Here is a 72,089-nt window from a genome sequence, read left to right on the forward strand (position 1 = left end):
TCCAAGTGTGTGCCACTGCATCCAGCAGCATCTGGTGACTCACTGATCATCTTCCCCCTCAGCAGCAGAAGGAATGGGGTGAAGTGGGAAAGGACTGTTGAGCTGGAGACTCAAGAAGCAGCCTCCAGCAGGGCAGCCTGAGTTTCTCCCAAGGACCTCCGTGGCTCTCCCCCAAGCATGTCAAACCTTGGCTTATCCTGGAGAGGGAAGGAGAGCTAAAGAAGGCAGGCAGGCTGCAGCATAGGCTGGCGAAGGTGGAGAGTTTGCAGGGCTGCAAGAGGCTGAAGAGCAACAAGGAGCAGCAGGGAGCAGGGGGTGGGGAGAAGAAAGAAGGAAAGAGGAAGGCCCCTCCCCCTCCCCCTTCACCTGCTGCTGTCCCCTATCCCTATAGGCTTCCCTTATAGCCCCTCAGAGCCCTGGGGCCAGTCTTAAGGGCCACCTCCAATGCCTGGGCTGCAGCTGAGAACATGGAAGGGAACCAGAAATGCAGGGTGACTTAGGGGTGCCAGAATCTGTGGGAGACATGATCCTTAATCCAGAACAGAATCTGCGAGCCAGAAACCCTAGATCTAGCCCCAGTTCTCCTCCAGGACACTGTCCCACTGTCAGGCCCTCTCCTAGGGCTTCCGTCTCAGGGCACCATCATCCAGCCTGACTATGGGCCCTCGTCACTTCTGAGGCTCTGCTGAGGGTCATCTGGATGGGAGGCCACTGCCCTCACTGTTTGCAGTCCTGTCCCACTTCCACGCACTCTCCAGGACAGACCTGCACTCCAGCAAGGGATGCCTTCTTTGGCCATAGTTGATTTGGACATCAGAGGCCTCCATACCCCCCCAGTCTGGGTCTTGACCCTCACTGTCTTTATTTTCTGTCTTAGAACCTATCAATTTTCTCTAGGCCTTTTAATGCAGGGACCAAAATGATCTATCTCATTAATGATAAAAAATAGTTATGATTTTTGTCATTCTCAGGAATGACGGTGATTACCACCAGTAATGGCGGTGGTGATGAAGGTCATGGTGAGGATAACAACATAATCAGTGATGGAGATGATGAGAGTGGTGGCAAGTGTGCTGGTGGTAATGGTGTTAATGGACGTGGTAATGTTGACAGAGGTAGTGGTGATGGTGGAGGTGATGGTGGAGGTGATGTTGGTGGAGATGATGAAGGTAAAAGGGATGATGGTGGTGAAGGTGATGAAGGTAGAAGGGATGATGGTGGTGAAGGTGATGACGGTGATGTTAGAGGTAGAAATGGCAGCAAGGGAAAAGAGGAGGGTGAAAAGGATGATTGAGATAGTGACAACTGTGGTGATGACAGACATGGGGATAAGAGTGCAGATGTGGTGATGGTGTCAATGAAGGTGGTGTGATGGTGGCTGTAGTGCTTGTTGTCGTAGCAGTGCTGATGGTGCTGACTGACGCAGATGTCTGGGACATTGAGCGCAGTGAATGAGACAGTGTCAGGATAGTGGAACTGGAGGTGAGAATGGTTGAGATAGCAATACAAATGGCCTTGAGGAGAGAGATGGTAGTGGCAGTGGCAATGACAAGCAGAGCAATTACAGAGGGCAATGATGGTAATGATCTGGTAACCAAGGATCTAAGAAGTCCACTTCCTACGCCTCTCATCATCCCTCTTCCTCTTCCTCCAGTGATTTTTGTCATACCCTCCATCTTACTTTGACTTTACTTTCCATGTTTCACCATCTCTGTGGAATTAGAAAATGGGGCGAATAAATAAAGATACTGTGCAGCTGCTGTTTTTCAAAAGAGAAGCTGGGTTCCCCTGATATCATTTGTTATTGGGGGTGTCTGAATTTAGGAAGTGGTGTCCCCCATTTTCACTAAAGTGAGACGGAGAAGAATTGGCCTCAGAGACTCAGAGTGTCATGATGGTGGGGCAGGCCAACCTGGAAGGTGATGTCAGGAAGGCAATGGAATGTCTTGCCTTTGAGATGGCTCAGAACAAGAGAAGGCCCCCACTGGTGCCAAGGAAGGATCATGAATGGCTTTCAGAGTCTGAGTATTTACCTTGCCAGGTGGGGACAGGAAGTAGATTTGTGTACTGAAACCTTGGGATGTGGGCTGGGGTGGTGGCTCAGTGGCAGAGTGCTTGCCTTGCACACGTGAGGCCCTGGCTTCAATTCTCAGCACCACATACATTTACAACTAAAAAAATATTTTAAAAACATGGGATCCATCTTCAAGGCCAACAGGAAGGAGATGAGAAGAGGAGGTCAGGGAAGCCAACAGGGAACACAGCCTCGTGGTTTGGAGAAATACTGGAGTTCTTCTACAGATTCCTTGTGGTTGTGAGTGGGAGGCGACCGGGGATGTGGGCCTCTGTGGCGCTGCCTCTGGCCCTGCATCTGCCAAGAGGCTGCCCTCCAGGGACATTGCTTCCATTCCCCTGGCAGGCTGCCCTCAGAAGGAGGGGAAGAGGAAGGAAAGAGGGAAGGGACCCTGCTGACAATTCGCAGGAGGAATCTGATTTCTCCCACAAACTATCAGAGCTCTTGCCTCCCCTGCAGTTCCCATTTCTAGGCCCTCATCTCAGTTCTGAATTTTCCTCTCAGCACTTTCCATTACAGTCTTAACTGCTGGCAGAGCCAGGGACTGGGCCTAGCCCCTGGGTGGCCAGCCATGCTCTGCCTCCCAGGGGCAGTGTCTGGGCTCTGGCCTGCCCTGCAGTGGGTACACCTTCTGATCATGTTGCTTGGCTCCCAAGGCTTCTCATCTGGGAGGCCAGATAAGGAGACTTAGTGCTGTGCTGGACGGGTCAGCATGGTGCAGGCAAGGCCTGGGGCAGTCTGTGCAGAGCCCAGTGGCGTGGCCATGGCCCCCATGGATTTTGGTCCTGGAAGCTACACAGACCCATGAGAGCCCTGTAGGCCCTCAGCTGCTGCTGTCCTGTTCACACCTGACATGGTGTTCTCAGGTGTGGCCTGGGTTGGTCATGGTGCCTTTGCATTTGGACCATGAGTGCTTTTCCCAGGGGTCATGGGGCCATGAGCTGGTGGACGCACTGACCTCACTCTCCTGCCTGTTGGCTACCAGTAGAGATGATGGCATCTGCTCTCCAAATATGAGCCATCTTTACTTCCACTGGCTGAAGTGAACAGTTTCCCTCCTTGGCCACCCACACAAGAGCCTGTCCAGTGACACCTCAGAGGGGTCCTCAAATGGAAAATAGTAGCAGAAAGCATGCCTTCCACCCAGTGGGATGAGGGTGCCATGGATCTATGAGAGGCTTCAGGCTGAGTGGCCTGAATCAGGAGGCCAGAGGCATCTTGGTGTTGGTTACTAAGTCCTTTTGCTACTGTTAAATGGGTCCTGGGAAAGTGTGGCCATGTTTTGGCCTGTGGCCCATGCCATCTGAGACTGACAGTACATCCTGAGCTGTGTGCCTCCTTATTAAGAAAATGTGGTATATATACACAATGAAATATTACTCAGCCATAAAGAAGAATGATTTATGGAATTTTCTGGTATATAACTGGAACTGGAAACTATCATGCTATGTGAAATAAGCCAATCGCCAAAAAACACAGACTGAATGCTTTCTATGATATTTGCATCTGACACACAATAAGACGGTGGGAGGAAAGAATAGAAGTTCATTGGAGTAGACAAAGGGAAATGAAGGGAAGGAAATGAGAGTAAATAGAAGAAAATTTTCTTAAATGCATTTATAAATACACAAGTGGTAAAACTTCTCATCATTTACATGGCAAAAGAGGGATCCTAATTAGAATAAGTTATATTCCATGTGTGTATAATATGTCAAAATACACTCTAATGTCATGTATATCTAAAAAATCAAATAAAAAATTCCATATATATATATATATATATATATATATATATATATATATATAGTATATGTTGAAATGTCCTTTATCATTGGGAAAAATTCCTGTTTTACTGTAATTTTTAAGTCAATTCAGTATTATTTTTTGAGTATTTTTTTTGCATTGATATTCACCAAATATTGGCTTGTATTCTTGTGATATTTTCTTAGTAGGTTTTGGGATTTGGATGATAAATACTGTCTGTTTCATAAAGTGATTTTGAAAGTGTTTCTTCTTGTATATTTTTAAAAAGTTTAGGATTGCTAGTAATTCTTTGAATTCTTGGCAGCCTTCACCCATGACGTCATCCTAGTTCTTTATTTCTTTTCTTTTTGTTTCCATTTTTCTTGTAGGGTGAAGGAAGCTTTGGATTACTAATTAAATAATCATTGTTGGTCCGTTCCTTTTCACATTGGTTTGATTTTTTCAGGTTGCATGTTTCTAGGAATATATTCAATTCTAGATTGTCCAATATGTTGTCATGTACTCACAATAATCCTTTATGGTCCATTTTATTTCTGAAGCATCTGTTGTATCTCTCATTTCTTATTTTATTTATTTCAGTCTTCATTGTTTTATTAGTAGTGAGACTAAGGGTTTATTGATTTTGTATTTTCAGAAATGCAACTCTTTATTTTGACAAATTTGCCTGGTGTTTTCTATTCTTTATTTAATTCTGCTCATATTATTTATTTTATTCTGCTAACTTTAGTCTTGCTGTTTTGTTTTTCTAGTTTCTTTACATAAAAAGGAAGCTTATTTCAGATTTTTTTAAATGTGGACATTCAGTGCTGTAAAAGTCCTTCTAAGGAAGTTTTTGCTGCATTTCATAGTTTTTAGCATTCTATTTTTTCATCTGTTTCTCACAAGAGTTTTGTTAAACCCCTTTGAATTTCCTTTTTGAGCCACAGGTTGTTCAAGAATGTGTCCTGTAATTCTTAGTATTAAAGAAATTTTTAAAAATATATATTCCTGCTGTTGATGATTTCTAGTGTTTTCCTATTAATTAATTAATTAAAAAATACTCAAAATAATTTTGATCTTCTAAAATTTGTTAAGTTTTCCTTGGGGATATAACATATGCTCTACCTTAAAGAATTATTTCTGTGTGCTTAAAAAAATGGACTTTGACCCCATGGAAGAACACCAGTGTATTTTGACCCCATGGAAGAACAGCAGTGTCTTTTGACCCCATGGAAGAACAGCAGTGTCTTTGGCTTCATGGCAAGAGAATTCATCAGTAGGCACCTCAGCTGCTCTGTTGGCTGGGCTCATTATTGGTGACGACTGGGGGACCTTGGCAGCCAGTACTGCAACTCTCCATAGTAGTATTGCGAGTTGCTTAAGTCCTCAGTGTCCAGACTGTCTGCATCCCACTAAAAAATGCCTCAGTATAACTGTAGTGGTAAATTTTGTGTAGTTTTCCAACATATCTGTGAGACAAGTGTGTTAAATGAAATTGTTGAAGTAAGAATAGGTAGGGGGTTGTAACAGGAAGGAAATTGTCTAACAAACAAGGAGTGTGATTGAACATATGCTGCAAGCCAGGGAAGAAAGGAACTCAAAGAAAGGTGAAAATAGTATTCACAGATATAAAAAATTGAAGTAAAATGGTGGGGAAAGAGACAATGGGATTTTGTGACTGGAGTTTGGGTAACTTTTTATATATTAATTGTTCATATAGGTTTCCTCTGAAATGTAGGTTTTTATCCTTCACCCATTTTTTTCTCCAATTATTTATGTTACTTTTACACATTTGTGGAAATTCTTTCATTTTTGATATAAATCTTTTGATGTTTGTTTGTTTAAGTGTCTCTCCCAGTATACAACATACATCTTTACTGCCTTTGAGCATGCTTTATTTTAATATGGTCAAATTCATCAAACTTTTCTTTTTCATCTTAGTAATGTAGTCTTTTCTTACATGGATTCTGAAAATAATTCACCTACATTTCCTGAGAGTTTTAAAGTATTGTTTTTGCCAAATAAAATTAGAGTTCATCTGGATTTAAATTTACATATTTCTCTATCTCTATTTATGTGTCTATATTAATCTTGAAAGTGAAGGGCTGAATGGTAAAGCTGATAAAACAGGTAATTTGGACATAAATAAAATTAATCTGAGTTAAAAGAGGCTTTCATTATTGAATGAATTGAAAATAGGGACAGTAAATTCAATTAACACCAATTGGCCTTTATGAGACATAAAAAAAGAAAACAGTTGGTTCTTTGTATAATTTTGATAGCAGAAACCTATTTCGCAGACATTTGAATAAAACAAGAAGTAGATTTGCAGTCACTGCAAAGAAAGAAGTGCACAGGTCTCAAAGATGGACTGTGTTGGATCCTAACTGAAGTTCCAATGCCAATAATGACAAGAAAATAAATGATGTAGGGAGCATTTTAACACTGACAGTTCCAGGAGGACAAGTTAAAAATTCAAGTGAAGCCAAACAATGGTTTTGGATTTGTTTTAAGTGAATACTTTCAGACAAGAGTGTTTTTGAAATTTGGGGTGCTCTGTTGGTTTTCCTGTTGACCATAGATGGTCAGAAATATTAATAAATCATGTGACTTTATACCAAATTTGCTTCACTTCTTTACCAGTTAGTTAATATGGATGTACAAAGGAAATCAAGATGGGGAAAAAGCAGAGCTCCCCTGGTATTCAGGGTATAAAACTGACATGAATGAGAGAAAAATAACTCTCCGGGTTAGCAAGTGATTTAGATCATTCTCCTGGCATTCCCATTAGGGTCATGCCTGCCTAGAGGCAAAGGTAATTGTAGAGTCAACATTTCTCTCTTTCTCTGTCTCTCTTTTTCAATCTCTTTCAATTCCAAATTATATAAGCACAACTGTCAGACTCTGAGTGAGGGTTAGCATAAAAGAAACAGCAAGTAAAAAACGTGCTTTAAAGATATAATCTAAAATTGTCAATATCCTTAGTTATTAATATTCATATTTTCTTATAATGTTGAATATATTTCAAATATTTTTTGCTAATTTAAGAGTACCTTCTACCATAATAAATCAAAAATTGTGAATGAAAGGAAACATAGGATAATGGCTAAAAGAGTGGACTCTGGAGCCTCACTGATAAGCTTGGTAACTTGAATAGGTTAATTAGACACCTTGTGCCTCAGGTTTCCTATCTATAAAATGGGAGGAATGAATAAGTCCTCTTTGTAGAATTGCCGTAAAGAGAAAAATGTGTGAATAGATATAAAGCACTGGGGGAAGGTATGGCCTTAATTTTTTTTAAAAATTAATATATACTAACAATTATTAGATGTTTTTGCCACAGTCCCATTGCACCATGGAAACATGGTAGGTTGCAGACAGGACAAAACAATGCCCAGAGACAGCATGGGAGACATATAATTTATAGGGGAAAGCTTGTAAGAGATCAAAGATTGCAGCAAAAAGAGTTCAGTAGTGACAAACTGATAGATAGCACATCCATCTCTCAAGGATCTTGCCAACCAAAGCTTCCTTTCCCTCATAGTGCTTTGTCTAGTGGCAGTCAGCTGGATGAGTGACACATATCCTTTCTACAATGTCCTCAATTATGTATCCCTCCCACTCAGAGAGAGGATTTACATGTTGGGGTCCCACCATTTGACCTCATTTAGTCTGCTTTACTCTTTAAAAATTGCACTGCTTGTTGCACAAGGAGTGATATCATGAGCATTAACAAGTGTAGTTTGTTTTTCTGACCTGCATCCCAAGGAGGAATTGTCTCAGTGCCCATGAAATAAAGTAGCTTTCTATAGAAAACATTAATTTTTACTGGTTCCCAGTGTGCATGTATAAAGTTTACTATTTTACACAGAAAAAAAAATTTTTGCATACATGGATTTTGGGATTTAATGGAGGAAGCACTAATATGCTACCAAGTAAAGTAACCAAAAGCCATATGTGTATAATAGTTTTTATATTTAAATATATTAAAATGAAATGAAATGAATAATTCAGTTCTGCTGCCTCACTAGCTAAATTTCAAATGCTTAATAGGTATATGTGGTTATTGCCTACTATATTAGACAATTTAAACATAGAACATTTTAATAACATTCCATTGGATAATGCTAATAGAGAAATAAACCATGACCAAATAGAAACACTTAGATACTAACGTGGGCTGTAATGGCAATAAGGAAGAACAATGTATTAGAATATTACAGGAATATTTAAAAGGTAGGGACAGACACAGTGATGAACAATGAGATTACAGACTGCTTTTGTGAGAGGAAAATGTACAAGATGAAATATGAATTGAAAATTTTTAAAAGATAAAAGAGTGAGTGAAGAAGAAAACCAAGTCTGAGTTTTTAAAAGTCAGCAAAATTATTTTGTTAAGATATTAAAATTAAAATTACATGACATCATTGAATACTATGTAATGGATAAAGAACAGTCAGATGAACATAAACTAGGAAAAAATTATTGGTAAAAATATTATTCAGATGGATTGAAAATTAAAGCAATAGAGAATGACATAAAGCAATATTTTACAATGATTAATATATAATGTGAAAGCCATCAAGTTTTTCCTAAAATGTTCCATACATAAAACTTTAATATGTATTGCAATACTCTGGAATACAAATATTGAACACACTGGCAATCATCAGGATGCATCTCAGATGTGACAATATTTGGACCCAGAATTTTTAAAGAGTAAAGGAGGCTAAATGAGGTCAAATGGTGGGACTCCGATGACTTTGAATCCTATTATAAAAAGAGTGGAGGACACAGGCAAGCACAACAAGGAAGTCTGTGTGATGACACAGAGACAAGGCCATCCAACAAGCCTGAAAGAGACCACAAAAGGAATCAGTGCTGCTAACACCTTGATCTCTGACTTCTAGCTTCCTGGATGGTGAGAAAGTTAACATGTCATTCAAGCCACATAATCTGTGTTGGTTATGGAAGCACAAGCAAACTTACAGAGCTCTTGAACATATTTGGATTTTAAAGAAAATTGGGTTTCATCTTCTAATTATTAATTCAAATCAAAAAGTTATATATTGTAATGTAAATCAGTGGAAGTGTAACTGATGTGATTCTGCAATCTGTATACGGGGTAAAAATGGGAGTTCATAACCCACTTGAATCAAAGTGTGAAATATGATATATCAAGAACTATGTAATGTTTTGAACAACCAACAATAAAAAAATAAATAAATAAAAATACTTAGAAATACAGAAGAAACAACATAGATAAAATATAAGATTTTTAAATTTTAAATAAAATTCAGATAGTTCAGAGAATAAAGATAAATATGAGTGGGAAATTGCTATGTACCTGGAAATTAAGCAGTTGATCAAACTATGGTATATGACCCACATTTGTGTTAAAGGCATTTAAATTTATAAATGAATTAATTTGTAAACTATAAATGCATCTGTTGAGATGTTTGTGTGATTTTTGTCCTACATTCAATTTATGAAGCATATTACTTTTTTTGATTGGCCTGTGTTGGACCATTCTTTCATACTCAGAATGTAACCAACATGACTGTGATGAACAATGCTTAATGTGAGGTTGAATGTGACTTGACAATATTATGTTATGGAATTTTGCCTCTTTGTTCCTGAGGAATAGTAGTCTGGAGCTTTCTTTCTTTGAAGGTTACATATCTGGATATGGCATTAAAGTTATACTGGTTATATAGAATGTATATGCAAGTGTTACCTTTCTGTTTCCTGGAATATTCTGAGTAGAATTTGTACTAGTTCTTCCTTAAAAGTCTATTTGAATTCAGCTGTGAAACCATCTGGCCCTGGACCTTTTTTTTTTTTTTTCCTTCAGAGTAACCAATACAATTTTGTTTACAAAAAAAAACGTTATATATTGTAAGTATATCTTAATGAAAATAGAAGTTACCTGAAAATATATGTCCATCCTAAAAGTCAACAATGAAAAAAATATCTTGGCATATCTTTCTTTTTTAATAAATAGGATAAACCATTTTAAAATAAATCAAATATAAATTTTGAATTGCTCCTTCCCATTTTTGTTTGAATATCCACATGTCCAGAATAAAGTTTGATTTGATTATTGTACATCTACAACTACTTATACTAGGTTTCTTGGTTTGACTGTTATAAGTGCCCCCCCTATTTTCACCCACTCCACTTAGAATTTAAGGTATCTTTAATCAATTTTAGAGTACAATAGCATATGTATTTTCTAAATTTTGTAAGCACAAAATTTGTGGGAGACTTGATGCTAGATATTAAAAATTGTATTTAAGTAATCCTATGAACTACATGTATATAATTTAATTTTTATAAATAAACCTTTGAAGTATTAGATCGCTTAATTAAACATAGCTTTATAAATGTTGTAAATAAAACAAAGTACATATTGTTCTAAAACTCCTCTGTTTTATTATATAAAATGCTTTCCCTTTTAAGAATTAATTATTTTACATGGCCTAGTAGCTCCTGGTTGTAATCCCAATTACTGGAGAACTGAGGCACGAAAATCGAATTCTGAGGCCAGCTTCAACAACATATCAAGGTCCTAATAAATTTAATGAGATCATCTCAAAATAAAGAGTAAATTGGGTGGGAGGATGTTGCTCAGAGATAAAACACTTCTGGGTTCACTCACGGTACCAAAAATAAATAAATAAATAAGAATGAACTACTTTATTAATTTTTTAAATGGCAAGTGAAATCATTTACATATATTTAGCATACAACAGGATATTTTGATATATTATTAAATGGCTAAATTCAATGATTTAAGTTGTCCCCCTTTGAATGCAAAATAATGACCAAATGGAATTACTAAAATTTCTTAATTGGTTTATCTTCAGTGTCAGATGCCTACTTTATGCTCAGGGAAGGAATCTATAAAAATCAACTCTAAAAAGATTTGAAATGAAAGAGTAGTATCAACTTACAAAGCAAATTTCATATAAAGCATCCTAATATTCACCTCCATTAAAAAATCCAAAAACCATGTTGCCTTTTCATTGCAAATTTGTCATTCATTACTGACTCTGAAATAAAGTAATTTTACCTAGCATCTACACTTTAAACAGAGCACAAAATGGATTAACAAATTGAAATAAAAAAATTTAAAAACATTCAAAAGTGAAAAAAGAAAGTCACTGAAATCTCTACCATTCATCCAGATTTTCATGAAGACATGCCTTCTGACTTAAAAGAAGCTCATTTATAGCTCAGGTGCACATCATTCTTAAATAAGTCTAACTTACAGTTCATATGATAAAAAGCATTATCATTATAAAATAAACTGGGACTGGAAAAAAAAGAAAAACATTCAAGATGATTTCACATTTTGGTTTTCATGTGAATAGAGCAAATTACTAAATCTGCAGTTGCCAAAATGTGCACATATTTATTAATGGAGCAGCTGGCAATGTTGTACACAAGCTGCACTCCAGAAATTAATTGTGAATATTAAGAAAAATCTTGACCGGGATCACAGCTGCACTGATTTATTTTTTCTCCTAGAAATTTATCAGGCCTGTTATTCTTCCATCTAACTGAAAAGCAGGAAGTCTTAGAGTTCATGATGAAAAACCTGCCAATGTATTATGAACCTATAAAATTAGGACATCTGCCTAAAACCCCATGCTTTTGGTCTTTTCATGATTATAGAATGCCAAATTATGAACACCATATGAAGCATAAAATTGTTCTGGCTCACCTTCTTTTTGTAGGTAATTAAAAAGAAAGACTCATCTAAGTTAACCAGTTAATCAAAATTTAATGACTAAATCTTGTATGTATTCAAGTGGTGGAGGTAGATAACAAACATTCAGCCAAATTTCTGAATTATGGACAGATTAAAAAAAACGGTATGAAGTATATTGTGTTTTGGTGCAAATAAAATTCACTTCAGGAAATAATTTTGGGAGATTTTTACCTTAGTTATTTTCTGTTTTTGTTGATATTTGTTATGGTTTGGAATTGAGGTGTCCCTCAAAAGCTCCTCTGTGAGAGACTGCAAGAAAGTTTAGAAGATAAATGATTGCTTTGTAAGAGTTTTAACGCAATTAGTGACTTAATCACCTGATGAGGATTAACTGAGTGATAATTGAAGGCAGGTAGAGTGTGGCTGGAAGAGGTGAGCACTGGGGGTGTTGCTTTGGGGTATACATATTGAGATTCTGGGTATGGAGTCTCTCTTTGCTTCTGCTCATCATGTGAGCTGCTTCCCTTTGCCACGCTCTTCTGCCAAGATATTCAACCTCACCTAGAACCCTAAGGAATGGAATTGAAGTGAGCTGCTCAATAAATTTCTTCTCCTCAAATATTGTTCTGAGGAGTCTTCTAGTCACAGCAGCAAAAAAGCTGACTAGAATAACATGTATTCTAATTTCATTTATAACTAAAGGGAGCACGAGGTTTTTTTCTTCCAAATAACAATAGATATTTTAAGAGGCATATCATTTTCAATTCTTTATTTTAAAATAATATATCCTCTTTCATATTGTGAAATTTAGCAATAAATGCCTTAATTTTTTATGTGTAAAATTAGAATTACTCTAGCAGGCTGATAGAGTCTTTGTGAGATTCGAAATAATAGGTGTAAAGTATCTCTCATAATAAATAGAAACATTAAGGTATGGTTTTTAAGAAGTATTAGAAAATCTTATTAAAGGGTATAGTCACTGATTGTGTAAAGAACCCAAATTCTGCCTTTTAGTACTATATTTTTCTTCCTTGTATAATTCAAGATAGCTAATGATTTTATGTTGCATGTAAGAAAAGAACCTTGCATAGAACTGCCAACATTTGTACAGATACTTATACCTTAAATATAGAAAGAAAAATGTCATTCATGAAATTAGAGAGGAATAAATTAGATGAATAAAAAGGGCATAGCATTCTTGAATATATTTGTAAATTTTATATGCATTTTTATATATTAATATACAAAACAGTGCTATATATATATGTATTTAAAGCAAACTTGCATGGTAAAAATTTAAATGTTATTCTTAAATGCTATAATTCACTTCCTACTCAAAAATAAATATGTGACTCCTTGATCACCTATTTGACTTAAAATATTTGACTGTAAAAATAAAGTATGTTAGGACTTCACAGTTATTCATGAAAACTTAATGCACTGTTACTTTACCAGAACCTAAATGATTAATGACTAAGGAAGAAGAAAAGAAGGCTGATGGAAAAAAAAAAAAAGACACATTCTACTCATACCCAAAGATGTGCTGGCAATCCATGAAACAGCAGGCATGGTGCCAATTTCCTTCTGCATAGTGCCACATAAAACTTTATTATTCAGCAGGACAACTCCAATTTGGGACTGAAATGAGCTAAGCACTCTGCATAAGAATACATGTATAAAGAGTGAGTACAAAATGATGCTGAGTTTATTTTACCAATAATGTTAAAACAGATATTTCTTACCATTTATCATCTTCATGTGTCCTTGTAATGTTTAATTATAGAGGAATATCAATGAATTATCTCCAGCAGGAGGATTAAAAGTCAAATATTTACATCTTCCTAGTGCTTTTTTTTCATGCTTTAATGCTAACTACATATCAGACTTTAGCCCTTTCTTTAATATTTGGTAACTAATAATCATGTTCCCACGATGTGATTGACAGACTTCAGATATACAAATCATTGGGAAAATGATGGATCTAAAATATATTTGGCTTGCTCAATTTATAATAATCAGCAGAAGATTTCAGGTGTTTCAGGAATATTGGAACACCACAGCTTTCAATGTGAAGATTTGACACACTTGTATTTAGGCCACTTCTAGTTAATCTAAGCTTCATTTTAAAAGCAGAGTTCCTTCAGATGATACTGTAATAGTTTTCAAATTTAGGGGTAAAATTTGTAATGTGATTATGTTTTAGAAAATGAATTTCAGCTTACTGGTGATATGCAGGTTTTACAAGGAAATCCATAACTTTTAGAGGGTACAAATAAATATTTTGAAACCGAAATAAGAGGCAGAGACAATGTAACCTCAAAATTATTATAAGCATTAAAATATTAGCCACTCATAACTTACTTAATTATTGATGTATTTGTGTTGTCTATTGGTAAGTCCCTCTAAAAGTTTTAATCCCACTGTATTTATTTTCAAAGTGTCTGCTTCATTTATTTATGTACATAGAGCTGGCATTTTTAGTGCCATTTTCTGTAGACAGAAACTACAAAAGAAGAAAAAAGAGATAAGTAAGGAAGACAGAATGAAATATAATGGCAATCTAACGAGAGTGGCAAATCAGGAAGGATTGAATAATTGAAAATCTCTGATATTTGGCTTATTTCATTCTACATAGTCTTTGTCTTCCTAATAAAACCCATCAAAATATCCTGTACAATGATGAATGGTTTGTTGATTTTTATATATTCATACATCATCTTATTTTACAAAAGATGTTAGGTTGTTCAGTCTTCCAATGTAAACCAACAGAGAACATGAAGAAAGTGCATAACACTGTCTTTCATGTGAGCACAAAAACGCCCTGCTTATGTCTTTTAATCCATTCCATTCCAATAATACTCATCAGCCTCCCCATGTCGAACTAGAATCATTAATTATCAATGTTCTTTTTTGTGGTTTTAAATGGAAAAATGGTTAGCTTCTTAAATATTTGTAAAACCATAAGCAAAGTGGCTTAAATATACAGTATTAACGCTATTCTTTGGCTCCTTTGGGTAAATGCATTCTGGACTCAGAATAGCTATTGCATTGTAAGTCACAAATCGTGATTTTTTGGCTGCTGATAAAATGTCTATTTGTGCTATTCAGTCTAATTTTCCATATGAATAATGCATAGTAAGCAGTAGAAAATGAAAAGAGCATTAATAATAGCAGGGAAGTGTCTGCATTCTATCAGTTATCAAAAATCTTAATTATATAAAAGTAATACTCCATTATTACTGAAAAAAAACATATCTACTTTATCTTGTTTAAAATTATAATAAATTAGTTTTTATTAATTAGTTATTATTTAGAAAATTATATATCTATTCCAATAGATAACGTGGACTCTGCCCTTACACTGGCAAAACTCTCATCAGAACATTAAAGCAGCTCAATTCATTCAGCCAAATATTTAGTCTGAGTTTTCAGTCACAGTGTCTGAATTTGTATGCATGGGTGTACTTTGTCTGTTTCAACTAAACTGATACCATAGTATTTGTTTATAATCTTCGATGATTCTTGGGGCTGGGGTTGTGACTCAAGTGGTAATGCGCTCCGCTGGCATGCTTGGGGCTCTGGGTTTTATCCCCAGCACATTTCAGTTAGGTGAAATCTTAGAATAGTTTCGAGTTACATATGTCTGATTACTAGACATGTTGAATACATTTTTCAAATATTTGTTGATTGAATGTATATCTTCTGAGAAATATCTGTTTAGCTCCTTAGCCCATATATTAATTTGGTTGTTGTTTTTGTGTTTAAGTTTTTTTGAGTTCTTTATATATCGTAGATCTATCCACATCTATCTGATGTGTCTTTCGCAAAAATTTCCTCCCCAAATTTAGGCTCTTTTTCCCCCTAAGTATTTGTTTCTTTGGCTGAGAAGAAGCTGTTTAGTTTGAGTCCATCCCATTTATTAATTATTCATTTAATTTATTTGCTTTAGGAGTCTTGTTAGGAAAATCAAGGCCTAATCTGATGAGACAAAGATTTGGACCTACTTTATCCTCTCTTAGGTGCCAGCTCTCTTGACTAATTGCTAGGTCCTTGATCCACTTTGAGTTAAGTTTTGAGCATATGGATTTCCAGTAATTAGAACACCTCTTTGTTGAAGAGGCTATCTATTCTCCAATATGTGTTTTTTGATGCCTTTGTATAATATGTGATAACTGTATTTTATGTGGGTCTCTGTGTCTCCTATTCTCTTGGATTGGTCTACCTGTTTGGCTGCCAATACCATGCTGTTTTTGTTGTTATCACTTTTAAGTATAGTTTAAGGTCTGGTATTGTGATGCCTCCTGTTTCACTCTCCTTGCTAAGGATTGCTTTGGCTATTCTTGGTGTCTTATTTTTCCAAATTAATTGAATGATTGCTTTTTCTATTTCTATAAGGGATGACAATGGAATTTTAATTGAAATCACGTTGAGTCTGTATAGTGCTTTTGGTAGTATGGTAATTTTGACAATATTAATTTTGCCTGTCCAGGAGCATGGGAGATCTTTCCATCTTCTAAGTTTTGTTTTGATATCTTTCTTTAGTCTTCTTTAGTTTTCATTGTAGAAGTATTTCATCATTGTAGAAGTTTATTCCCAAGTGTTTTATTTTTTTGAGGCTATTGTGAATGGAGTAGTTTTCTTAATTTTCTAAAATTTCCTAATTCCAGAGTATTCATCACTGATGTATAAAAATACATTTGAATTATGGCTATTGATTTTATATTCTGCTACTCTGCTAAATTTATTAATTAATTCTAGAAGTTTTCTAGGGGAGTTTTTGGATCTTCTAAGTATAGAATCATGTTTGTCTAATTGATCTGGCTAGAGTTTCAAGGACATGTTGAATAGAAGTGGCAAAAAAGGGCATCTCTGTCTTGTTCCACTTTTTAGAGGGAATGCTTCAATTTTTTTCTCCATTTAGAATAACGTTGGCATAGATAGCTTTTACAATGTTGAGGTATGTTCCTATTATCTATAGTTTTTCTAGTGTTTTGAACATGAAAGGATACTCTATTTTGTCAAATGCTTTCTATGCATCAATTGATATAATCTGATCTTTAAGTCTATTGGTTTGTTGAATTATATTTTTGATTTCCATATGTTGAAAAATGCATACCTGGAATGAACTCTATTTGATCATAGTGCACCATTTTTCAAAATACGTTTTTGTATGCAATTTGCCAGAATTTTATTGAGAATTTTTGCATCAATGTTCATCAGGGATATTGGTCTAAAATTTTCTTCCCTTGGTATCTCTCTGCCTGTTTTTGGTATAAGGATGATACTAGGCTTGTCAAATGAATTTGGAAGCATCCCTTCCTTTTCTATTTCATGGAATAATTTGAGGAGTATTGGTATTAATTCTTCCTTGTAAGTACATAGTGTCCCAGAGATTTTGATAAATTGTATCAGAGTTCTCATTTACCTCTAAGAATTTGTTTATCTCCTCCCTGATGTCTCCTGTTATTTATGTGTTGTTCAATAGCATATTGTTTAGTCTACAGGTTTTGTTGTAGCTTCTTTTTTTATTTTTATCATTAATTTCTAATTTCATTCCATTATGGTCAGATAGAATGCAGGAAGTATTTCTTTTTTTTGTATTTGCTAAGACTTTCTTTGTGGCATACACATGGTCTATTTTGGAGAAGGATCCATGTTCTCCTGAGAAGAAAAGTGTATTTTCTCATTCATAGATGGAATATTCTATATTTGTCTTGTAAGTCCAAATTATTGATTGTATTATTGAGTTCTATAGTTTATTTGCTTAATTTTTGTTTGGAAGATCTATCCAGTGGTGACAACGGTATATTAAAGTCACCCAATATTATTGTGTTTTGGTTTCTTTGGTTCTTGTATTTGAGAAGTGTTTATTTGACTTATATAGATGCCCCATTGTTTGGGGCATAGATATTTATGATGGTTAGGTCTTATTCATGTATGAATCCCTTAAGCAGTATGAAATGTCTTTCTTTATCCCTTTTCACTAGCTTTGGTTTGAAGTTCACTTAATCTGATATGAGGATGGAAACCCTTGCTTGTTTAAGAGGTTTATTTGAGTGGTACATTTTCTCCAAACCTTTCACCTTCAGTCTGTGGATGTATTTTCCTATGAGATAAGTCTCTCGAAGGCAACATATTGTTGGGTCATTTTTTTTGTTTGTTTGTTTTTTGTTTTTGTTTTAGTTTTTGTAATCCAATCTGTCAATCTATGTCTTTTAATTAATGAGTTTATGCTATTCACATTCAGGGTTATTATTGAAATATGACTTGTAATCCCAGACATTTTGTTTGTTATTGTTCTTTAACTTAACTCAGTTTCTCCTTTGATTAGCTTTTCCTTTAGTATTGTCTCTCCCTTTGCTGATTTTCATTGTTATTTTTCATTTACTCCTCCTTGGATATTTTTCTGAGGATGCTCTGTATTTTTATAAATTCTTTAAACTTTTGTTTATCATGAAAGGTTTTTATTTCATCATCAAATCTGAAGCTTAATTTTGCTGGATATAAGATTCTTGGTTGGTATCCATTTTCTTTTAGAGATTGATATATGTTGTTCCACAATCTCCTGGCTTTGAGGGTCTGGATTGAAAAATCTGCTGAGATACAAATTGGTCTCCCCCCTGTATATGATCTGATTCCTCTCTCTTGTGACCTTTGAGATTCTCTCCTTATTCTGTACACTAGGAATTTTCATTTGTGTAGATTTGTTGTAGGTTTGTACTTTTGGTGTCCTGTAAGCCTCTTGTATTTGATTTTTCAATTCATTCTTCATATTTGGGAAATTTTCTGATATTATCTCATTCAAGAGATTGTGCATTTCTTTGGTTTGAAACTGTGCTTTTCTCTATCCCAATAAATTTTAGATTTGGTCTTTTGATGCTATCCCATAGTTCTTGTATGTTCTGTTCATAGTTTCTTGCCATTTTCACTGTGTGGCCAGCTTTCATTTCCAGATTGTACACTTTGTCTTCATTATCTATCATTCTGTCTTCCAAGTGATCTACTCCGTTGGTGATACTTTCTATTGAGTTTTCTATTTGGATTGTTGTCTGCTTAATTTCAAGAATTTCTGATTTTTTTCAGAATCTCTATTTCTTTCTTGAATTAATCTTTTGCTACCTTATTTGCTCCCTTATCTTCATTTTTATTAATTTAATTTTAATATAAATTATAATAGTGGAATGCATTACACTCATTAACTCCTCCTGGTATGATCAATGGTTGCTTGTATTTGTCCTCTTATCTCTTTATTGGAGTGATCAAGTTTTGCTTGTAGTTTCTCATTTAGGTTATTCTTTAATTCACAGATCATTTTAATTATGAACATTCTTAACTTTTTCTCTGACATTTCATAAACTTTGCTGTCCATGGGTTCTGTTACTGCACTATTCTGGTTGGATTGGGGCATTTTCCTCTACTATTTTTTTTATGTTGTCTATTTGATTTACTTTCTTGCAGTGTAGATCTGAGGTATTAAAGTTTCTACCCTATAATCTTGTAGTATCCATGCAGATTTTCTGTACTTCACCTTGGTGTTGGGCTTCCAGACCCTGACTGTGTCCCAAAATGGATGCTTCTGCAAGTAAAGGTGGTGGCAGCAATAGCAGAGGTAATTTGAGATAGAAGTGGATGTGTCCCAAGATGGATGTGACATCTTTCAGATTTGGGGCTGAAAGTGGGGGCTTTATACTGGTTTTGGGATGCCTACTCTGAGATACAGCTGCTTCTAGGTCCAGTTTGTCATCAAAAAGTAGAGGTTAATGCATGGGGAGGGCTATGGCAATGGCTGCAATGTCTCAAGATGGAAGTAGATTAGGTCTGGTTACCCAGGTTGGGGGGAAGGGCAGCAGTCCTAGGCCTACCCTGGGCCTGGGCTCCCATACAGATTGGCAGAGAAGGTCCTGAGCCAGGGTCAGAGCTCAGGCAGGGGTCTTCTGGGCAGCAGAGGTGTTCCTGGGCTAGGGCTGAGTTCCAGTTGGGGTCTGTTGGTAGGTGGGATGGACCCGGGCTTATCCTAGGCCTGAATTCTGGTGCAGGTCTCACAGGGTACTTTTCGTAAAGGTTATGATTGGGTTTCCTTAGGAACACACTAGTAGCTAAGTGCTTGACTTCCTACCAATGTCACCTTTGTTCAGGGCATCACATCTATGTCACAAGACATTACCTTTTGTCTGTCCACTAACTCTGTAAACACCACACTATGCTTTATGCTTGACTAATTATGTTACAGAATAACAGATTAACAATATATTTTACAGTTATCCCTATTTACAAAAAAAATACAGTAAGATATATCATTTAAAAAGCATTTATATTTTACATTTATGGAGAGTCTTACTAATGCAGCATTTACCTAATAAGAATGAGCAGAACATAATTATGCAGAAAATTTTCCTTAAATTATGATCTGAAGTCATCTTCCTGTTATAATTGCATGAATAAAAATGTAATTGCATATGAAGAAATTCCACGTATATTTTTGTTTAGTTGTTCACTGGGTATTTTCACTGAGAACTGAAACCATCTGCACAAACACAGTTATTATGTCTATTTTAACCTAACATTGCTATCCACTGAACTAAATAATGTAATTATTATTCCTGATAATATTTGCAAGAAAGGATTAAATTTGTAAATGAATAATCTATTCATAAATGAATATATCTATTTATAAATAAATATATCTATTTATACACATATATACATATATGTGTTTATATACATATATATATGTTTGTATAGATATATACATATATGTGTGTATATATATATATATATATATATGTGTGTGTGTGTATATATATGCATATATATATATATATTTCATTTCCTTGATAAATGACACCAAAGGACTATTTTCTTATCAAGAGTATTTGAACATCTTGTTTAGAACAAAAAGGAAGAAAAATACCAAAAATGTTGTGCATTTTCATTCATATGAGAGTACTCCCAAAAGAAATTCATATTCAAAATTACTTCCTTAATAAATCCTTGTCCAAGCAAAATAAAATTTTTAAAATATCTTAAAACTGTCTGTTTGATCCTCTACACCATAACTAGAAGTGATGTGTCTTATATTACTAACCTTTTCCACATTTTGGTTCCCACTTTTTTTCTGTCCAACCCTCCCTCTGAACTGCTTTCCTTTCTTTTGGGACAGTAAAAACTCCCCAATTTCAATTGCTTCTCATAGTTAAATCACTCTTGGAACAAGGAAAAAACATTTTAAGAACTGGTCTTCCTCAGAACTGACAGCTATCATCAAAGACTTTTCATAGCCTGCACAAGATAGAAATAAATTTGCAGAGGAATGTAAATTAGTTCTTAGAATGTATAATCCAGAGCTCTGAGATATATATTGGTTAATTCATATTTCTTTAGGGAAAATCTTAACTGAAAAATAGGACAAAAAATACAAAATGAGATGATTCAGAAAGTGATTAAAAATCCTCCAAACTAAATAGAAAAAGAGAAGTACTTAGTGAAAACAAAACAAAATGAAACAAAAAACTGTTTAAGTTGGACATGATATTCTGGTTGTTATCTTCAAAGTCTTCCTTACGAAATACTTTTCCTGTGATTCAGCCTCAAAAGTGATGAAAAGTTGAATATGTTGGTCACTGTACCATGTTGACTAATATAAAGAAAATATAATGCTACTGATTGATGCAGATATACTAAGGAAATTAAAGATACTAATTTCCTTTTAAGGACAACCTTGAGATGTAGACTTTCACAATGGTGAAGCAAAAGCCTCAGTAAGATCTTTGTTTCTCCACAACAAAACACAGCAAGGGAATAAAAATTAATTATATTAGAAATCTGGAAATTAGTCAAAGCCACAGATAGAGCTGAAAATTATCTAATAGAATTGTTAAACCTCACAAAATAAATTCTACAGCATTCTGTTTGCAGATGTTCCCCCAATTCCACAAGCCTAGTCATGTAATGATCAAAAAATAATAACACAGTAGGAAACAGACTAAATGTACCCTACCTAGTGTACAGTCAGCATTTTTTAAACTTGCAGTCTCCAGTCAAATCTCTATTCTGAGAGTGTGGTATGAATTTTATTTGACTCAGAACTCAGCACATTAGATGGTAGGCATGTGGGTTGGAGGTAATCCCATTCCATGGTCATTACCTAAATAATAGCAAGCTCAGCCACCTAAGGATGTGATTTCAGCTAAGGAAAATAAGATCATGCACAGGCATTTTAAAAGGAGATCCTGAAGACAACTGGGAACTTTGGAAAGTTGTGATTTTGGGGGGAATCCCATTTAAAGTTGTATACCTGCCCAAGGATGATCTGTGGAAGGGCAAAGCACCTCTCACTTCTGGCTAACTCTATGTCTTTCCTCTTTTCCAGTAAAATAATTTTATACACATAAAATCCACAGTATGCATTCTTAACTATATTTCATAACATTTCATATGTTGTTTTATTTTATTTCATGTTAAAGTATCTTGTACTTTTGTGATTTCTTACTTGAACTACTGTTTATTTAGGATAATGCTTTCAGTTTTCACATATTTGTGAATTGCATTAATATACTTTTGTGGTTGATATTTGATTTTATTGTAGTCAGAACATATAATACGTGTGAGTTTACTATATTTCAATTTATTGAGGCCAGAAGTTTTCACTGGTTAAATCTATGAAATATTTTAAGGAGAATTTATACCAAAATTTTACAATTTATTTCAAAATATAGAAGACAAAGGATCATTTACCAATTTATTCTGTGTATTATTTTTTATGGAAAAAACAGATAAAAATACCACAAGAAAAATACAGACCAATATCTTTTATGAATATACACAAAAATACTTACCAAAATGGCAGCAAAATTGAATCCAGCAATAATTAAAAGGAAACATACACAACTAACCAGTGACAATTCTTCCCAGTGTGCCAGTTTCATTTAATATCCAACATTATTCCACCATATATGTTAAATATGTTAAATAAAAGACAAAATAAACACATGATCATCTCAATGGGCACAGAAAAATCACTTCACAAAATCAAATATAAAACTCTTTCATAATTAAAAGGAAAAATATCTTCCTTTCATTCTGTTTGCCTGACAAATATTTAACCTTCCAGTACTGAGTGTGAAATTCGCTTTGGCTTACAGAGATTCTCTTAATCAGGTTGATCTAATTCTCTTCAATTCCTACATTGTTAATTCCATCCTGAACAGTAAAATCTTATATAAAAAAACGTAAATAATGTACCTAAATTTTTAAAACTAATAAGCTAGTTTAGCAACATGATAGGCTTCATTCAAGTCAGCATCCACAATTCCTTGTATTTTTATTGACAATTCATGCACAATGCAAAACTGAAACTGAAAATTTTTGTATAATAGCTACAATAAAAATTCTAAGAATATATTTAACAAAATAATGTAAATGATTTGTTTGCTGGAAAATATGACAATGTTGAAAGAAACTAAAATAGATATAAATACATGAAAGACATTCCATGTTCATGGACTGAATGACTTAAAATTGTTAAGATGACAAATTCTACCAAAATGGATGTACAGATTCAACACAAACTTTGACTATATTTTTTTAAAAAATATTTTTTTCAAAAATTGACAAGATAAACCTAACATTCATATAGAAATAAAAGGAACAAGGTATCCTTACAATACAAAATTCATATGACACATTCTTCCTAGCTTCAAAATACATTGCTCAGTTTCAATAATCAAGGAAGTGAGTTTCTTTAAAAGGATAGACAGGTAAGATGATAAACTAGAACTAAGATTCCATATTTAACTAGAACTGAGAACTAAATATGTGGTCATTTGTTTTCAGCGAAGGTATCAAGATATTTCAATGGGTGAATAACAGTCTTTTAACATTTGATGCTGGATCAGACTGTGTAGACATCTACAGGTGAAATAATGAATCTATACCCTGTCTCACACCATACACTAATATTATCTCAGTAAGGATAAACATCTTAAATGTAATAGCTAAAATTATAAAATTTCTACAAGAAAACATGGATGTAAATTTTTGTAAACTGTGATTTAGCAGTTTACAAAAGCAAACAAAGAAAAACCGTAAAGATTAGATTTTTAGATTTTCATCAAAATTAAAAACAAAAATTATATTTTAAAAGATATCATTGAGAACATGAAAAGAAATCTTAACAATGATATAAAATATTTTCTTTTTAGGTAAAATGAAAGAAAATACTTTCTAATTAGGTAAATAACAAGTGAGAGTAAAATGATAAGTAATTCAGTTAGAATATGGGAAAATAATTTAAAAGGACATTTTCAAAGAGAGTAAACAAATAGCCAATATAAACATATGAACAGATATATTACCTCATTTATTTTTAGGGAAATGCAAATTGAAGCCATGGATAAATGTCAGTTTACACTCACTATGTGACAAGAAAAAGAAACCATAGTAAATAAAAAGTGTTGGTTAGAATGAAGGAAAATTGGAACACTCATACACTAAGCATGTGAATGTCAGCTGTGCAGCCAATTTAGAAAATGTTTTTTTATTCCTCAAAGTTCTGAATATAAAGGTATTGTGACCCAACATTTCTAGTTAAGCTATATACAATAGAAGTAAAAACATTTGCCTAGGTAAAACTTGCACATGAATACAAGGATATGTGTGAGCTTGTGGGTGTGTGTATGTATGTGTGTACAAAGGAGCACAGAAATAGCAATAGTCATAATAGCCAAAAGGTGGAAACAACACAACTTCCATAAACTGAATGGATTAAAAAATGATACATCTACTCAATAGAATATTACATGGAAATAAAAAAGGACATACACATACTAAAACATGGATAAATTTTGAACATAGTGTATTACATGCTGAACCTCAGAAATCGGCAAAGAGTGGGCAATGCGGGATTAAGAAAGACAAAAAAAAAAAAAAACATTCATAGAGACAAATCTGGGACTGGGTGGGACACCAACCTCTGATGGAGGAACAATGACTCATAGATAGCTCAGCATTTCTATTATATAAGTTTTATCATCAAAAGTGTTTCTGTGAAAAAGTTTCTTCAAAGAAGACAGGCATGAATTTCAAAACACTGGCATGCTATCATAATTATCTAGACAGCTCATTATTCTCTATCCATGACAATTGGGGTATGAATTCAGGGTCAAGACTGATAGTTCTGTGCCTTTCCCAGAACCTTCTCAAGCAGGGTATCACCATAGCAACCAGGCAATTCTGTCTTGTACCTTTGCACAGAAAGTTTCTTGAGCAAGTGCAGCTGCACCCAGGAGGCAGTTTGAGGCAGTTATCCAAATCACTGCTTTCCACAAAATAGTATTTTACATTAAAAAATCAATCACAAAAGCCATATATTACTTGATTTCCCTTATGTGAAATTTCTAAAATAAGCAAATCTATACATACTAAAGTTACATCCACTGTTGTTTGGGGTTGAAGTAAGGAATGGTAGAGAATTTGTAATTTAAAAGACATTTAAAATGTACAAAAGTTTTTGTGGTATATTGGAAAGTGTTCTACAGTGCTATTTTTCTGAATATAGCTTCTGTGAATGTGTAAAAACCAGTGTAGTGGGAGCTTTATATAGGTCAATTTTATGGTACATGAAATAGTTAAGTAAAGTTATGAAATAAAAGCAAATATGAAAATTTATTGTATGGGATAACTGTGGAAAAATTTGATTATCTGGTTGCTATATCATTGCCTTAGTACGACACACTGTTAGGCAATCTCCTTCAGAGCCAGTAAGGTTACTCATCATGCTGTCGGTATCTCTGATAATCCCCAGACTTCCCCTGTATTCCTGATCATACTTTTTACTTCACAACTTTGAAAAGAGATCATTCTACCTACTGCTTGCAAACACCCACTAATTTAGTAATGAGGTGTTTACTGGTCAAATGGAATTGGCACTTTAAATATTCTCCTATTGTTTCTTCTTCAACTTCCCTGAGAACTTTCCTCCTCAATAACAAGTTATAGATTATATAGACATTGACTAACTGCTATCTTTGTGGCCCTAACCCAACCCAAATGGAAAATTACTGGCCTGTGTGGGGAAAAGTCCACTTACATAGGTAAGATTACTCCTACTGTACTAATTTATGTTCACAGGAACACATGTAAATCCCTAGCAAGCTCACAAAATGTGCTCTTAAATCAGGTGAAATAGTGATAAAAACCAATAGTCTAAAGCTAAATATTAGGAAAAGAACTCTTGACTCATTTCTTGTTCTTATAGGTGCTCTACATGTCAAAAATACAATAAACAGGGAACACATGTGAGCCTGTTTAGAATGTGACAATCAGCTTGTTACACTGCTTCTGACTACATATTTTAAAGTTGTATATCTCTATTCTTTCTTTTCTTTGTTTTTTTTTTCTTTATTTGCTTCTTTCTTTTTCTTTTTTTTTTGGTATCTCTTCAGAATTAGGTCAATATAGACTATTTTTGCTTTCCTCTTTAATGGGAAAACAAAAACAAATATAGATAATACCTAAATTATTATGCTCTAAGTATCTGTGTTTCTCTCCCTATTCAATACATATATGAATGTGACCATTTTGGTTTCTTCTTTAAATAATGATAGCTGTAATACTTAGTCTATATGAGTACTTGCTCTTTTAATTTAGAAAGATCATATTTGTTTCCAAAGTGAATTTACACATTTTTTTCTGAAAAAATTTCATTCTTCCTAGGACATGAATTACCCCAAAGGAGGTACATCTCTGCCTATAAGTGCCTTATGCAATCTATAAGCATATCAAGAGTTTACCAAACCAATATAATGGAGACAGTTAAAGAAATCACTGTGTTTGCTTGACTATAGGAAGCAGTGGTTCTATCTTTTTCTGAAATCATTAAAACTATGTGACTTAACCAAGTCCTTGTTTCCTTGATAGTAGATTCTATTCCATGAAACATCTAAAGGATAGATCGTGTGTGTGTGTGTGTGTGTATGTGTGTGTGTATGTTCATTTATGTCTGTGTGTATGTGTGAAAGCTAACTCTTTAAATTATCTTACATGTGGTTATGTAATTATTATAAACATTCCTACCTATTTATACATAAGACCTCCTCTGGGTAATCCTTTAGTGTCTTAGACCCATAGCTATCTATATCTTTCCTGACCCAGAGGCAAGAGCATATCTACTTCTTTTAGAGATAATAAAGCTTCTGCCAGTTTTATTTTTGAATCTTCTTTAAATTTGATGGTTCCTTCCACTTTATGCTTGTTGATTAATAAAATCACAATATTTCTCAACCAGTTGCCCTACTTTGTAGAAAATTCTATTATTTGCTCACCTATTCATTTCTGTTCATCATTTTAATATTTAAAGACCTGCTACTTCTGTTATATGAAGAAAAGGAAACTCAAAATTATCTAACCTCCTCTCATGGGATATGATTCAGATAGATTATTAGAAAAGCCCTCTACAATATCAAGACTTACAATTAATTATTCATATCTTAAGACTGAGACTGGGAACCCTCAGTTGGTGAACCTCTGACAGATCTCACTTCATCCAGTGATTATGACTTCTTGCCAGAGGCAAAATCTGCCCAGAAGGCAGGAATCCTCCCATCCACAGAGTTTATCAGTTTCCTAAAGATAAGAGGGTTAATGGAGACACTAGTAATAAGTACACTTTGGGCATGTATCATAATTTTGGAATGCTTTAGGATCAAGGAGGGCTCTTGACCTCATTCTAGAACACTCTACACATTGTGTTACTTTGTGTACTCTCATGTTACTGCAGTAGGTGGTGGGGAATGAAATGGGGATGAGAGAAAATGTACAGGCTACTCATTTTGACAGAGAGCTCTCACTAACATCTTTGCCCTGATGGTACTCAAAGAGAAAAATCTTTAAACAGCTGTAAACAACCTGTATTAATATACCAGCAATAGGCTCCAGAGTCAGAAAAAAAAAATACTGTGAGAAGTATGACCGAAAACTTCATGAGACTATTTCTCAAAGATATCTGCTTAGGAGCACTTACAGAACAAAATGGAATCACCAACTATACATAAATGTGCCCCCAGCCCCAGCCCACATAAAGAAGACAAAGAAACACTGCATTCACTAAACATTGGTGAGAAATCTTTGCTAACATTTCTGAGGTTGTTTGTCATTTACATCTAAATAGTTATCAGTATAATTTTGGTTAAAACTATAAAGATGGGACATTATAAAAAAAGCCCAAATATCAGGGCTCCCTTGATTATATTCAAAGAGATTTCATTTAATTTTCAGCTTAATGGTTTTGCATATGTGTCACTATTTTCTTATTTTCAAGATGAACTAAAATCTTTGCCTGAGTTCTAAAAATGACATTTACTTGTTTTTTTGATACCCTCCCTTGGAATTTCAACCTGTCCCTTGGTAGCCCACTATAGACTGAGTTACCCATTTTGTTAGAATGTTGAAAAAAATATTTTAATTCTGAGAGAAGTGAATGAATGTAACTCTAAAACTAAAGTAGCAAAACCCAAAGATTCTCAACTGGTGCCTTAAATTACCACTGGATTAATGACAATGAGATGAACTCCTTCTTGGTCTCATTAACTATTTCCATATATGACTGTAATAGACAGGACCAAGCTCTCTTCTCTACTTTTGAACATCATCATGTCACTGTGTCTTGCACAAACTAGGGATCAGACAACCTCACAGAGGTGTAATCTGGCTGAGAAATTAGAAGTCTGAAATAATTTATAAAGAAAAACAACACAGGAAAATAGTTTCATAGAGGAGGTCTGCTGGGAGAATTGGACCTGATGGGTCAGATCTTCAACAAAAAGTAAGGCTCAGTGTGCATTATTTATACGGGAGCACATCAAAGGGATTTATTGTGAGGAAGAGTTCTTCAGGGTAAAGGAGAAGCAGACACTGTGGGGAAGTTGGCCTGATGAAAGCCTTATCACCATACTGGTGTCCTGGTAATTCTTCCTGCTGCAGGCAGCTGGTGCCCCAGTGCTACTTAAGGGATTATGTTTCTTTCCAAACCCAGGAAGTTGCATTGGAACCTATTTGTTGGCTGTCTGAACCAACACTTTTCCTTGGCATCACAGAATTCTCTTTGAGCAGGCTGTTGCTAAGGAAGTGGTATAAGAGCAGTGAGATGACACTGAGGGTTATCCAAGAGGCACACCTCTGCTTAGAGATGGCTTAGACAAGCCCACAATTCATTAGTAGCTCCCAACATCACCACATTGCAAGACCTGGACAAAAGTTTCAGGGGACTCAAATAATGTCCTGGGAGCTCTCATCTAAAGATGTGAGAAGCCTTTCCTCAACACCTGTAAAAACAATGTTGAATGACTCAGAACCTGGAGACCTTATATTCTGAATGAAATATCAGAGTTATAAAGAGCTTTCACTGAAGAAGCACATAAAAAAGACAGATTAGCATGTTTTAACCTACATTCCTTTGTTCTTCATTTTCATAGCTACCTTCGTTCCGTGTGGTTAGAAGGCTACCTTTAATTCTGTTAACCATAAAAGCAATTCTTTTTCTTAATATTGCTTTTAATGTTTGTTGATACATTCTTTTGCATGAATCCACAACACGAGTACTAATTAATACAAAAATTTTTGTTGTGATTCATACATATTTATCGAGAGCCAACAACTTCCTTTAAAACTACTTTTTTTTTGTAATGAATCAGTTGATTTCCCAGTTAATTAGATTTAACCTTTACATGATCTTATAGATGGCAAATACCATAACAGACCAGCCATCCAGTAGCCTAAACGTTTTATCACAGGATAGGATGAAAACTAGATCATTTCATCCAATTAAGTATGTATTGAGGACCTTACACGGGAACTAGCTTTGGTAAAAGAACATTGAAGAAATAGAAATCAGAAAAGAGAGAACAGATGGTACATGCTTGGAACCTGTCTCATTTTCAAAGATCTTACAAGTTAAGGCTTATTTATTTATTTATTTTATTTTATTTTTTTGCTTTAGATCTACCTAAAGATCTTACCTTTGCTAAATTGAATTGCCAAACACTGGAATATTCGGAATAAGTAGTACATAACATCACAATATAATTTAACAATTCTCTTTGAGGTGCTTTGGTAAGCATAGATCATTTTATGGTGGCAGATGCCTAATACTAGGTTTGTGGTGCAATAGTCAACTGGTCACTATTGTTAACTGGTACAAATTTGATAAACCAACTTCATCTTGTAAGGCATTTCTGACACCACCGAGGTCCTGTTTGTGTTACCAATTTATACCCGTTTTTTTTTTTTTTAAGGATAAATTACTTATTTCAAGAAGTAAAAAAAAAAATAATGGGTCTCTATTTAAAAATCAGCATCCTAACCATTCAAGGGTAATTTGGGATTGTTTTCTTTTCTACTCAAGCTTTTGACTAATGCTTTATAAAAGACCCATAAAACAGGATGAATTTCATTGTGTAACAGTTTGGAGAAAATCAGTGTGACCCAGACCATAGACACCTTCATCTAGGACACTCAAGAAGATGAACAAGCAGTAGTTTATGGGAGAACCACTTTGGATATCATTTTTGCCTTTCAAGGGAACAGTATATTGTGCTTTCAGTCCAGCAATGTTCATTGGGATTTTACTTCTACAAAAGTGATCTGATAATCAAAATGAAAGAAATTTTTAAAAATAGAACAAAATATGTTCTCAAATCTATTTCCATGGGATTTTCAGATTGTGGATGGAAGCTTTTCTCCTAGTTTACATCAGGCATTCCTGGAATCTGGGATGGGCTACAAATCTACATGATATTCTTCTTCTTGATATATTTCTATATTGATATTTTCAGAACTTGATGATAGTAATTTTTGGTTTTGTCTGGCAGTGGGGCATCATGCTCAGTAATCACATACACATACTGAAAGCCTGATACATGTGGAGATTTGACCAACCACACCAGGAAGCTTGAGGTAAGATCCTAACACCTCACGTGGTAATGGTAATGATCTGGATTATTTATGATTCTACATATTAATGGTAAATCATTTAGATCAGCTTCCAGAATGAGCACAAGGAAAGACTCTAATACCTGAATCCATCTGAGGCCAAAGATCTTCCTGTGCACATTAATTTAACTTTGATTTTCTACTATATCAACATGGTTTCATCATTACTGGAAAGTATTGCCTGGGATTTTTAAATGTTGAGAACAATTTCACTTTCCATTCCAGAATTCTGCCTTCTCCCTCAAAATTAACATCAAACCTTTGAACTCTGAAAAGGATGTCATTGAACAAATGTCCTAATTCTAAAACACTACATTGTGATCCACATATAACCAAGTCTGTAAATTGAAAAATTCAACATAGACTCCAAATATGAGCATCCAAATTTTATTCTCCTTCTTTCTCAGATTAATGTGTTCCAAAAACTTGACAAATCCTGCAAAATTACTATGTATTATTTTTTTAAAATCTGAAATGCATACTTCTTTAGATTAATAAGAATAAACTCAGTGTTTTCCTATCATCTGGTTATTCTGGATGTTTTTACATGATGGTAATGACATATCACAATCAAAACATTGTTCATTGTTGCTTATTTATGATATGCAGATGTTAGTTTCATTTTACAGATTAGAAAACTGAGGCTTATAAAGATTAATTTGGTATTTCAAGTATAGTCAAAAGTAATTAGAATTTAAAGTTTTTTATGTTAAAATTTCCATGGACCTATAATTTGTATTTACAAAGTAAAAAACATATTCAAAAATATATTTAAAATGTATCTTCATAATAATCAGGAAGCAAGAAAAATTGAAATGCCTTCCAAGGAACATTTTTTCAAAAGGATATTTTCAATGAAAGGAATGGATAGAATTAATATTAAAAATGTATAACGTCAGGTGTCATCTGTAAAAGAGGATATTCTAATGAAAGCATACCATAAATCATTTCATAAGCAGTTGTTAATGCAATATTATTATACTTTCTATGTTTGGGGATATAAAATATTGAAAAATTGATAGATAATCATTGCTTGACTGAATATGAAATTTTCTGTGCCTAAAATGGAAAACATTTCAATGTTATATCAACTAGAATATTCAAATTATGTTTATAATACATTATGTTAAATTTAACCATACTCAATAGTCTTTATTGAATATTGAAAAATAAATATTTGAAGTACAAATATTTACACACTTGGCTTTTAAAGATATCAGAACTTCCAAGAAATGGTTTCAGAATAGGTATTGTTTTTTCCAGTCTATCATAGGCTAATAAAATATATATTGATATGATTACATTGGTCAAAAGTAATAGTTAAGGGCTAGAGATATATCTCAGTTTGTAGAGTGCTTGCCTTGCATGCACAGGGCTTTGGGTTCAATCCCCTGCACCACAAAATAAATAAATAAATAAATAAATAAATAAATAAATAAATAAATAAATAAAAGTAATATTGACAGAATAGCTCAAAAATGTAACACTGGAATGAAAAAACTTTGGGAAGGTACAGTCATAGATTATGGAATAAGAGTTAAATACCACATTAATTGATCACCTAAAAGATGTTTGCTCTCAATTAATTTACCATAAAATTTAAGATCTAAGTCATGAGATGTGAAAGTAATAAATTGATAAAGGAGAATATATTCACATATGAAATTATCAGACATAAAATAGTAGTGAAAGTTTTATATAAACTAGAAATATTAAGAAAGGCATATGCTTAGTAGCAGGATAAGCTTGTACAGGGATCTCCTGGTGGAGGAGAACCCTTGAAAGTACTTCTCTAGAATTTTTTAACCGAGAGTATTGAGTTCTTCCCAAATACTGAGAAGGAACAACTATCTCACTCTTTTAGGTTCTTTAGATAAAAGGGAGTCCAGATAAAGTTCAACAGCACATTTCTGAAATCAAAACCTACAAATCTCCCCTATCTCACTTCCACTTCCTATTCAATGGATCCCAAACATATTTAAATTAAAGCAGATGATCTTTTTTTTTACCTAGTGCCACATAGGTGATGGACTTTTAGGTAGTGGTGACTCTGAAAAAAAGTGAGTTATCCATATTTATGCATTTAAATATAGGTTTGTCAAACATTTTCATCAACATCCAAGTTTTTATATTTTCAGTGACATTCCTTCAAGTTTACATTTGCAGAAATGTGCATGAAAATAAATGTTAAAACTTGAAAAGTTAAAAAAATTAATGTTACTTTCATATGCTAAAATGTATGGCAAGAACCAAGCAAACAGATGGAACAAAGAGTAGGCAGATAGAAATTGAAAAATTTTATTTGATTAGCTCAAGTAATGCCATAAAATTATGTTACAGTATATTTTCTCAATATCTCCAAATAAAATATATTACTAAAACAAGTCAAAGGCATGTTGAACAATGTTTTTTTGTTAATTCTATACCATTTGGATTGATACTTACTTCTCTCCAAAGATTAAACCTAGAAATGCTTACACATCTACCCCCTTTAAAAAATTATACTTAGCAGAATGAATTGGACATTATTATTCTAAGTACTTATATGATTAGACAACTGGTATAATTTTACATCATATACAACCAGAAGAAGGAGAAGTTTTACTACATTATGTATGATGTTTCAAAATGCATTCTACTGCCACGTACACCTAATTACAACAAATTATATATATATATATATATATATGTATATATATATATATAATGCTAATGTGTTGAAATAAATCAACTGTACAGAGTCTAAAACATTAAATTCTCATATGGCATATATGTAATAGTAAAACCACAATATCTTAAGCATTTTTGCAATAGTTCCAAAGTGATTTTAATCATTAAAAAATCCTAACAAGTGATAATATGTTTGAAATTCCAGAATATGAAAAGAGTATATATTTCTAGTGTTGTATTGGTGATTTTTCTTATATTAAGTATTAGAAACTAAATAGTCAACATATCAAATCTTAAGAGTAATTTTAATTATATGATTTCTGTCTTAGAAATACAGTGAATATTTTTAGGATATAAATTTCTTTGGATTTCCTAATGCTGAGATTTTGATGATAATAACATCACCATCTTAAAATATATTTATCTACTCTATTTATCTACTAAATGGGGACTCACTCAAATCCCCACTTCTAAATTAGTACAATAAATTCTTCAGCTTGACATTCAAGGCTGATTAACATTTCATGTCACTTTTATTCTCCAAATACACGCAACATTTCAATATTCTGCTCCATAAATCTCCAAGTGAAGAAACCTAGGAATATTTTTAAAATTACTAAGATCATTATAGTTTTATAATTAAGAAGATTATGATTATCATAGGCAGTATATATGTGATTTATGGTATGTACACTTCAGTTTCTTACATGTCCTTGCCACACCATAAATGACTAATTCAGAAACTATTAAAATCCAACACCTCCCTAATCCCACTCTTCAAACATGGAAATATATGGATTAATTCTATGAAATGTCAGCATGACTTTTAGTCATTTATTTTATAGCAAATAAATGCAACCATAACCTTATTTATTTATTCATATATCCATGCCCTAATAGGCTATGAACTTTTTGAGATTTGTACTTCTTTTTCTTTTGGGTATTTTATGAGTTATTATTATTACTATTACTTATTTTCTGGTCAGCACAGTATAATACTGGATTTTTCGGATTTCCAATAAAGTTAATTCCCCTTTCTCTTGCTTGGTTAGGTAGTATGAAATTGTTATTTAAAATGACAATATTATTCATCGTATATTTTCTACAAGTTTATTATAGATACAAACATTTAGTCTTACAACAAAGTTTCATTTAGCTTAAGCTACCATATTACTAATTCTCAGCATGTCACAAACATTTTATAAGAGAGTTAGTAATGTTTGCATCAAATGGGCAAGAATGAATGTTCTCAGAGTTAGAGAGGGACGGAAGGATGATTAATTAAGGATGAGAATAATCTGAACTTGTTATCTGGCTTAGAACAGAGCCACATTCAATCTCTAGAAGAATAAAAAAAATCAAAGGAATAGTACAAGATAATTCCTAAGAACAAAGATAAAATTCTATAGGTTAAAAAATACTAGCTTACAGAACAAAAATACATATACACATACACAATTCATTAAAAAGTATTATAAATATATTGTGTTTCAGATATTTCAGAGCACAGTGGACTATAAAATCTTCCTTGAAGAAAACATTAAAAACCCAAGTAAACCAAAATCAAGAAAAATAAAATAGATGACTACAAAAAAAAAAAAAAGAAAACAGACTAAAATCTTTCCACAAGGAAAAATGATGCTATAGAGAATTAAAAAATAATAATTTTAAAAACCAGAAAAAATTCTAATTGATAATCATAATTATAATTATAAAATTCAAAAAAATTACTAAGTAATAATGAAGGCAGTATAAAGATAATTACATAAAGAGAAGTCTTCAGAAAATATCACTTTCACAATCTGTTTATTGGCATATTAGGCACAATGTGCTTCAGCAAAATGAGAGTATTGCTATACAATTGAGGTAATAAAATTTCAAATTAGGAAAGCAGTGAAATGCTCCATGGGCACCTCTACACTACTCTTCTAATAGGAGCTCAGTAAAGACAATGTCAGAATGTTTCACAACCTCCAGGGGGAAGGCTTCCAAGTGAGAAAGACATACTTAGAAAAAACTTAATCACAGTATTTTAAATAACTTTGCATTAACCATATTTGCATAATGTTAGTTCCATTTTAGTTTTCAAAGTTAAGATATACTAAGTTTAATAATATTAGTAGTAAAAATAAACAAATAAAAATGTTAGATAGAATATAAGACTTAATTTGTGGTAGGATTTGTCATAAGCTCATGTACCTTAAAGAAAGAACACTAGTTGTTAAAGTATGATCCAGGTCATCATATTATTTAAAATGACAATATGGGCTGCGCGAGGAAGGACCTCGCGCTCGGGCTGGCGGGTGCGCGCTCCCGGAGCGCAGCGCGCGTCATGGAACAGCGGTTAACTGAGAGAAGCTCGCAAACGGGCCTGGCTGGCTGCCCAACCCAGCACTTCCAGCCAGGAGGCACGAACCTCAGGAGAGAAGGAGGAAGTAGGTGCGACTCCAAAGGCAGTCCCAAGCTGGCTAAGACAGTTCCTGGTCCTGGTATGGAAACCGAGGCCGGCCAGCGCCCGAGCCCCGCCCAGCCACGCTCAGGAAGCAGCTCAACCTGGGAGCAGCACAGCCCAACCCCCACAGGGCACAGCCATTCCTCCACAATGGCACCGGAACCAGCCTTTCCTGACCAATGTCACCTTCTTGAAGATTCTTCTCTGGTTGGTCCTCCTGGGACTGTTTGTGGAGCTGGAATTTGGCCTGGCTTATTTTGTCCTGTCCTTGTTCTACTGGATGTATGTAGGGACCCGAGCCTCTGAGGACAGGAAGAAGGGAGAGAAGAGTGCCTACTCTGTGTTCAACCCAGGCTGCGAAGCCATCCAGGGAACCCTGACAGCAGAGCAGTTGGAACGCGAGTTGCAGTTTAGACCCCTGGCGGGCTGATAGGACCCAGCTACACTGTCCTGCAGCCCGCCCAGGACCAACCCTCCCATCCTTGGAGTGCAGACTTGGGTTCAGATACACAGGACTAAGGACAGCTTGCGGGTTGGCTCTGGCTGCGTGTTTCCCCTGATCTGCTGCTGCAGTTTTATCTTTGAACTTCTCTTTGGTGAAATTCTCTAAAAGACATGCCCATTAGGGCTGGTGCAGTTTATAAAGGTTGCTCAAAAAAGGAGAACTGTTTGTCTTGTCATTTGAGAGATGACTTGGAGCACTAGGAAGGCATTGGGAGATTGTCTTTTTGAAGTATTGAGCTATTTGAAATAATGATTAGGTACAGCAGGACTGTATGTTAAATGTTCTCTTTAAGTCAATATTTATAGCTTTTTTTTTCCCGAATTTTGGGGTTGTTTTTGTTTTTGTTTCTGTTTTACCTTCTGCTTTAATTCTTGCTTTTTTTGATCATTAATGATATTGAAATGTAAAATGTCTTTAACATTTTCTTTTCAGAAACAGGTCCCATTCATTGTCCCTCACCATCTTCAATTCTTCTACTGTCCTGTCCTCATTAGTAAAAGAAGAAGAGACAAAGTTCTAAATGACAGGAATGGAGAAGGATTTCACAAAGTCAGTATCAAAGAATTGATAAGTGGTTATTAATTCAGCAAGAAAAACTCTTGAGTGTGAACAAAGGGCAGGGCTTATGTTGGATTCCAGATTTAGTAGTGGCTGTTGGGTTGTATCATATTTTCTGAGGACTTTAAGTCCTTCGCTTGTAGGCACCGATGAGAAATTGCATGGGTAGTTTCAAAGGCCTGAGTTTAGTGTTCCTTCCTCTTCTAGTTCAAGTTTGGGTTCGTTGAAATTGGGCAGCACAAGCCATTAAATACTTTCATACTGATGAGTCAAAGGACTCTAGTTTTAAGCAATAGTTGTGTCCAAACTTAAGACATTACTGAGTCATTTAAATTTTGGTAAGTTTTCATTTCAGAGTTCGCTGTTAATTTTTATGTTATGAAACTCATCACTTTAACATTCATGAAACATTGTTAATAGAGGCCTGTTAATTATTTTTGTTCTTTCTTGCCTGATTTACTTATTAAAGCAAATTATTAGTTTAGATTTATCTTTCATTTATTCAATGCCAACTTCTCACTATTCACTTGGGATTCGATGATGAAAAAGCAGGCACATTGCCAATTGTCTACCTATTCCAGCCGGGAGGGGTCAGGGGACAAAATAAAGTAATTGGTAACACTGAAAAAAAAAATAAATAAAATGACAATATTATGCATCATATATTTTCTACAAGTTTTTTGTACATACAAACTGTGCATGTAGGACTTGATCAAAGAATAACAATTATAACAAATATAAATACTGACTGAGAACCCACTAGGAATAAATTTCTCCCAAGATTTAAAAAAATCACTAATTCTAACAACCACTCTATGAGGTATATTTTATTCCATTTTAAATTAATTGATTCATTAAGTATTTTTTAAATTTTTCATACTAGAGTTTGAATTCAGGGGCACTTAAACACTGAGCCATATCCCCAGCATTTTTTATGTGTTTTATTTAGAGTCTGGGTCTCACTGAGTTGCTTAGAGCCACATCCCCAGGCCTTTTTTTAAATTTAGAGACAGGGTCTCACTGACTTGCGTAGCACCTCACTTTTGGTAAGGCTGGCTTTGAACTCTGGATCCTCCTGCCTCAGCCTTCTGAGGTGCTGGAATTATAGGCATGCACCTGACCATAGTAAATAAATTCTTAATCACAGGTTTAAACAGTGTTGTCATAAGAATTGAATAATATCAGTTCCATGTTTGCACTAAGGAATTCACAACACTCTTATGTCTCCTTCTTCCTTGTATAACTTTTCTATGGAAAATTTTCACCTAGTTTTTTTCTTTCCCCTCTATATTCTCCTGCCCTCATATCCACAACATTTGTGAAACCAAGTAGGTCGTTAATTTTGGTAAAAATATTTTATAACAGATTTGGCAAATGCCAATTTCATTTTCCAAATGCAAACCCCAGCATTTTATTTTGCCTCTGAGTCTTAAATCACTCTCATTTTTATTTTACATTCTTTCCCACTGTAGGTGCATCATGGAGATAGGCATTATAGGCATTATACTAAAGTATCCACATTATAGTAAATCAACTTCCCACATTTGAACTTCCTAGAATGTTGTAGCAAGAAAAAAATCATGCACCAAAGAGTTTGGACAAAAAAAATTCCATATATTTTAAATTATGTGAATTTTCTCATTAGGCTTCTTTCTCAAAGTATAATATTTTTCCATATTTATCAAATTTTCCATTTCTTTTGCTTTCCTGAATGTGGATCACAATAAGAATGCATAATTCTTAATGAGAAGACAGAGCAAATATTGCAAATTTCTCTTTCTGATGGCTTCTCTGGATCATTTTCTTTCTTTCTTTGGATTAATGGTCATATGTGAACTGTAGAGCTAGTGACCAGGAATATACCATTCCAGATTCATCTAAATATTTTCCTCTCTTGATATCTTTTATGCCACTTTAAATTCACACTATCTAGCTGCCATCCTCTCCCAAATTCTGACTTTGTTTGTAAAGCAATGCTAATGACAACAAACAAAATTAAACTAAAGTATATGTATTATCTCTGATATAGTTGGGAAAGCAGATTTTCTATAATTTTTTTCAAATCCTTATTCTTTCTCATAAAATTCAAGGTAATTTTCATTCACTGAAAGAACCATCATTAGTAGACCCAATAATATTTGTCATTTTTTTCATTATAACTCTGATTATTTGAATTCCTATAATTCTTTACATTACATTCCAAAGCCAGAGTGTAAACATCACTTAGCAGTATTTCATATGAATAATTTCAATATAATTGAATCAACTAGGAAAACTAACATTTTGTGCATTAGTTTGATGGTATTACAAGCCAGTGACATATGTTTTGATGTTTTTGGTAGTATGGTAATTTATTATTCAATTGCTTGTATACAGCATTTTGTTTTTTAGTTTTTAGAAAGTAGTAGAACACATTTTAAAAGGTTAAATATTTATGATACAAACATTAGAGAAAATACACAAATTTAAGAAATTCTGTCAGAAGATGTAAATTATTAGCCTTTATGATTTGGGAACACTTTCAGCTTTAATCTTACTTTCCTTTTAAATATTAAGCTATTCCATTATATATCATAAAGGCAAAGGGAAAAAAACTAAAAATACATATGGTGTTTCAAAATAATATTGAAGTAAAAATGAGAGATGTGTTTTCCTTGTGAGAAAAGAATAATGACCCAAGGGCCACCCCATACAATCATGGGAAAAGTCATTGTCTGGATCATTTTCATTTCATTAGAGTTTTAGATATGCAGTGCAGGAAACCTGGAGAGTGCTGGTAATCTATTCACAAACAAGGTTATAGCAACCTCCTAGAACTCAAAGGGACTGCCTGCAGGCAGCCCTCTCTTTAGAAAAGGGAAACTGCAAAATACAAAAACAAGTATTCTCCATTAGAAAGGCTTTTTACAGAGGGTACAAAGGAAAGCAAAATGTCTATTAGGCTTTAGATGTAGAAATATTGTCTTAAAGTATTATTCATCTTTGAGAATGCTGGTAAGAAAAAAAAGGGAAAAGAAGTACTTAGAAGAGCTGAGTTGAACACAGAAATTCTGCACATATAAAAGCCTTTGCCAAGAGATATAAAATAATATTAAATGTGCCAATTGTCCATTTGGGATTTAGTGATATAAAATTAACAATACATAAATATTTATACTGCTTATATAAACATTATTTCCATAGTTTTATGATTTTTATTTTGAGATCAATAATTACTATCCAGAAGATACAAACAAAAACTGGACTGAGACTTTGGTGGTATGTAGGGCTAATAGCATGCAGTACTGAGGTTGTGCCGACAAGGTCATGAACAGAATCAGCACTTTTGTTTTTTAATTCTTATAACATTCCCACACAAATATTTTGCCATAATGCTCATTTTATGAAAAACCTGAGGTATCAGGCATTTCAATAACTGATGTGAAATTATAGTGAAAAATACAGTGCTTTGTATAAGTGTAGTTATACTTTGAGCTTCAGCAGATAACTTGTACTGTGTTTGAATATTAAATTTCCTGCAAAGTTCTATGTGCTAAAGGATTTGCCTCAGTGTAATGTTATTGGAGTGGTGTGGCCCTTTAGTAGATGGTCCTCATGGAACTTTGAGAACCTAGAGTCTTCCTCTTCCTCTGTCTCTTGGATGTGAGCTTCTGAAATACACAGTTCTCCTCTCCCATGCATCCCTACCATGATGTGCTGCCACATCAAAGGCTCAGAACAATGGAGCCAATGGCTCATGGAATGGAACTATCAAAACTATGACCAATATAATAATTATTCTCTTTTAAAGTTAATTGTCTCAAATATTTCATTTAATGGTGGAAAGTTGACAATGGCCTTTCTTATGTTCAGTCTACCACAGAACTGTCTTCCTGCTGACCGTTGGCCTGCTGGGCTTGTGTACAGATAGTCTCATCCCTTTTTGCTTTTATTTCTTTATGTGTAAAATTATAGGGTTTAAATTCACATATCCTTTTTGTGTGTTATTTTATTTCATCTTTGCTCCCTTTCTTTCATTTTTCTCTGTCTCTAAAACACTTTTGGGCATTTCTAACATAAGAACTTTGTCAATATGATCTATGACAATGAGCATTAGTATGAGACTTTTGCACTGTATTGATATATCTAATCTACACCATGGTCAATAACTTGTGATATGTATATCATCTGAGACTATAGCTTTCACCTTTGTAGAGTTGATGCTTTATTTAAAGAAATCCCTAATACATAGACAGATTGTTTCACATTGTTTCATTAGTCTTCTCTGCCTCTTCATTTTCACAGTCAAATGTTTATAAAGGCTGGATATTTCATCAGTGCAAATTAATGGATATGATATTTTATTTATTCAAATGGTTAAAGGCAAATTAAACTTCACCATTGTAATTCCAAGCCTTTTTAAGACAGGAAGTTGATATCTTAACTGTTTTCAAATTATTCAAGAAGATTCTGAGCTGTAGGACAGAGTGAATATTGCTTGTAAAAAAAAAAACACAAAGAATGTACAAGAGTAGTTTTTGATGTAGAGGGAGGGTACCTGTGTGTTCTAGGGGTTGCTCCACTTGTATCACATGAAGAAACTTATGAACTAAGTATTTTGGAGAAATGAATTTTAATAAATTTTATGTTAAGACAAAGAATGAAGATTATTATAAGCTCTTCTCTAAAGAGTGAAAATAATTTCCTAAAAATGACTAAGATTATAAAATAATTTGGAAGACAAGGCCACTAGCAACTGTAAAGCATTCTTTCATTCTATTGAATAATAGGAGATAAAATTCCAATCTGTTGAGATGACTATGGAGAGGAAATAGGGAAGGAACAGAGAAATCTAGGTATCATAGTTATTATATAATTTTAAATTGGAAAATGGGAGAGAAATTCATGAGGGAAGATGAACCAGGCAGACACAATCACCCAGGAGGCCAGAAGTTTTATTCAGCTTTTTCACCATTGTAACTAAAAGACCTGACCAGCATAATTGTAGAGGAGGAAACACTTAATTTGAGGGCTCATGGTTTCAGAGGTCTCAATCCACAGACAGCAGGCTTTATTCCTCAGGGCTCCAGGCATATCTGAATAACATGGCAGAAGAGTGTGGCAGAGGGAAGTAACTCACATGATAATCAGCAAGCAAAGAAGGAGAGATCTCCACTTTCCAAATACAAATATATACCCAAAAGCCATGCATCCAGTACCCCACCTCCTCCAGCCACACTCCACGTGCCTTCAGTTACCACTCAATTAATCCCACCAGAAGATTAAGTCACTATGGGGTTAAGGCCCTTATGATAGTCATTTCTTCTCTGAACCTCCTTGCATTGTCTTACATCTAAACCATAACAACAGAGCATTTAGTGTAACCAATTCAAATCTGATTATAAGGGAGAAAGAGGTCAATTTAAAGACACAAGCAAGGTAGTCAATGTGAAGTGTAATAATGATTAACGTAGCTATTTCATATGATGGTGAAAAGTCCACAGAGTAGATTCATAATGAAGACAGAGCCATCTGTTCACAAGTCAAGTGCCTCAGAACAAATTTGTTAGGAAAGTCTTAATGCTGTGAACTTGAGGGAACTATCACAGGAGCCCCCAGAAATCCAACCACCTTACCATTAACTGTACTGCTACAAAGAACTCTTCAAAGAACAGGATATGCAAACACATATCAGTAGCTTTTCTTTAAGAGATGTTTCTGTGTGTATCTGTAATATGAAAAAAGTTAAAAGCAAATCACTAACCTTATATTTGAAATAAAAAGAAATAAAACTTCTGCATCTGGAAGTAAAAATACTCATTGGCACCTTTCTTTATTATAAGTACAAATAAGTCAATTGTAAGAAAAGTGGTGATAGAAGTGAGTTTGGTTCCCTGGGATATACTTTCCAGGATGCCTTACATCAGTTACACAACTGATGTTTTGAATGTTTTCAGCTCTCATTTATAATCTTACATTATAGAAAATACCAGAAAAGGGAAACATTCAAATGCTCAGATAATGTGGATTAAGCTAAGTATATGCTAGAGATATATAAAGACAGAATGAAAATACATAAAAAGCAAATATGTTTAGTATCCCTAACTATTAAGAAGATGCAAAGTAGGACATATATGAGATAAATCATCTGAATAATTCACACATATGCACTCACAAAAATATTATAAAAAGATAACTTATAATACTCAAATGAATCCAAATATTAACTATCTAGAACTACTATATTGATGAGAGGCTCATCTTTAATTCCTAATATGCAAATTATTCGTGGTTTCTTATCCTTTCCACCTCATATTTTATTTAAGAGAATCAAAATAAAAACAGCAATGCACAACAAATACCACATAACCAAACAAACTGAATCTATTCTAATATGATTTTAAGAGAAAATATTATATTATCACATTTTGTCATTCTTCTTGTGATGAAAAGGCTGGAAGCATTACACTTTATTTTATTCAGGCAGATAAGTGCAAAATAATATTTAAGGCACAAATAATGACAAAATACCCAACTTGTTATCTTAACATGCCTAGGACTTCTAGGCATACTTAGCTCTTAAATAAATTTTAATTCTTCACAAGTGTCCTGGAGAAATGTATTCCTGAAAAGACAAATTTTATAATTAAAATAAATAGTACTACACAGAAAAGGAGGAAAAAAAGCAAGAGGTTCTGGACAGATGTTATTTAGATAATTAAAGTTTGTTAGCAATTTTAAAGGTCATCTTTGACATTAATAAATCTAAAAAATTATTTTCTATTATCAGTGAGATTTTTAGGAAGTTGGTAGTGTGGTTTTGTTACACTGCAATTTTTATGTGCATGCATAGTTTTTCTCAGCACCTCATCATTGTACAGAAATTAAATTGCATTAAAGTGAGTTTTATTGTTTTGTCAAATAAAGTAAAATAAAACAAAAATATACACTGCATCAACATAGGTGGGCTCTGAAATGCATTTGGTGGATGTGAGAAAAATCAATTTAATGCATTGTATTAACATTTGAAAAAATCTTAAAAATTTTAAAACTTTTTTACTCAATATTAAATTTCATTATTTTGTTATTGAAATTAATGTTATTTATTTATTTCTATTAGTGCCTAGAAGGAAATAATATTGGTCTATCATTCTCTATCAGCTGTTTGTTTTGATAATACAGTTAAATAAAACATCCTGAAGTAATTTGGGAGCACAGAGCTTCTAATGATAATCCCGAACTAATTTCGCACTGCTTCTGCTATCATTTTTTTTCCAGTTGCTTCTTAGTATAACTATTCTAACAATATATATTTTCTTACTGTTTTCTAAGAGCATTTCCCAGAATTGAAAAAAAACAATACTAATAGGAAACACTCCCCTACCATATAATGACCCAGATATGTGGTAGAAATTTCTGATATTAAACAGATAATTAAGAATATTTACCTCCTGATGTAAAGAAAAAGAGCAAATTTGAAAGTTTAGATTTTCATTTTTCAAACCTGTAATGAAATACCACCAACAATTTTACGTTAAATTCTTTTTTTTAAGAGAGAGTGAGAGAGGAGAGAGAGAGAGAGAGAGAGAGAGAGAGAGAGAGAGAGAGAGAGAGAATTTTTTTTTTAATTTTTTACTATTTATTTTTTAGTTCTCGGCGGACACAACATCTTTGTTTGTATGTGGTGCTGAGGATTGAACCCGGGCCGCACGCATGCCAGGCGAGCACGCTACCGCTTGAGCCACATTCCCAGCCCACGTTAAATTCTTAATAAATTTCTAGTCTTCTACTCAAACCTAATAGACATATACTAATACTAAGTTCAAATTCTTGATAACTTTTTTTCTTTAATATGTGCATTTTTATTGAAGTGGTCTCAAGTCATTTTAAGTATTTTTTTTTAGAATGATTCCATGTGCAAGGAATGACAACTGAACAATTCATCTTTGTTGTCCAATGAAGTTGACAGTGTAACAATGCACTAAATAAAGAATTGTTTAATAATGAATAACACATCATCTCTGTGGTGAAGCACCCCCTTCCCCATTACTCCATTCTGTGACACAATTATGGACTCCTTCTGCTGTGTTTCCACAGCACCTCTTAAAACTTCCACCTCACCATGTTATACTTTATAAGTGTCACATGTGCCTCCCCTCCACTGCACTCTTTTTTTAAAAAAAAAAATAGATCTTTTTTTTATTGTTGGTTGTTCAAAACATTACATAGTTCTTGATATATCATATTTCACACTTTGATTCAAGTGGGTTATGACCTCCCATTTTTACCCCATATACAGATTGCAGAATCAGATAAATTACACTTCCATTGATTTACATATTGCCATACTAGTGTCTGTTGTATTCTGCTGCCTTTCCTATCCTCTACTATCCCCCCTCTCCTCCCCTCCCCTCCCCTCCCCTCTTCTCTCTCTACCCCCTCTACTGTAATTCATTTCTCCCCCTTGTATTATTTTTCCCTTTCCCCTCACTTCCTCTTGTATGTAATTTTGTATAACCCTGAGAGTCTCCTTCCATTTCCATGCAATTTCCCTTCTCTCTCCCTTTCCCTCCCACCTCTCATCCCTGTTTAATGTTAAACTTCTTCTCATGCTCTTCGTCCCTACTCTGTTCTTAGTTACTCTCCTTATATCAAAGAAGACATTTGGCATTTGTTTTTTAGGGATTGGCTAGCTTCACTTAGCATAATCTGCTTTAATGCCATCCATTTCCCTCCAAATTCTATGATTTTGTCATTTTTTAATGCAGAGTAATACTCCATTGTGTATAAATACCACATTTTTTTAATCCATTCGTCTATTGAAGCGCATCTAGGTTGGTTCCACAGTCTTGCTATTGTGAATTGTGCTACTATGAACATCAATGTAGCAGTGTCCCTGTAGCTTGCTCTTTTTAGGTCTTTAGGGAATAGACCGAGAAGGGGAATAGCTGGGTCAAATGGTGGTTCCATTCCCAGATTTCCAAGAAATCTCCATACTGCTTTCCAAATTGGGTGCACCAATTTGCAGTCCCACCAACAATGAACAAGTGTACCCTTTACCCCAAACCCTCGCCAGCTGATAAGTTAAAAGACAGTGGAATGAATTTGACATAATTTTCCTATGTACATATATGAAAACACTTAAGTGAATCCCATCATTATGTGTCCCGACTGGCAGGACACATCAATGTGGGCAGCGAACCTAGATGGGGAGGAATGAAGGGATGAGACACGAAGGGTGACAGCAAGACAAAAGTTCCGATCAAGCTGCAAACCTTTATTGTTCACACAGGGGTGTTTATGGGCTGGGGATGGGGGAGCTCTCTTATCGGCAGTTGCTGGAAGTCTTCACAAGGTGAGATAGCGCAGGATGTTTCAGGAAGACAGATGGCCGCAGGATGTCTCAGGGAGATGGATGGCTGCATGGTGTCTCCCAGGCTAGATGTCTCCCAGGGGGCTGTTTCTTATAACTGTCAGGCTATTCTTTGAAGGAGAACTCCCTTCTAGTCCCTGGCACTGTCAGGCTATTCTCTGAAGGAGAAGTCCCTTTTGGTCCCTGGCAATTATGTCCATCTACAAGAAAAGGGTCCTAATTAAAATATAATCTATCCATGTGTAATTTTATCCAATTGGATTCTACTTTCATGTACAAATAAAAAAATCAATTTTTAAAGCAGACATGAAGAATCTTTTATTTTTAAAAGAATCATTAAATTGGAAGTCCTTAGGTCAAATATTTTTGCTTTTTTAAAATAACTTTTTAAAATTTTGCTATGCATTTTCTCTGATTATTGGCATTTTTCATAGACTAATTGTAAAACTATTTTTTAACATATTGAGTATTATATTTGCAAAATCTATGCTTTTAATTTTGATTTGTGCCTTATTGCTGAGTTTTCTAAATTTCATTTTTATAAGCTCTGTATCTTTTGCTTTATGATTTATCTATAAAATGCTATTTTTAGAATATTTTACAACATTCCTCGTACTAACAATGCATGTTTTGTATTTTTCTCTCAATAATTTCTTCCACTTTTCCTAAACAATACTATTTGAATATTTACTTTGATTATCTTCATGAAGTAATAAACTTACATATTATTTTCATCTATAAGAGAGTAGATTATCCAACAATTTATTTATTTATTGGACACATATATATTATACATATTTATGGGGTAGCTGTGATTTTTTAAATGCATTCTATATTGCTAAAACCAAGGTAACAATATATTATTTCTATGTGGGGAAAACATTAAAAATTCTTTCTTCTACATTTTTGGAAACACATAGTGCATCATTATCAAATATAGTCCCCCTTGCTTTTGTTACAATAACAGAGATTACTTCTCCTAACTACAACTTAGTACCCACTGATCAAATTCTGCACATCTTTCCCTACCCCTTACTCTCCCCCTAAATACTGTTAACCACTATGTTCCTAAAAATTTCTGAGATCCCATTTTCTATATTCTATGTATACATAATACCGCATGGTATTTGTGTTCTGTAGTCGACTTCCTTACTTAATATAATAACCTCAACCCATGTTAAAAAATAATAGGACTTTAAACTTTTTGAATGCTGAATAATATTCTATCATATATGTATATAAACACATTCACACTTATAAAAAATAGTGTATTATAGACATATAGTATACAATGTATAGATACAACATGTACACTATATATATATTGTATCTATAATGTATATATATAATGTATACTCTATATTATATATATTTATATACTATATTTATACATAATAGGTGTGTGTATGAATACATACACATATATGTATCCCTATGGAAATTTTATATTTATAAACACAGACACACACACATCCCCCCAAAATTATTTGTTTATTTATCAACTGTTGGACACCTTAGTTGTTTCCATATATGACTATTTTTCACAATGCTACAATAAACATGGGAGTGGAGATATCTTATTGACATATTGATTTCATTTTTTTTTTAATTTTCTTTATTGGTTGTTCACAACATTACAAAGCTCATGACATATCATATTTCATACATTAGATTGAAGTGGGTTATGAACTCCCAATTTTACCCCAAATGCAGATTGCAGAATCACGTCGGTTACACATCCACAATTTTACATAATGCCCAATTAGTAATTGTTGTATTCTGCTACTTTTCCTATCCCCTACTATCCCCCCTCCCCTCCCCTCCCATCTTCTCTCTCTACCCCATCTATTGTAATTCATTTCTCTCCTTGTTATTTTCCCCATTCCCCTCACAACCTCTTATATGTAATATTGTATAGCAATGAGGGTCTCCCTTCATTTCCATGCAATTTCCCTTTTCTCTCCCTTTCCCTCCCATCTCATGTCTCTGTTTAATGTTAATCTTTTCTTCCTGCTCTTCCTCCCTGCTCTGTTCATAGTTGCTCTCATTATATCAAAGAAGACATTTGGTATTTGTTTTTTAGGGATTGACTAGCTTCACTAAGCATAATCTGCTCTAGTGCCATCCATTTCCCTGCAAATTCTATGATTTTGTCATTTTTTATTGCTGCATAGTACTCCATTGTGTATAGATGCCACATTTTTTTTATCCATTCATCTATTGAAGGGCATCTGGGTTGGTTCCACAGTCTAGCTATTGTGAATTGTGCTGCTATGAACATCGATGTGGCAGCATCCCTGTAGCATGCTCTTTTAAGGTCTTCAGGGAATAGTCCAAGAAGGGCAATAGCAGGGTCAAATGGTGGTTCCATTCCCAGCTTTCCCAGGAATCTCCAAACTGCTTTCCAATTTGGCCGCACCAATTTGCAGTCCCACCAGCAATGTACAAGTGTACCCTTTTCTCCACATCCTCGCCAGCACTTGTTGTTGTTTGACTTCATAGTGGCTGCCAATCTTACTGGAGTGAGATGGTATCTTAGGGTGGTTTTGATTTGCATTTCTCTGACTGCTAGAGATGGTGAGCATTTTTTCATGTACTTGTTGATTGATTGTATATCCTCCTCTGAGAAGTGTCTGTTCAGGTCCTTGGCCCATTTGTTGATTGGGTTATTTGTTATCTTATTGTCTAATTTTTTGAGTTCTTTGTATACTCTGGATATTAGGGCTCTATCTGAAGTGTGAGGAGTAAAAATTTGTTCCCAGGATGTAGGCTCCCTATTTACCTCTCTTATTGTTTCTCTTGCTGAGAAAAAACTTTTTAGTTTAAGTAAGTCCCATTTGTTGATTCTTGTTATTAACTCTTGTGCTATGGGTGTCCTATTAAGGAATTTGGAGCCCGACCCCACAATATGTAATTCATAGCCAACTTTTTCTTCTATCAGGCAAAGAGTCTCTGATTTGATATCAAGCTCCTTGATCCATTTTGAGTTAACTTTTGTGCATGGCGAGAGAAAGGGATTCAGTTTCATTTTGTTGCATATGGATTTCCAGTTTTCCCAACACCATTTGTTGAAGATGCTATCCTTCCTCCATTGCATGCTTTTAGCCCCTTTATCAAATATAAGATAGTTGTAACTTTGTGGATTAGTCTCTGTGTCCTCTATTCTATACCATTGGTCCACCTGCCTGTTTTGGTACCAGTACCATGCTGTTTTGGTCACTATTGCTCTGTAATATAGTTTGAAATCTGGTAGACATATTGATTTCAAATACTTTGTATATATTACCAGTAATGGGATTGCTAGATAATAGCTGTATTTTAAACTTTTTTTGGAAAAGTTGACAATATTTTCCAAAATAGTTATATTAATTTACATGACTACAAACCATATTTTAGATTCTTTTCTTTTTTTTTCCTTCATAGGCAACATTTGTTACATTTTGTTTGTTTGCTTGTTTGAATTTTCTTGTTATAAGTGTGTTATAATTATACACAATGTTCGGATTCATTTTAATATAATTATATAAGGATGAAATATAATTTCTTCCAATTCAGTTCCTAGTACTTCCCTTTTCCCTTCATTTCTCCTTCATCTTTTTCCCTTAATTCTACAGGTCTTTCTTATTATTTATAGTTTTTTTTTTTAAACTACTTCATTTTGGATACACACAAAGGCAAAGTTCACTGTAGTTTAATCATATATAATCATGGGACACTTTGGTCAGATTCATTTCACCATTTTTTTTTGTTTTCTTCTCCCTTCTCTCCTCCTCTCAATTTCCTCACTCTTCTCCACTAATCTCTGGTATATTATCAGGAAATTTCTCCTACACTTCTCTTTTTTTCTTCATTATGGTCTACCATCTACATATGTTCTTCATTTATCAGCAAATGCTATAATGTCATTCTTCTATTTTAATTTAAATATTTTTTAATTTGTTATAATTAATTTTACATGACAGCAGAAAGCATTTTGAAACATTGTACACAAATGAAGCACAACTTCTCATTCCCCTGGCTCTACATGATGCAGAATCACATCAGTAGTGTAATCATACATATATATATATATGGGATAATACTGTCCATCTCATTCCACTGTCCATCCCTACCCACAAAAGCCTACTACCATTCCCTCACTCCCCTCTGCATAATCCAAAGTTCCTTCATTTTTCCCTATACCCTCTCCATAATGAGTCAGAATCCAATTATCAGAGAAAACATTCAACCTTTGGTTTGGGGGTTTGGCTTATTTCACTTGGAATGATATTCTTCAGCTCGTACAAAAGTCATAATTTTCTTCTTTAAGACTGAGTAATATTTCATTTTAATATATAGCACATTTTCCATTCATCTATTGAAGGGCATGTATGTTGGTTCCATAGTTTAGCTATTGTGAGTTGAGCTGCTATGAACATTGATGTGACTGCACCACTGTAGTATGCTGATTGTAAGTCCTTTTAGTATAAACCAAGCAGTATGATAGCTGAGTCAAATGTTGGCTATATTCAAAGTTTTCTGAGAAAACTCCATACAGATTTCCATGAGGTTTGCATCAATTTATGGTCTACCTTCTGCATAGGAGTGAAAACATTTGTTGAAGAGGCTATCTTTTCTCCAGTGCATGTTTTTGGCACCTTTGCCTAGAATGAGATAACCGTATCTATGTGGGTAAGTTTCTGTGTCTAAGATTTCATCTCATTGTTCCAGAGCAAATAATATGTTGTATTTGTAACTATTGCTCTATAGTACAGTTTAAGTTCTGATATAGTGATGTAACCTGCTTCACTCTTCCTGCTAAAGGCTATTGTAAATGGGGTAGTTTTCCTCATTTCCATAGGGTATATAAAGAACTCAAAAAGCTAAGCACCAACAAAACTCAAATAACCCAATCAATAAAGGGGCCAAGGACTTGAACAGACACTTCTGATAAGAGGATATACAATTAATCTACAAATATATGAAAAAAAATATTCATCATCTTTAGCAATTATAGAAATTCAAATAAAAAATACTCTAAGATATCATCACACTCCAGTAAGAATGGCAGCTATTATGCATACAAACAACAGTAAGTATTGGCGAGGATGTAGGACAAACATACACTCACACTAGTGGTGAGGCTGCAAATTGGAGAAGCCAATATGAAAAGCAGTATGGAGATTCCTTGGAAAACTGGGAATGGAACCATCATTTGACCCAGCTATCCGTCTCCTCAGTCTATGCCAAAAGGACTTAGAAACAGCATACTACAGGGACAAAGCCACATCAATGTTTATAGCAGCACAATTCATAATAGCTAAACTGTGGAACAAACCTAGATTCCCTGTATTAGATGAATGAATTTTTAAAAAGTGGCATAAATACACAATGGAATTTTACTCAGCAATAAAAGAGAATAAAATCATGCAATTTGCAGATAAATAGACAGAGTTAGAGAGGTTAATGTTAAGTGAAGTTGGCCAATCCAAAACAAACAAACAAAACAAAACAAAACAAAACAAAAACAAATGCCAAATGTTTTCTCTGCTATAAGGAGGCTGACTCATAGTGGGGTACAGAGGGGGAGCATGGGAGAAATAGATGAACTCTAGATAGGGCAGAAGGGTGGGAGGAAAAAGGAGGCAGCAGGTGGTTAGCAAGGATGGTGAAATCTAATGGAAATCATTATCCAAAGTACATGTATGAAGACACAAATTGGTATCAGTATACTTTATATACAACCAGAGATATGAAAACTTGTGCTGTTTATGTGTAATAAGAATTATAAGGCATTCCAAGATCATTTATTTAAAAAAAAACAATAAAAAAGATAGAAACTCTGCAATTGCTAGAAGAAAATAGAGGCACAATACTCTGACATAGTTGCACAGGCACCAACTTCCTTAACAAGATTCCTAAAGTGCAAGAAAGAAAAAATATTTTTTCTTTGTTTTTTTGTTGTTGTTGTCTTGTTTTTTATAACTGTTGTTTTTACTGAAATGCAGTTTTTGTGGTATTGATTAGCTTTTTCTGATGATTAAAAATGATAAGGATTGTTTACAGAAGCCTATTGGTCATTCTTATATCTTCTTTTGAGAAATATCAATTTAGGTATATTGCCAATGTTTAAATTTTTGCTATTGATTTGTTTGAGAATCTTCATACATTCTGGATATTAATCCATTATCAGTTGTAGAATTTGCAAATATTTTCTAATTCTATTTTCTTCCATTTATTCTTTCCTTTGCTATGCAGGGGTTTTTAGTTTTTCTATTTTTACTTCTGATTTCTATATTTGCATGACTTTATCAAAATACGAAAGAAAAGAAAATATTGCCAATTTTAATGTTATAAATCATTTATTCTATGCTTACCTTTTGATATTTCTTAGTTTCAGTTTCTTCAAATTGAAAGAGTTTCATGAATAAGAATAATACATCAGTGGCCATAAAACTTGGAAAGCATAAATATAAAGACCAATTTGAAATTCTCTAATATTGTAAACTTGGTGAATTTGTATGACTAACCATGTTTATATGACTGGTATAAATAATTAAAACCAAAATAATTGAAATGTTATTATGGTAATATATTAAGAAACAGGTGTTTTAAAAAGTTACAAAATGGGTCATCAAGAATTTAATATGCAGATCCACCTTGCTGACCTGCACTGAAGCCAGGGCCCAGGATAGGCACAGGACCATCCTGCCACTGGCAGACCCCTGTAGGATCTTAGTACCAATTCTGCCCAACTACAGACCTCTGCTGGAGCTCAGGCCTGGCTCGGATCTGCTCATTGACCTGTGTGGGTAGCCAGGGCCCAGGCTAGCCTGAGTCTATCCTGCCACCTACAGATCCCTCAGAGCTCAGGCCCCTCCAGTGATCTTTGTGGGAACCCAGGCCCAGCAAAAGCTTGGATATGCACCCACCACCTCCTAGGAGCCCAGGTTTAAACCAATTCCATCTTGACACACTGAAGTCATCCCCATAGCCTTCCACATGCAGTAGCCTCTACCTTGGGACAACAGACAGGTTGAGAAGGAGCTGCATCTCAGGGCAGTAATCCCAAATCCAGTGTAAGGCCCACCTTTTCAGCCCCATCTCTGAAAGACATTGCATTCATCTTGGGGCACCTCCACTGCTATCTCAAGGTACCTCCTAAAATTGCTGTAGAAATTACTACAGATCTAAACCAAGAAACTTTATAATAAAAATGTGTAACATACAGAATAAGAAGAGAATCTTGAAGGCTGCAAGTGAGAGGAATCAGATCACATATAGGGGGAGACCAATTTGTATATCAGCAGATTTTTTTACCCAGATCCTCAAAGCCAGAAAATCCTGAAAGAATATATACCAACATCTGAAGGAAAATGGATGCCAACCAAGAATCTTATATGTAGCAAAATCAAGCTTAAGATTTGATGACGAAATAAAAATATTTCATGATAAACAAAAGTTAAAAGCATTTACAACTAGAAAGCTACACTAGAGAACATCCTTGGCAAATATTCAATGAAGAGGAATTAAAAACAAAAATGAAAATTAGTGAAGGGTGGTATTAATCTGAAGGAAAAACTAAACAAAGGAGAAACCAAGTTAAGTAATTACCATAAATAAACACAAATGTCAGAGAATACAAATCATGTCTCCATAATAACCGTGAATATCAATGGCTTAAACTCACCAATCAAAAGACATAGACTGGAAGATTGGATTAAAAAAAAAAGACCAGCAACATGCTGCCCCCAAGAGACTCATCTCATAAAAACGACACCTATATATTGAATATGAAAGTTTGGGAAAAATCATACACTCACATGGATGATGGAAGAAAGCAGGGGTTTCCATCCTCATATGAAATGAAGTTGACTTCAAGATAAATTTTATCAAAAGGGATAAAGAAGATTATTTCATACTGCTTAAGAGAACCATTCATCAACAAAACATTACAATAATAAATTTATGTGCTCCAAACAATGGAGCATCTACATTCATTAAACACGCTCTTGTTAAGGTCAAGAATCAAATAGACCACAACTCGATAATTCTGCTTGACTTTAACACACCTCTTTTAACTACTGGATAGATCTTCCAAACAAAAGCTGAACAAAGAAACTATAGAACTCAATAACACCATAAATAACTTAGACTTAACTGATATATATATATATATATATATATATATATATATATATTTAAATGTATATTATATATATTTAAATGTATATTATATATATTTGATGAAATATTGTATACATTTAAATATATATGATATATTTAATATATATTAAATATATATTATATATAATTATATATATAATATTTCATTCTTCAATAGGAGAATAAACTTTCTTCTCAGCATCACAGGGATCTTCCTCTAAAATAGACCATATATTATGCCACACAGCAACTCTTAGCAAATATAAAAAAGCAGAGATACTAGCCTGCATCCTATGTGACAATAGAAATCAATGATAAAATAAAAAATAAAAGCTACTCCAACACCTGAAACTACATAATATGGTATTGAATAAATAATGGGTTGCAAAACACATCACGGAGGAAATTAAAAAATTATTAGAGTTGAATGAGCACACAGATACAATGTATCAAAAACTCTGGGACACTGTGAAGGAAATTCTAAGAGGAAAGTTCATTGAATAAAGTTCATTTCTTAAAAGAAGAAAACATTAATAAATAAATGACTTAAAATTACATCTCAAAGCACTAGAAACAAAAGAATACATCGACACCAAAAGTAGAAGGAGAGAGGAAATAATTAAAATCAGAGAGAACATAATTTAAACACTAATTATATATGTGATGAAATATCACAAAAGTCACTACAGAAATACCAAGATAATTAGAAAATATTTTGAAAACTTATAATTCAATAAAATAGAAAATTTCGAAGGCATCAAAAAATTCTAGAAACATGATTTTCCCAAATTGAATCAGAATGATATATACAATTTAAGCAGATCAATTTCAAGTGATAAAATAGAAGACACAATCAGAACCTTACCAACCTACAAAGCCAGGACCCAATGGATACACAGCTGAATTCTACAAGACCTTTAAAGAAGAACTAACACCAATACTCTTCAATTTATTTAAGAAAATAGAAAAAGAGGGATCACTTCCAAACTCATTCTATAAGGCCAATATCACCCTGATTTCCAAAACAGGAAAAGATACATCAAAGAAGGATATCTTCAGATGAACATCTTTAATGATCATAGATGAAAAACTTCTCAATAAAATTCTCCAAATCAAATACAAAAATATATCAAAAAGACAGTGCACCAGGAACAAGTAAGTTTCATTTTCAGAGTCCAGCTTGGCAGGGCGTCTCAGGAGAGAATGTATGGTGAGGAGTGGGCAGAAGGTGGAGGAGAAACAACACAGAAACAAGAGTGAAGGTGTTCAATCTGATCTTTTACTTGTGAAGTTAATCATATATACTTTTTATTTTGGCAGTCTCAGTATTTTGTGGTTATAGAACAGGAATCATTATTCACAGAAACAAAATTTTACATAGCTACAATTAGATAAGAAAAATGTATCTTGGCTTATGCATAAGAAAGCATTTTTACTTTCAGTTCACATTTTGCTGAGCTGTTTCTGCTTAGTTAGCTTTTAATAGTAGTTAGAAATGTCCCAGATTATTGGCCTATACCTTGACTATTCTTTCTTGACTTACTGACAAGAACTGGTGGCATGGTTATGGCAAGTGGTTAACTTGCAAAGAGAAGCTACTAATTTTAATCAAACAAGAGTAAGAGCACCAAACCATTGTAAACAGGAACAAGAACAAGTTGCCCAGTACTAAGCACTAATCTGTCTTCTTAATATTAATATTTTTCCTCTAGATTTTAATTTAATTTCTCAAAAATTTCCTTGACTTTTTTCATACAGGGTGTTTCTCATTAAACATTAACAATTTACATTCCACAGCTGAATCATTGCATTTAGAGCAAACAGATTTATTTTTTAGAAGTAGTTGCATTAATTGGACAAGTTACAAATTACACTTATTAACAGAAGTTCAAAAATAAACCATCTCATTCCCAGAAACATGTTGTGCTCCCCCAGTGGATGGACACCTTGCACCATCCACCTCAGTAGGGCCTTGCCTTTGCCTGAGTCAGGGGAAGGGTGCAGCATTTCATCCCAGGGATGCAAGTTTTGTTCAGATAGGAAAATCAATAAATGTAATCCATCACATCAATAGACTTAAAGATAAATAACATATAATTATCTATAGATGCAGAAAATGCATTTGACAAAATACATCCCCCATGCATGTTCAAAACATTAGAAAAGCTAGGGATAACAGGAATATATATCAACATTGTAAAAACTATCTATGCTTAGCCCCAGGCCAACATCATTTTAAAAGGAGAAAAATTGGAAGCATTCCCTGTAAAAACTGAAACAAGACAGGAATGCCCTCTTCCATCACTTCTATTTAACATAGTTTTTGAAACATTGGCCAGAGTAATTAGACAGATGAACAAAATTAAAGGGATATACATAGGAAAAGAAGAACTCTATATACCACTATTTGCCAATGATATGATCCTCTACCTAGAAGACAAAAAAAAATTCCACCAGAAAATTTCTAGAACTAGTAAATGAACTCATCAAAGTAGCTGGATCTAAAATAAACACCTAAATCAAAGACATTTCTGTATATCAGTGAAAAATCCACTGAATGGGAAATGAGGAAAACTAACAAATTTACAATCACCTCAAAAAATGAAAATAAAATACTTGGGAATCAATGAAAGAGGTGAAAGACCTCCACAACCAAAACAACAGAACACTAAATAAAAAATTAAAGAAGATCTTAGAATATAGAAAGACCTCCCTTGTTCTTGGATAGACAAAATTAATGTCATCAAAATGACCATACTATCAAAAAGCACTATACAGATTTAATGCAATCCCAATCAAAATCCCAATGACATCCCTTATAGAAAAAGTAAAAGCAGTCTTGAAATTCATCTGAAAAAAATATTAGACACAGAATAGCTAAAGCAATCCTTAGCAAGAAGAATGAAGCAGGTTGCATCATTATACCAGACTTTACACTATACTACAGAGCAATAGTAACAAAAACAGCATATTATTGGCACCAAAATATGGTAAAGGCAATCCCACACTCACTGTCTTGACAGGGTCACAGTGAGAAAAAGTGTTGGCAAAGCCGCTCTCCCACTGTCTTGACAGGGTCACAGTGAGGATGAATGCTGGCAAAGCCATGCTGGTTGGTGGAAAACCGAAACCATGAGACCCTTTTTTATGTAATTGGGACGTTGCATTTTCATTCTTATGTTTCTGACAGGAGGCATGAGTATGTTAAATGCCAAACAAATTAAATTTCAGATGGCTAGAACATAACAGGTAGTTCATGCCTTGGAGGCTGTTTTACTACCCCTCAGCATATCAAGGACAAAGTAGAAGGCTGTTCTATGTCAGTACATTGTGGACAAACCTGATAATGGACAATAATCATCCTTTGAAAGGTCATCAGAATTTTAGACACCACATTGATTATATCAACTAGAACCCAAGCCCATATTTCCAGCCTCTTAGAAAACCTAATCAGTATGCTTATTTCACAAAGTTCACCACATGTAGTCTCATTTTTACACTTAGGAAAATTAAAACATATAAAGATATATTCTTCTCTTTTTATAAACCCTTTCTTACTTTACATAGGGCTATATGATGAGCATAGTTAATATTGGTGGAAAGTGGATTGATTTTTAGAACTTACTTTCTATTGAGAAAGATTATGAAGATATGAGAACTAGTGCACCTTGACTGAGAAAAAAAGAAACTCTTGGAGAAAGCAGCTCAACCAGTTTTATGAGAATAAATTTAGGAATTAATTAAAATAGATTTATAAGACACAGTTTTAGAATAATGTTAAAAATATTATTTTATTTAGATTCTTAAGTTTAGAAATTCTTAAGTTTTTAGTTGTATAGGTTTCTGATATGTTTTAAGAATGACTTATAAACTTTAGGATGTTTTAAATATAAGATTTAAAGGGACTTTTTTAGATGGGAATTTTAGATTAGAAATAAAGTACAAGTGTACTTTAGGTTAATGATTGGTTAGGAGACTTAGAGTCTGGTTATGTAGTTTGGCATTAGTTAATGAGAAAATAACATATCTTGGGAAAAATAGTAAATCTTTGGAAAATCTAAAAAATGTAAATTAGTGATGTATTTTATTAATCATTCTGTACTTTTAATAATTATATAACTGAAGGACATATCCTGGAAAAATGTAAATTAATGTTACATTTTTTGTACCCCCAATCATGGTTAAGGAAATGTCATGTCTTGGCAAAGTTTTACATTATATAATCAATGACGTATTCTGAATCTATAATCATGAGAAAAATTGTAATAAAAGATGACCCAGAGAAAGCTGCATTAGCTCTCTATCTGGAGATTGCTCGAACAGAACGACTTCTGTCTCATCTTTTCGCCAATGCCACTCATCCTTCAGGACTCCCTGGACCCCGCTAGGGCAGGACCCTGGCAAAAATAGACTGGTAGACTAATGGTACAGAATAGAGGAAACAGAGACTAAGCCACAAAATTACAGTTATCTTATATTAGACAAAGGCACCAAAAACATATATTTGAGAAAAGATAAACTCTTCTACAAAAGGTGCTGGGAAAACTGGAAATCCATATGCAACAAAGTGAAATTAAACCCCTATCTCTCACCATGCACAAAACAAAACTAAACGTGGATCAAGAACCTAGAAATCAAACCAGAGACACTGTGTCTATTAGAAGAAAAATTAGGCTCAAATCTCCATCATTTTGGATTAGGCCCTGACTTCCTTAATAAGACTCCTATAATACAAGAATTAAAATCAAGAATCAATAGATTGAATGGATTCAAACTAAAGAGCTTCTTCTCAACAAAAGAAACAATTAGTGAGATGAATAGAAAGCCTACTAATTGAAAACAAATTTTTACCACACGCACATCAGATAGAGCACTAATCTCTAGAATATATAAAGAACTCAAAATTCTTAACACCAAAACAAAAACAAACAAACAAAATATTGCCCAATCAATGAAGGGCCAAGAAACTGAACAGACACTTCTCAGAAGAAGATATACAATCAACCAACAAATGTATGAAAAAAATGTTCAACATCTCTATCATTTAGAGAAATGCAAATCAAAACTACTCTAATATTTTATCTCCAGTCAGAATGGCAGCTATTAAGTATACAAACAACAATAAGTGTTGATGAGCATACAGGGAAAAAGGCACACTCATGCATTACTGGTGGGAATTCAAATTGGTTCAGCCAATATAGAAAGCAGTATGGAGATTCCTTGGACAACTGGCAATGAAACCAGTATTTGCCACAGCTATCTCACTCCTAGGTCTATACCCAAAGGACATAAACACAGCATACTACAGTGACACAGCCACATCAATGTTTATAGCACCTCTACTCACAATAGTTAAACATTTGAATCAACCCAGATGCCCTTCAACAGATGAATGGATAAAGAAAATGTGGTATATATACACATAATAGAGTATTACTCAGCATTAAAAGAGAATAAAACCATGACATTTACAAGTAAATGAATATAATTTTAGAATATAATGCTAAGTGAAATTAACCAATCCCAAAGAATCAAATGATGAATGTTTTGTCTCATTCAATATGCTGATTTATAATGTGGTGATGGGGGTCATGGAGTATTAAATTAACTCTAGATAGGGCAAATGGGAGGGAGTGGAAGGGAGAGAATTTTAATGAAGAAAGAGTAGACCAGACCAAATGGACTTAACAACCACCTATAAAATATTCTCTCCAAAATTTGCAGAATATATATTCTTCTCATTAGTGCATGAAATATTCTCCAGAATGTATATTATGATTAGCCACAAAACAAATCTCAAAAATATTATGAAAATTGAAATCAAATATCTCCCAAATCAAATGCAATAGTACTAGAAATCAATAACTCAAAATCTGTGGAATCTACACAAATGCATGTGAAACACACAACTTAATTTTGAATAACCAATGAATAAAAGAATAAAAAAAGGATGAAATTAATGTATATCTTGTGATAACTGAAAATAGAGATATAACATAAGAAAGCTTAAGAGATATAGCAAAAATAATTTTAAAAAGACATTTGTTGTAGTCATACCTACATTAACAAAGGAGAAAAACCTCAAATAAGCAAGAAGAATGCATTACACTTTCTGATTTGAAAATATATTATAAGCCTATTGTAATCAAAGTAGCATGGTACTGGCATAAAAATAGATAAACATGCCAATTAAGTACAGCGGGATGACTAAAATAAATCCACATATCTATACCTTATCAATGTATTAAAAATAAACTTATAATGGTTTAAAGACTCAAAGATAAGATTGTTTATTTTATACCTTATTTTTTTTTCAGTGATTGTAATGCCCAATTCTTATATACACTGTACTTTATTAAAAATGGGAATGTTATTGTGGTACTGTAAGTAGTACAAATGATGTCTTTGAAAGTTTTCTACATTCTTTTCCCAGAATAGGTGAATATGCCACATTTCAAGGCAAGGAAAATTTGATTGTTGATGAAATTAATAATTGCTAATAGGTGGAGTAGTTTATTTATGTGTACTCAATGTGGTCACAAGGGACCTTAAAAGTAAAACTAGGAAGGGGAAGAGAAAAAGAAGAAAATGTGATTATACAAGAGTAGTCAAAGAAATAAATTTTTGCTGAATTTTAAGGTGGTAAAAAATTAAAAAGCTGTAAACTAAGGAAGGTAGATAGTATCTGAAAACTACAAAAGGCAAGACAATAGACTCTCCCACAGAGGCACCAAAAAATGCTATAACTGCTAATTTTAATCTAACAAGAACTGTGCTAGATGTGAACGCTATGGAACTATGAGAAAAATTCAGTCTTAAAGATGCAAAATGAGCAATATATTACAGCAAAATATAAAACACACATAGTGTTGCATTTTATTTTGTTGTTATATCCCATCACCATTACTATTCATTATTAGTCTCACTTGTTATTTATTTACTCAATAGACTTTTTATGTTTCAAGATATATGGTAATGGACAAATGGACAAATTGTATAAACACACTATATATTATACAGTGGTATTATTCTTACATTTTTGTAATATTAAGAATAAAATCTCTTCAAAAGATTTCTAGATTCTTTTCCAAAATTCTGTAAATATAAAAAAAGTCTGAAGAATATTGAAATAACAGAATAATGGGTAAAATTTTTCTTATTGAGTTATATATGAATAATTATATGAGTAGGAAGAATGTGACTGTAAAGTAAAGGAGTTAAGACTCAGTTGGCAATATCAGAATGGAAATGTCCATTAGTCAAGACAGAAGTCTCTGGAAATACATATGTTTTTAATCATTGGTGTCAACAGTCTGGAAAGTATCATAGTTATGGGTGAATCCCAGTTAATAATGGAATGCCAGGGCACTTTCACCTATAGAGTTCCAGAAAACAAGGAATTGACAAAAAGAAGAAAACTTGTGAAAGAAGAGGCAGAAGAAGAATGCTGATTTTACTTGAGAAACAGTGAATAATACAAATAAAATTGCTCAATACTAATGCCATGAAATAACGGATCAAGTTTTGTTTTGTTCTGTTGGAGGTTGGTGCAATTGCAGGCTTGAATATAGCAATCAAAAACATAGGAACAATTGACAATTCATCTGCAATCTCTATCTAGCTCTCAAAATTCTTACCTCTGTCTTTTAAACTACTCTTGTATTCATGATCCACAGTGTTAATATGACAGAATAATGAAATATTTTATTTTAAATTAACATTTATATACTAGTGACCTTTATGGATGAAAATGTAAGTGCTAACCCATCTCATATATTTTGAATTAATTCTGAGATGTTTCTTTGTTTCAATAATCTTCTATATACACTTAAGATCCATATCCCTATATTTTTTTAGTTTTGTGTTTTAGTTTTAATAGACTACTATTGGCAATTTTATATGTAATTATGAAGTGCACTAACATTTCTAATATTCCCTGTAATATTATGTCTGAAGTTTTCATAGCTATAATTATTCAGAATTTGAATATTATCACAATATATTTTAGTAGAAGTGTTATCAATTTCATTTTATTTGCTAAAATTGCAGTTGGTAAAATCAGGCAAGCACAATTCTTACTGTCTATATGTACAATTTAAATACAAAAATAACATCAGAAATTGAGACCCAACTTATGATATAAAATTAAACTTCTGTACTTGGGGTTTAAATATCTGTTCGTTATTAAAGTAAAAGTAACACTGATATTACAAAAATACCTTACAATTTTAAAAGGGTTAAAACAGATGGTTTCTCTTTTTAAGGAAAATTGAAAAGCAAGAAGGACACAGAATATACTTGGTTCATAATTTTACATTGAGGGTCTTAATGAAAGCATTTGTTAGCACTGCTATGAAAGTGGTTGAGCAGAACAAGACAGGAAGTTTCATTTGTCCAGTAATTGAGCATCACAGACAGCATGTTGATTGGGACAAGAAGAGAGAAAGAAAATGAAATAAAGAGACAGAGAAACCTTGAAGCCAAATTTAATAATATCCAGAAGTATAGAGTAAGAAACATTTGTCATTTTGACAGAAAGGATCAACTGCTCTGCAGTCATCCATGTATTTTTTTTCTGTACTTTTTTTCTTTAATCTTTAAGGTTAACTGCTGATTTTTTATACAGATTTTATACTTAAGTACTTACCAAACATTCACAAATGGTTAAATACTGTGTGTGTGAGTGTGTGTGTGTGTGTGTGTGTGTGTGTGTGTGTGTGTTTGGTCAATATTTATTAAAGAATTTTATTTACAATGTATTCTGCCTGTGGACTTTGAGTTGATATTCAATGCAATAGCAGCACCAACAAAAAAATCACCTTTATGCTAGGAAATAGGTTTGGAGGGAAACAAACAAACAAACTCTGTTACCTGGTTGGTAATATACTTTAACATTTACAAAGCAATTTCTGCTACATTGTCAATTTAATTCTGAAAAGATTCTTTGTAAATTAGGTATTATTTTTGTTCTTTTCTAGGTTATGAAAATGAAGCTCAATGAAATACAAAAAGTCACTAGTAAGTGATCAAGAAAGGCTTTTAAATCCAGATGTCACAATTTTAATGCTATTTATACTTATTTATTTTTGATAAATATAATGATTTTAAAATAAATTTGTTTCTCATTTTGATATTCCTTACACATTTTTATCAAGAGTCATACTAATCACTATATTGTTAGAATTACAAAAGGATACTTTATTACATGAACTATGATTCTGCCTTAAATTTTCTTACCTGGTGGTAGGTTACATTTTTAAATATATATTCAAATAGAAAGCATCATTTTTAAATTATGTGACAGGTGTATTTAAAATAGCAACCATGATAATAAATTACCAAAAGGATTTATTTGTATTTCACTAGCTCAGAAGTAAGTGGTAATTTACATAGTGCTGACAGAAGTTTCTTTTGTTAGATAAACAGTTCTTCTGTGGCTTAAATAAACAAAGTAAATACGTTTGCCAGAAAAGATTTGAATATTTAAGGGAACATTATTTTCAAGTACATCAAACATTTTGATTGCATTTATGTTTCTAAATTTTTATGTACTAATTTTATGAGTCATATTTCCATTACTGTGACAAAATACCTGAGATGAACTAAGAGGAGGCCAAGTCTTTATTGACTCATTGTTTCAGTCCATGGTTAGCTGGCCTGGTGGTTTTTAGGTCTCTTGAATGGCAGTATGGTATGGCAAAAGTGAGTGGTGGAGGCAAGCCTTTCCCTCCTGACAGCCAGAAAGCAGAGAAAAAGAGAGAAAGAAAGGACAGGCTAGGGTCCTAATATTCCCTGAGGGACCTTCCCTTTTTCCTTCTCAATAGTGCCTTCAACTGAGAAATATAATTTAATATATGAGCCATTGTAAAACAGTTAAGATCCAAACCATTCTTCCCCACATGCTTCTCCTTATTTTTCCTAGGATTGATGTGTTTCACTTAGTATGGCAAAGGGCAATAAAGAGAAGGAGAGGGGAAAGGAATAGGAGGAACAGAAGGATTAAGTGGACATCACTTTTCTATCCTTTTATACAGCACCAGGATAACTTCACATCATGTACAACCACAAGAATAGGATCCTAATTAGAATATGTTATAATGCATTTATGTAATAATATACCAAAATACATTCTACTATCATATGTATTCAAAAAGAACAAATAAATTTTTTAAAAAGATCCAAACTATAGAAAAACTACAAATATGTTCTTAATACTTATTAAACTTTTTGATACAAAGATGCTCTTTCAGTTATCATCCTTTGAGAAAGTAATAAAAGAACAATACTATGATCTGTATATTTCCATTATATTGCCTTTTGTTTTCATAAATATTTTCTTTAATTTTTTAAAAAATTAATATACAAGAAAATGAATATGTTTTCTAAAATAAATTAATAATGTGATAATTTAGATTCTGCAAACAATAAAAATATCAAATCATTTCTTAATTATTAGACAGTCAGAAGGTAAACAAAGATATTTACCTGTTCTTCCTTTAGACACAGAAACGTGTTTTCATTATCTTCCTATTTTTAGGGTGGCAGAAATAGAACCATGATAAAATGAATTGAACTCACATTTACCCTCTTTCTATCCACTGTGTTACATTTAAACTGAGTTAAGTAGTTCAAATCTCAGCCATTATTATGTAAATGTTAGATAGGATTTATATTTTTATGCATATATGACAATCTATATTTATGATATCTAACTTCCCCATCATATTTTTAGAAGATAGACTATGATACTTGTGCTGATGTGATAAAATGGGTTAAAAATTCAAAGATGATATAAAATAGAACCATTAAATGGACTCCACAAAAGTAAAAAACTATCACTTATTTTTATAATCGTTGCCATTTTCAAGTCCATTACTGATCACAGCTGAATGTCCACAGGGCCAATCCTATTTTATATCCCCACATGCCTGCCCCACTCTCACCCTCTGCATATCTGATCACATTTTGCCCTATGTATTTTCTTTCCAAGGCACTGAAAAATAATTTATTCTATACTATGTTCATTGTTTATGTCTATCGTATTCTCCTTATCAGGATATAAATTCTGCAGTCCTGATTATCAAAGAAATACCTAGTACTTCTAAGACCTCTGCTCATATATTTATTATGAAAGAGTAAGTGAATCTAGTAATATTTCAAGAAAAATATGTTCTACTTATTCATATACTGCATGACATATAAAATCATAGGAACTGAGAATATTGATTTTTAAAACCACATTTCTTGCTTGGAGAAACAAACAAAGTATATATGTTTAACATATGATATTTAATTAAGAATGTAGCATTTAAAATCAAATTAGGCTGTGAATCTTAATCCCTGCTTCTACTAATTACAAATTTTGGCAAGTTAATAAAACTAGGAAAGTTTTAGTTTTGCTAATTATTACATTGGCATAATAACATCTGTCTCATTGATTTTCTGTTTAAAACTGGATGAGATAATGTCTATCACTTGGTGGGTATGGCATACGTGCTAAATAAATTTCATCCAACAATAATATTATTGTTATTGTAGAATTTGGTTATTTGAGATTCAGTGTGTGCAATAGATCATTCTTGTTCGTTTTAATTTTGTTCTGTCTTATATTTTCCTACCTATTTGGTCTATCTCTCAGTATCTCCCATAAAATATGGGCTTGTGGTCTCCCATAAAGAATCAAACAGTCTCCTTTCCATTTAAAGCATTTATTTTATTTATTTTCTCCTGAGTGCCATTGTTTCAAGTGATCATTAAATACACAAAGTTTTCACCTACCTAGATTTCTTTTAGATAATTGCTCTTTTCTCACTTGTAAACATGGTTGAGACACTGCTCTGTTCCCAAACACATTCAAAAAGAGAACATTTAACTTAGACTTCCTAATTGTGGTTTCATGTTCTTTGGACCATAGTGATTTCTTCAGCTAGAGATGTATAAACTCTGCCAAGATAATGAAAGTCTTTTCCCATTCTATTGTGTTACAACCAGTTAAGACAGATAGTGCTTTTGAGGGCCCATTAATAGAAATGTGAAGTGATTTCACCCACAATGGCTTCAACTGACTATCTCTGCTAACTCACTGGAGGAAGAAATTGACAACAAAAAAGCATGAAATCATAGTGCAAATAAAAGAAGAACCAAGATATAATCAGAAATTGATGGAAGAATATCCTGATCATGCTGTTTGTTCTTTTCTATGGAACAAAGCTTGAGGCCATCCTGAGGCTTTCTCCTTGTGTGAGGCAATCTCGTGGATTTCTGCTACAGAGATTTCTGTAACAATACTATAATTGCCCTGAAATTTCCTAAGGAATGTCCTCTGTCTAATATCTTGCTTTGCAGTTGGTGACTCTATTAATGTCCACTCTATGCTTCTTCTGCTTGAATGGCATAACAAAATGCAGGTGGGCTGAAATTATTCTCACCTTGGGAGTTTCTTACTCAGGGGCTACATTATGGTGGTGTCCACCCACTACTCAGACCTTCCTGATAGAGCTCAAATGTTATCATTTGGATTTTTCACCTCAAACACTGAGGTACTTTAAAACGCTAACTTTTTATGAATTATTCTAGTATTGTCCTTGAATAATAACAAAAAGTATACCAAACTACCTATAGATTATCATGCATCAAATGGATATTTTCCAAATTCATTATTTGGCAAATTAATATTAAGAGAATCTTGAACTTTTTTCCTCTCCATTTGGGATGATTGTCTATTTCAAATTTGTTATTAAGCTAGATACTTGGATATTTGTTCAGAAAATAATAACAAGAAAAGCTATTTGTATTAGACAAATACAGAGAAAGAGCCATAAATTTTTCTCAACTTTTTCAAAAATAGTGTTGAAATTATTCTTAAGTATTATAATATTGATAAACAGGTATGCAGTTGTGCTGAAATTACTGTATTTACAGCCTGGAGGTCAATCGTGTTCTCAGGATCATTTAATCTTCACAAAATTATATCAGATTGTTGCTGTATTGTATATTAGTGTTTTCATGTTTTGTTGTGGTCAATGATTACTTTCTAATTGTATAGTTTGTTTTTTATCTATACTTTTCCTCTCTTTTAATTTTTCTTTGAATCAAATTACTAAGCTTATTGAAAATATCTACAAATTGAAAGTAAAATCTTTTACTGAAGGTTTGAAAGAAAATATGATAAAATTATGGTCTAGTAAAGGAATTTTAATGCATTTTTTGCCTTTGCAGAATTATTTTTTAAGCTGAGTTCATTAGGGTGATGTGCTGCTGCATTTCATTTCATGTATAACTATGTACATTCAAACATATCTGTAGGTATTATTCTCTACTATTCCAGGAACTCTTTCAATTCTATTATAATTTGTTGGTTGACTTTTAGTTTAATATGATTTTTAAAATTAAAGAATATAAGGGATATTTAAATTTCATCATTCTTTTATTTTGACATTAGCAAGCATCCATTATGACTACTATGAGTTCATTGGTTTATTTTTCAATGCAAGACAAAACCTGAAATAATGGTAAAACTGTTATTAGATCACCAAACACAGAAAGTCAAAAGCCACAGGTTCAGATCTAGAACTTTTATCTACTGTAAATTATTATTTTAAAGGTGTTCTCACCACCCTGGCTTTCACTGTCTTCTCAAACTGCTAACAATTATTAAGGGATGATGTTTTCATCTTAATTCTTAATGATTAATTATATTCTTAAGGAGGGACAAAGGAAGTGAAGAAAGGTTGCTATAGAGTCACGGATGCCATGGTATCTGTATATTATCCTTTCTGTGACAGTCCAGATTCTGTTACTCATGTGTAATAGTAAAAATAGAAAACAAGCACCAGCAAAAATCAAAAGTTAATGCTGTAAAGGCATATAGCAGCTTGAGCTAGATACTGCTGAGCCACTGGTCTCTGAGGTTTTGAGTGACTGTAGTATATGGCATTGCTTGAAGGAAAGTACATCTAGCATATATCTTTACTCTCCACTGAGTTACTTAGAACTGGAGATATTGAAATTCAACACAGGATTATTGTCAGTCACTGATACCTAGGGAATTCTCTAGCTGTGAAGGCTCACATAGATAACAACAGGAAACTAGAGCACTAGCATTCTTAGGAAAGAATCGTTAGAAATGCAGAAAATCACGTTCTACAAATAGGGACTATTTTTAATGTGTAATAATTACCAATTATGTAGTAATTAACAATTATATTTCCTGAACTAAATTTATAAATGTACTTACATCTATGTCTGCATTTCTTAAAAATAAGTTAAACATTTGAAATGAGACTGCAGTTTACAATGAAAATGGCAAATTAGGAAGTTATGTTTAACACAAGAAGTAGTGTTTGTAAAACCATTGTAAATTTAGTTACATTGTTAACCTATGTTTGAGTAATCCACTTTCAATTTTCTATACTCTTAGTATTGTCTTTAGACTCTGAGGTACATTTAAAATGTTCAAATGCCAAACTATATACATTTGAAAACAGAACAATGGCTTTGCTTAATGAACATGTATTTTTTGCATTTAAAAATTACTATATATGTGATCTTTTAATTTTTACTATATATCATAATATGCATTAAAAATAATTATTCAAGAAATAGTGTCTTTAAATATACTTGAAATCCAATAAATACCTTGTTCACAGACTACCCTGGCCCCCTTTGCCAGGCATTCCACCAAGGGCTTCATACATGCTATCTACAAGCTCTGCCAAGACAGGGTTTTAAAAAGTTGTCCAGGTTGGCCTGCACTTTCAATCCTCCTGCATCAGTCTCATAAGTAGCTTCATAAGCCCTGCTGGGCTTCACAGAAGTTTTTAAGTTCATGCATTTGCCACTTGATAAGTGTCAAATATGGACAATTTATTCTCTGTCATTATTTATCTTAACCTCTTAAAAGGGCAAGCAAATCTCTCACTGAGGGTATGTTCTCCTTTTAGTGAACTGAATTTATTTATAAAACATAACATTTAACAAGTTACTATCACTATTTCATTTCTCTTTTGTCATTTCAATAACATGACATTAACTTTACCTGAAGGTAGCCTTATCAGTCTGACTGAACTCTCACTGGTGTTTTTCATAATTGATAGTAACATGTAATAAAAACATTCTGTTTATATCAAAGTTAATTGCAGATGAAATTTAAGAGCAGTGAACTCACTACAACATTTAGTCAACTACTTGTTCATTGTGCAAATAATTTTCTCTTATTCTAAAAAATTAAAAATATAATGCCTTTATAAATAGTTAACACTGGAAAGCATTGCTATACAATATTGTCTAAAACTTCCTAATTAGCCAGCTTTTCTTGTTCTCTCATAGAGCACAGACTAGGCATGATAATAATATGCCCCTCCACTTCCCAAATCAAATCCATTCTTTAATATTTGTATCACATATTCTTTATGTTCATAACCAATATTGTTAAGAGGATTTCCCTGGGAGATCATATTTGAGCAAAACAAATCCAGTTCTGCTCTTAAAAAAAAAAAAAGCACGAATCTAACAGCTTTGTAAACATTATGTGAGCTATATAATTAGCTGTTCTTTTTCACTAGCAAGTTGGAATAAGATTTACAGAATCTGGGCTGGGGATGTGGCTCAAGCGGTAGCGCGCTCGCCTGGCATGCGTGCGACCCGGGTTCGATCCTCAGCACCACATACCAACAAAGATGTTGTGTCCGCCGAGAACTAAAAAATAAATATTAAAAATTCTCTCTCTCTCTCTCTTCTCTCTCACTCTCTCTTTAAAAAAAAAAAAGATTTACAGAATCTTCATAGTAATAGCCTAAGTTACAAGAAGTCATTAATATTTGGGGACATGAAAACTAAGTGTTCAATCCTACTCTTCCAATATAGCATGGTATCTTTTTAAAAATATCATGCTATCATAATTATGAAAATTTTCTCAATGATATCTGCAGAGATCTGACTTAGATCTTATTATTCCCCCTTGACTATCTATAAATCACGTTTCTGCCAGAGGTATAACTGCCCTTGGACAGAGCTGAAGGCAAGAGAAGCCTAAGAGTGACTGTGTTGACTTCAGCCAACTGTGAGCCACATGCCAGTGAGTTTGGGACTTGTGTTTTATCCTAGCTGTACTTAGCTTTGAGGATTAAATTCTTGCCATCTTCTCAGTGGTTACAACAGATTAAAGGAGCTCCTATGAGATTGGGCTGCAGAACAATGGTTGAGTTACATGAGCTGGAAAATTTGTAAAATAGCATCAATTGTAAATTTGGAACAGTATTCATTGGTTTTAAGGTCTTTTTGTAATTCAGAAAAGAAAAATGAATAGTTTTTGTAATTTTATTTTTATTGGTTCTTGCAAAATTTAGCTGACATATTTATGACAAATACTGTCTAGTATATTTGATATCCTATGCAATATTTTACAATTTGGTGCTTTGAGCATTTATTAATAATAGTTTCTAAATTATAGAAACAATTTTAAAAAAATAAATGACAAGAGTGTAAAGCAGGCCAGTGTTTATTCTCTGATTTGAAACAAACTAAAACTTTCATTTTACCAACTTTTTATGAAATTGCAAAGACTAAGTGTTATCACTATGAACAGTAATTATTGCTAAATGTAAAGAAATATGCTCTAGTTTTTGAATGTGACAAATTTTCTAAAGTGGCATAAATTTAAAGAATATATTAATAAAATAGATGGAGTAAAATCTAGTCATGATATTGCACTCACTTCCCCTCCACAACAATTCTATTTGGGAGTCAACTTATTCTAAGCAATAGGAAACTTTCTTCATAGGATTAATCAACAAACTCAATTAGTTTTAATCAGTAATGTAAGTGAAAGATTTTAACTAAAGCTAGCAGAAGTAAAATGCTTTGTAAGATAATGAGTGATAATGGAATTTGAATTCCCTATCTTAGCAATTATATCACTAAGATTATCTGTTTGGAAGACGACCAATACGAATGCTTTAAGTTCTTGGACTGATTCTAATAATTAAAAGTGAATGGATACCTTGAACATGTTAAAGAGAGTGATAGATGCCTCCTACTTACTTCTTTAAAAATCGTCAAATGAATCTTATTGCTCTTGTCACATTTTTACTAATGGAAGAAATTGTTTTATTGTAATCAAAATGTAAAATTTACCAAGACATGCCATGTGTACTTGTAGATGTGGTTAAGTGAAACTATGAGATTTCAATATGTTGTCACTTTCTGTAATGAATGTTATAATCCTATAATAGTATTTATGCTAGTAAATTAATGATATAAAATAAGTCATGACAGTGGTAATATTTTATTTTAACAAAATTAATTATAGAAATTATCTTCATTTTACCTATAAGAAGAAGAGAGTGTGGCTTTTTTTCTTTGTTTGTTTTCTTAAATAACAGAAAAAAATACATGTAGGAAATGAAATCCAAACTTATTTTAACTTCAATTTTCTTAATTACTTTGCCATTTCTCATTTTGCTCTGATCCCCAAATAACTAAAGGTATTACCTCTATATTGAAGAAAAGATAAAATAATATTATCCACAGATTTCATTATTTTGGTGTGAGAATGTGATGGGATATATAAAAAATGCTTTGCTTATTTGAGAAATAAATTGAAATAGATATTTAAGGATAATCTTGATAAATGATAGTCATCTTAAAAATTAAATTTGAAAACAGAAAACTAGCTTTTGTGGGTAAATAAAAGCCAATACTACAAATACAGGAAGGGGATCATTTTTCTTATAAAAAGAAACTTAGAGTACTTTAAGAAAAATGAAATAAACTCTCTCTACAATTCAATATAATGTGCTTCACAGAAATAGAAATCAGAGTAAATTAATCCAAGTAGAAATTAACTTTGGTCATAACCTCATGTAAGTCTTTGCATCATTATATCAGATA

At 33.3% G+C, this 72,089-nt stretch overlaps 1 pseudogene; it reads left to right on the top strand.

Annotated features, from left to right (window-relative positions):
* Window positions 1-1,371: 1,371 nt before the first annotated feature.
* Window positions 1,372-36,070, top strand: LOC144250572 (SAYSvFN domain-containing protein 1 pseudogene; annotated as a pseudogene).
* The last annotated feature ends 36,019 nt before the right edge of the window (window positions 36,071-72,089 follow it).

This window comes from Urocitellus parryii, chromosome 16 (assembly GCF_045843805.1).
Source record: "Urocitellus parryii isolate mUroPar1 chromosome 16, mUroPar1.hap1, whole genome shotgun sequence".
Taxonomy (NCBI): domain Eukaryota; kingdom Metazoa; phylum Chordata; class Mammalia; order Rodentia; family Sciuridae; genus Urocitellus; species Urocitellus parryii.